The sequence below is a fragment of the Mangifera indica genome, chromosome 18 (assembly GCF_011075055.1).
Source record: "Mangifera indica cultivar Alphonso chromosome 18, CATAS_Mindica_2.1, whole genome shotgun sequence".
In the NCBI taxonomy this organism is placed as follows: domain Eukaryota; kingdom Viridiplantae; phylum Streptophyta; class Magnoliopsida; order Sapindales; family Anacardiaceae; genus Mangifera; species Mangifera indica.
In genome coordinates, this window is record NC_058154.1 from 2,589,023 (window position 1) to 2,660,088 (window position 71,066).

General features: G+C 32.3%; 6 protein-coding genes, 2 long non-coding RNA genes and 1 other non-coding gene across 19 annotated transcripts; 4 read left to right on the forward strand and 5 right to left on the reverse strand.

The window, feature by feature from the left end:
• The first annotated feature begins 10,693 nt into the window (after nt 1–10,693).
• LOC123201378 (mannan endo-1,4-beta-mannosidase 6) lies at nt 10,694–13,254 on the forward strand. Of its 3 annotated transcripts, XM_044616856.1 has the most exons (7): nt 10,713–10,992; nt 11,145–11,300; nt 11,397–11,676; nt 11,759–11,953; nt 12,097–12,219; nt 12,323–12,534; nt 12,609–13,254. In XM_044616856.1, exons 2-7 carry the CDS (start codon nt 11,188–11,190, stop codon nt 13,039–13,041), a joined length of 1,356 nt encoding a protein of 451 aa, XP_044472791.1. In that variant the 5' UTR covers nt 10,713–10,992; nt 11,145–11,187; the 3' UTR covers nt 13,042–13,254. The 3 variants fall into 3 exon arrangements, with proteins under 3 accessions (XP_044472792.1, XP_044472790.1, XP_044472791.1); XM_044616857.1 differs by lacking the exon at nt 11,145–11,300 and having other exon boundaries at nt 10,694–10,992; XM_044616855.1 differs by having other exon boundaries at nt 10,704–11,300.
• Nucleotides 13,255–17,660: 4,406 nt separating this feature from the next.
• LOC123201969 (serine/threonine-protein kinase STN8, chloroplastic) lies at nt 17,661–21,859 on the reverse strand. The gene is made up of 5 exons (XM_044617653.1): nt 21,217–21,859; nt 20,955–21,128; nt 19,992–20,396; nt 19,283–19,647; nt 17,661–17,899 (listed from the first exon to the last, which is right to left on the reverse strand). Exons 1-4 carry the CDS (start codon nt 21,775–21,777, stop codon nt 19,300–19,302), a joined length of 1,488 nt encoding a protein of 495 aa, XP_044473588.1. The 5' UTR covers nt 21,778–21,859; the 3' UTR covers nt 17,661–17,899; nt 19,283–19,299.
• Nucleotides 21,860–22,249: 390 nt separating this feature from the next.
• On the reverse strand, nt 22,250–26,071 carry LOC123201970 (serine/threonine-protein kinase AtPK2/AtPK19-like). 3 transcript variants are annotated; one of them, XM_044617655.1, is made up of 7 exons: nt 25,960–26,071; nt 24,564–25,526; nt 24,302–24,384; nt 24,100–24,220; nt 23,765–23,938; nt 23,564–23,671; nt 22,250–22,756 (listed from the first exon to the last, which is right to left on the reverse strand). In XM_044617655.1, exons 2-7 carry the CDS (start codon nt 25,239–25,241, stop codon nt 22,445–22,447), a joined length of 1,476 nt encoding a protein of 491 aa, XP_044473590.1. In that variant the 5' UTR covers nt 25,242–25,526; nt 25,960–26,071; the 3' UTR covers nt 22,250–22,444. The 3 variants fall into 3 exon arrangements, with proteins under 3 accessions (XP_044473590.1, XP_044473592.1, XP_044473589.1); XM_044617657.1 differs by lacking the exon at nt 25,960–26,071 and adding an exon at nt 25,907–25,929; XM_044617654.1 differs by lacking the exon at nt 25,960–26,071 and adding an exon at nt 25,701–25,725.
• Nucleotides 26,072–30,511: 4,440 nt separating this feature from the next.
• Nucleotides 30,512–35,178, forward strand: LOC123201796. Of its 5 annotated transcripts, none has more exons than XR_006498871.1 (11): nt 30,512–30,927; nt 31,536–31,610; nt 31,696–31,740; nt 31,823–32,026; nt 32,103–32,189; nt 32,357–32,606; nt 32,687–32,895; nt 33,212–34,016; nt 34,187–34,284; nt 34,518–34,743; nt 34,825–35,178. It is a non-coding gene; the product is annotated as an uncharacterized LOC123201796 (long non-coding RNA). The 5 variants fall into 5 exon arrangements; XR_006498872.1 differs by having other exon boundaries at nt 32,687–32,875; XR_006498870.1 differs by having other exon boundaries at nt 31,823–31,911; nt 31,980–32,026; nt 32,687–34,016.
• TRNAI-AAU lies at nt 34,813–34,886 on the reverse strand. The gene has a single exon. It is a non-coding gene; the product is annotated as a tRNA-Ile (tRNA).
• Nucleotides 35,179–43,174: 7,996 nt separating the features above from the next.
• On the reverse strand, nt 43,175–44,252 carry LOC123202425. The gene is made up of 2 exons (XR_006498962.1): nt 44,010–44,252; nt 43,175–43,326 (listed from the first exon to the last, which is right to left on the reverse strand). It is a non-coding gene; the product is annotated as an uncharacterized LOC123202425 (long non-coding RNA).
• A 2,024-nt stretch (nt 44,253–46,276) lies between these two features.
• LOC123202330 (high mobility group B protein 6-like) lies at nt 46,277–47,204 on the forward strand. The gene is made up of 3 exons (XM_044618205.1): nt 46,277–46,758; nt 46,847–46,903; nt 46,998–47,204. The coding sequence occupies exons 1-3, from the start codon at nt 46,345–46,347 to the stop codon at nt 47,076–47,078; spliced, it is 552 nt and encodes a 183-aa protein (XP_044474140.1). The 5' UTR covers nt 46,277–46,344; the 3' UTR covers nt 47,079–47,204.
• Nucleotides 47,205–47,616: 412 nt separating this feature from the next.
• LOC123202334 (transcription elongation factor TFIIS-like) lies at nt 47,617–50,572 on the reverse strand. Its single transcript, XM_044618209.1, has 3 exons — nt 50,435–50,572; nt 50,153–50,319; nt 47,617–48,881 (listed from the first exon to the last, which is right to left on the reverse strand). Exons 2-3 carry the CDS (start codon nt 50,315–50,317, stop codon nt 47,979–47,981), a joined length of 1,068 nt encoding a protein of 355 aa, XP_044474144.1. The 5' UTR covers nt 50,318–50,319; nt 50,435–50,572; the 3' UTR covers nt 47,617–47,978.
• Nucleotides 50,573–59,868: 9,296 nt separating this feature from the next.
• On the forward strand, nt 59,869–67,898 carry LOC123201926 (phospholipid-transporting ATPase 1-like). 3 transcript variants are annotated; one of them, XM_044617537.1, is made up of 8 exons: nt 59,869–60,152; nt 60,308–62,427; nt 64,119–64,461; nt 64,642–65,428; nt 65,624–65,747; nt 65,990–66,209; nt 66,757–67,215; nt 67,301–67,898. In XM_044617537.1, exons 2-8 carry the CDS (start codon nt 60,972–60,974, stop codon nt 67,503–67,505), a joined length of 3,594 nt encoding a protein of 1,197 aa, XP_044473472.1. In that variant the 5' UTR covers nt 59,869–60,152; nt 60,308–60,971; the 3' UTR covers nt 67,506–67,898. The 3 variants fall into 3 exon arrangements, with proteins under 3 accessions (XP_044473472.1, XP_044473474.1, XP_044473473.1); XM_044617539.1 differs by having other exon boundaries at nt 64,122–64,461; XM_044617538.1 differs by having other exon boundaries at nt 59,869–60,148.
• The last annotated feature ends 3,168 nt before the right edge of the window (nt 67,899–71,066 follow it).

Below are 71,066 nucleotides of genomic sequence, written 5' to 3' on the forward strand. Positions count from 1 at the left end.
ATACCCTTCTTGTACACAGTCATTTGTCATGCAATTTGAATTTTACGCGAAATCTATCTTATCTGGCTAACGTGGCATTGATACATAAGCATGGCCTCTTTATATACAGTCGTGTGTCACCCAAAACTCATACTTTAACTGTCAAATCATATTAAATCATTCATACATCAATTAAGCTCATGAGTAAAGACTATTTTACCCTTGAGATGTACATGTGGGTTTTACAAACCTTAGCCAAAGATAGATGAAAATGTGATGAATTGATGGATAGTCAAACATATCCATACAGGTCATCGACAGATAAATTGATTATTATAACACCCCTCTTCAAATACGTACCACTGATAGGAATGTGATTTAAAGAGATGTGCACAACTAAACTATTTAAAAGTATTAATGCATGATCATAATCATAAATCATGCAAAAAGATGATATAATAAAAAATAACTGTTTTATTAATCAAAACTCATAAAATAATAATTATCTAAAAATCTCTTATATAAAATAATTATATAACACATCAAGGGTCATTGTATTTGGAAATAGTAATGATAACAAAAATAAAACTATTAAATGCAAGTTTGATTAAGCTAAAGTGCCAAAAATGCCTCTCTCATTTACATAGTTGATTAGTGGATCGTCGAATCCCCCCTCCACCCCGCTACTTACCTCTACTTATAAAACATATGAAAGAAAATGTATGAGTAAAACTTAATAAGTGGTGACCTTTCGCCATCCAAAACTAATATGAATGAATTGATACTAAAATTTGTGTTCCATCCACAAGCTAAATATGGTCACACTATTATATCTTGATGCCCTGACATGGATCATCCATGAAAACTAAGAAGACTTAAATTGGAATTGGCATATCTAATGTCCTAGTAAAAACTACTATTATGTCTTGTGCACATGTCAAATGACTTATTGAGCTAAATAACTAAGACACCTGATTATACAAGAAAATTTCTAATAACAACTTTTTCTCTTAACACATAAGATCAAAACTATTAACCATCTGGAGATGACCTGTACCTCGAATATATATGTGGTGCATCTCGTTGATCACATAGGGAATATCTAAAGGCCACATCCTTACCATGCACACCTAAATTGAACTAGGCGATTATGCATCTTGGAATCAAGTGCATGATACATCTTATAGGTATCCAACCCTATTTCCTTCATAATTCTTGTCACTTACACACATAGCTAGTGACTATCTAAATGTGTGATGCTAGCCTTAAAGTTGTTGACTTTCAACCTGGATTTGATTCGATCTAAGCTTTTGCCATTGTCCACTTAGTCAAGCACCTACATTAATTCTTTCTTGAATTTCTCATTCTTTGGTTACTCATTATTCTTCTTGTTTAACTCTCTCCTTTCTATGCACCTAGCTTATGGGTATACTCATATTTTGTCTTTGTCTAGGGGTACACTCATGTGCCTCCTAACCCATATACATGGGCATGTGTCACTCAGTACACGATCATGCACAAAATAGATGCACACGAGGAGATGACTTGGACATACTCCTATGCACAATGATACACGTGACTTCAACTACACATGACATCCATTTTTAGAAAGTCATACAGTGGCATGTATTTGATACTACACAATCATGCATGTTTTCCCTCATAATCAGTTTAGGAATCTCAAACTTTCAAAATTTTTAAAATGACACTCAAACTTGAATAAGACCATACACGATCATATGTTGCGATTTGGAATTTGTACCCTATGGGTTTCTACATTGGTTGATCATGATACAAGCACTAAAACCACATCCATAGGTTGCAACGTTGTCTCTAAAAGGCTAAACATGTTTATGCGATAAGAATCAAGCATTACAACCTATATATGATCACTTATAGGGCATTATCACATTATCAAGCCAAAACACATAACATACATACCACAATCATGTTGTTACGATTTTTTGATGTATAAACATAAATCAAACAGTGTAATTCACAGCTAATCTCTTAACATTCATCACACATATGCAAAGACATACGCCCATATCACAACTTATATGGATTTGAACCCTTATTTCACCAATTTCATACAATCAAGAGACTAGACATCCATATGACTCATCATAATCGCATACAAAGTTAAATACATCATATAGATCATCACCGTTATGTATAAACAACCTTAGGTCATGCATGTAATAGTAAAACTCTAAAATTTCATAATCAAACAAGGGAAGTTGTGCCACTTACTTGGATTCTAATGAAAATAACTCCCTTGCGCGATCACGATAGCGACTTCTTAGGTGACCACAGACTCTTCTCTCACCTTCTCTCTTACTTTTAAGATATTGCGGGAACAAAAGAATGTGAGAGAATTCAGGTCATTGTGTTTTTATTTTAATTCCAAGATGCGATACACAGACATATATAGATCATACATAACCATGTATGAAGATGCACAATTAAGGCAACTTCCTATTTTGTTGTGATCCTCATTTAATTCAATAATTTGACTTTCTATTGACCCATATATGCCTCCATTCACAAATGTGTACCTTTGAAAAATCATTAATCACTGAATTTAAAACTAGAGAAAAAGATTGAAATTTCTTTGGGTTTACTTGAGGGTGTTACAATTATGATTCGGTCAAATTCAAGGATGAAAATGTGATGAGAAGATGAATAGTTCTTCCATCTCCGAATCCAATCAAATCATGAGATGAAGAAGAGTCAATTCGCCTTCTCCTTCATCTCATGGTTCCATCAAATTCAATCAGATAGCGCCAACTTTGTGGTCAGAAGGAGAAAGAGCCTCAATAGAGAAGATGGTTATAAGTCGACTCTGGTTGCTAGAGAAGTAAGGGAAAAAAATTGCAAACTCTAGTAAGGGGAAATATAACGTTTTAAACTTTTGGGTGAGAAAAATTGTTAATTTTCTAAAATAAGAGGGAAAACGAAATAAAAATTTATTTTTTTAATATTATTAGTTAAACGATATTTTTACCCTTAGATTTAATATATTTTGTTAACTTTAACAATTGATAAGTGGATATTTAAGTTTTCAAAATTTAGTAAATGAAAGTTTGGAAATTGACTAAACTTTATATAAGAATAAGTCTTTTGGCATTTTGTATATTATTTAAAATTATAATTAAATTTAAAAAAAGCCCAGTTAGGGGTGTATTGCTTGTAGCTTGGCTTTACTCATTTATTGACAAGTCTGAGTTTAAGGTTGAACTGCTCAAATTTGAGTCTCAAACAAAATTCAAGTTTATTATTAGTTGGATTTATGAGTTTATAATTTGATTCGAATAAACTATTCATAAATTTTGAATAGTTTTAAATATTACACTTAGTCTATTGATTTTTGAATAAAAATGTTAATTAATGAATATATAAATTGTGAAATTTATATATATATATATATATATATATATATATATATATATATATATATATAAGATATTGAAATGTAATTTTTTGAATTGAACTTAAGTTAATCTTTCTTTTCTTGAGCTCATGATGAAAACTTATCAATTTGATGAGTTTGAACTCGAGCTCTACTTGGAGTTAAATCGAGTTGATTTGATTTCGAAAGTCTATTCAACTTGTTTTGACTTGATTAAAATTTTTTTAGGCGTAAATCGAGCTAGAGAGAGTTGGACTCAATTCTACTCACGTGTTAGATAAATGACTCGATCTAATTCAAGCTTGGCTCGTAACTCAATTTAAATCATATCAAATACTCATCAAAACAATATTATTTTACGTATTACTAGATAAAATAATGTTGTTTTATCAAAGAGTCATAATTTAAGTAACTATTAATTTTGGCTTTATAGACTCATATTGATCAATTTTTCATTAGAGTCAAACTAGAGCCAAAAGTATTTAAACTCAGTTTAATTCATATCACACTTAAATGATATCAAACTTTAAGTTAATGTCAAACACTATTAAAATCAACTTGTGTACACCCTTGGTGGCCTAATCAATCTCTGCAATATAAGCCCAGTATACAACCATGGCCCCATGGCCTAGCCCCGAAGAGAGAGACCATGAATTGAGTGTACTGCACTTGCTTTGCTGGAGCAACGACACGGTTTTCTATCATCTTTGCTGCAATTCCCAGTTGGGACTCATCATATTTGTTACATTTATGAAGCTGATGATTTTGTCCTTTCTAAACAAATGCTAAATTTCCATCTTTTGGCCTTTGCATTTGAGTTTTTATAGATAATTGCTTTATTATTTGCAGTTAATGATGCAGGCACATTTTGGGCTGATAAATATATTGATAGTAAGTTGGGTTATTGGATAAGAACATTAGAAATATTATCATAGTCACTTTGTATATTCTTTTAAGTGATAATAAGAGAATCCTCAATGAAGATATTGAATCTATTGGGTATGTATATGTATCTCCTATGGCTTGAGGATGCTAGATAAACACTAGTTAGATGGTCAACAAGTTTCAAAAATGTCAAGACATCTTTGGGTTATAAAACTCAAAAGCAAAAACGTTATAAGATATGTGCAAAACAGATTATATTACATCAATGGACCAAACTATTAAACCAAAATGTAAGAATGTAAAAATTTTTTTTTTTGTCGGATCACCACTTTCGAGATAAAATTAATCACACCAAATTGGATAAATTTATGTCTAGTGATTGATCTCGTAATTACTAAATCAGATAAATATATATATATATATATATATATATATATATGTATACATATATATTCAACCGTTATTTCTACTATAAGCAGAAGCCCTTGGCTTTTGCATGTCGTAGAAGCCAAAATGACTTCTGTCACATAGGCAAAAACTATTGTTTTAATTTTTTTTATGCTTTTTCTTCTATATAAACAATCCAAATCCTTTTCATTTTCTAATTTTATTTACAAATCTCTCAATCTCAATTCTTTCAATATATTCTTAATCTCATTTTCTCTCATTAATTCTCTTTTGAAAACTGTCTGAATTCACAAACAATAATTCTCTATGTGTATAGTTTTATTTCCATTCCAATTTTATCATTATAAAATATTACAAATGAATCAAATATCAAATGAATTCAATTTATTTGAATATTATCTATATTTATAATTTTGTTTTAATTTATTGACAGCTACAAGTCAAGATATAAGGTACTTATGTGCAACTGCCCATTATATTAATTCTGATTGATAATTATGCAAAAAAATTATTACATTTAGAAATTTAGAATATCCGCATGATGGACTCACAATTTATCATGCATTAGTAAATATTTTTTAGGAATATAAAATTAATAATTATATTTTTTTCAATTACTTTTGATAATATAAAAAATAATGATAAAGTTATTAAATATATTTATAATTATTTATCCTATGTATTTAATGAAAAATTATTTCATATTAGATGTGCATGTCATGTTATTAATTTAATAGCTCAATAAGGATTGAGCATGGCTAAAAAACATATATAAATAATTAGACATGTTATTATATACATTTTATCGTCTCCATCATGATTACAAATATATCATCAATTATTTAAATCAATGAGGTTAAAAGAAAATTAAAAATAGATATTAAAACTAAATAGAATTCAACATACCTTACGTTGAAAGCATGTGAAGGGTATGAAGTTCATATAATACAACACTTCAACACCCAACCAAAAGATTCGGCAAATCTTGCTTTTTTTTTACAAATCAAGATTGGGAGATAGTTATGGGTCTAATGAACATGTTAGAGTCATTGAAGACAACCATAAACTATTGTTAAACGTGTATTATCTAACTATTTGTTCAATAATATATAGTATGGAAGAATAATTGATCTTTTTAAAGAACATGAATCTCATAACTCTCATTATACTTTTTAGAATATATCTACGCAAATAGAGCAAAAATTTAAAAAATATTGGAATGAAATTTTTTTTTCTTTATTTTGTAGTTATTGTTTTAAATCATAAGATATAAACTAATGAACTACAAAATTTATTTGATGTTATTAACAAAAATTTATCAATTAATAGCAATATTAATTCTATTGAATATGTTTAAGATTTTTTTAATTGAAATGTACAATATTTATAAAAAAAAAAATATGGAAGGGTTAGACAAAGTTCTGTACCAGAGATAAGTTCCAGTAGTTTAGACAAAAAAAAGTAGCGTATATGATTGCTCTTGTACAAAAGTAAGCCACTCACTACTCAAAGTACATTATGGTCAATTTTATAATTATATCAATATTGAACATTATTTAGAAATTGTTTAAAGATATAATGTTAAAAAATTATATGTTTTGATATGAGGGAAAGATAAGACAAAAACATCTACTAACACCTCTAGTGTCAACTATAGTATCGAAATCTACTTTTAATGCACGTGAATGCATGTTGGATGACAGACAATTCAATTTACACTCAAACATGGTTAAAACGATCATGTGTATAAAAGATTAGGTCAAAGCTGATTTTAAATTACAAAATCGGATCACAAAAGATATCTTTGAAGAATTCACAAATTTGGACATTGATGATGAATAGATAAATGATATGGTATATATATTTTATTTATATTTATAAATATACAGTATATAAATTAATTTATTCGTACTATATAATAATATTTTTCATTATGTAATCACGGTATTCTTCTATCACAAGTGAGAGATTAGAAATAAAATATTCAAAATACTATCTTCAGTTTTAATAATTAAAAAATAATTTATGTCTATATTTTTTTATTAAATTTTTTTTAATTTGTTTGAATGAGTCAACCTGATTAAAATTCGATTAGGTTTGACCCAAGATACATAGGATTGACCTTCAGTCTTAAAATTTCCATACACTGGCCCTGTTTAACTAGACCCATAGACACCTCTATCCATGATACACTAAGCATTCTACTCATTGAACTCTCTATTCTAGAATCGAATTCCACGATTTGTGTGATGAAACATATCTGCAAAACGAACAAAAGAAACAAATAGGGATTGACAAAATTGAGCTACAGAAACAATCAAGATAATTAAAATCAATTCTAAAATGTAAATATTTATGTAAATATTGATCTAATGAATTTAAATTAAATTATTTTTTATTCGAATTAAATTCAAAGATATTCAAGATCCGTTCAATTTGTCCCTATCCCTAGAGGAGGGCGGCTGGCTAAATTAGGCTTGTGGGTGGAGTTATAATTGATGACCCAATTCCTTTGGAAACCTCCACTTTGCCTCTCTTTTATTGGATTTTGTTATTGAGAGTCAAAGTCCACTCCTATAATCTCCATTAATCCGAATTCACCTTCCTCCCTCCTTTTCATATTTCTTCGTGCTCTACTGTCTTTGTCTCCATAAGATGCAAAACAAAACACCTTTCATTTATTACTAGAATTATGATTAGGGCTAGATTCGAGTTGAGCTGAGCTCGACTTGCAGTCAGCTCGAGTTTGGCTCGGTTTTTTTATGATCGGCTCGAGTCGAGCTCGAGCCGAACTCGGCTCGATTTAAATTCTGTTCGGTTCATTTTTTATATCAAAATGACATCATTTTGTACATATATAGATCAAAACGACGTCGTTTTATATAAAAAATTTAAAAAAAAAATCTATCGAGCCAACCTGAGCCAGCTCAGGCTCGGCTCGAGCTCGATTGAGCCAAGCAGAGCCCGGCTCATTTCGGCTCGAGTCTAGCCCTAATTATGGTATCAATTTCCATAATGAATTTTAAGTCTAATCAATAATTTCCCAACCAATATCTAAGGTTGTCTCAAAAGTATGGTTTTATATGTTATTATTGTATTATTCATGTTAAATTGGTATAAGTGCAAGAGTCATCCTCAATTTTTTAAAAAAATAAAAGATATGAACACAAATTACAATTTTTATGGTCACATTTACGATTAGATTTGAATTGAATTGGTTTAATGTTAAAAGTCGATTTAATTTGAATTTAAATTAAATTCAAATTAAAAAAGTTTGCTCAATTTTTAAATCAAACCAAATTTGAGCTATAAGGTGTTTAATTAGATTTGATTTGAATGTAGCTCAAATTCGTAGATTAAATGCATAGTTTGAATGTGTGGCTTAAATTTAACTCAAATTCATATTCGAATTCATAGCTTAGATTCACAAAAACAACATCATTTCATCTGTTATTAGGTAAAATGATATTATTTTTTAAATAACTCACAAGCTCAAACCACACATCTATATCATAAATTCAAGTTACGGATTCGAACCATGACTTTAAGCTGAACTAAAATTAATCCATTTTTTATTCGAATTGAACTCAAATCACCCTTAATTTTGGTTTAATAAACCATTACCCAAATTTGAGTTATATTTTTTTTTATTTGAATTAAATGTTTCTCAAACTCGATTCAATGGTATCCACCCTTACATTGTTACATTGTGGTATACACTTATAAATTCAAAAAGGCCAAAGGACTTATTACCACCCAAAAATTGTTGTTTTCCTAAGTTTTTATTTTTTAACTTTGAAAAAACTTTTTACCTATGTATGAACTATTAAAATTAACTTGTTAGTTTTAAAATTTTATATTATTTCCCCTTTAAACCTTAAAAAATAATAATTTCTCCCAAGACCAAGTTTTAAAAAACCACATTCCCCTCCCCCCCCCCCCCCCCCCCCCCCCCCCAAGGTTTCAATATCCAGTCACTCCCTTCGACGTTATCTCTAGCGATTTCTCCTTCCTAATGTTTTCTCTTCCTCCAAGGGTCTCCCTCAGTGCCTCTTCTCCCTCTGACAACGTGCAATGTTTGTCGAAGAAGATGATCGTCTTCCCAGAAGAAGACAAGTCATCTTGGAAAAAGAAGATTCTTCTTCTAGGAAGATGAATTGTCTTCCCAGACGAGCATCAGACACCGTCGAAGAGAGAAGAAACGCTGAAGGAGACCATCAGAGGAAGAAAAATTGTTAAGAGGGAGAGATCGCTAAAGATTGTATCAGAGAACGTAGTCGAATATTGAAGTTAAAGCTTAGAGAGGAAATTGCTATTTTTTAGGATTTAAATGAGGAAATTATATAAAATTTTAGTTTATTTTCAATATTATAGGTAAAATAACAATTTTACCTTTTAAACTAACAAATTTAACGACCCATAGATAAATAAATTTTTTTTTCAAAATTAAAGGTAAAAACTTGGGAAGCAGTAACCTTTAGGTGGGAATAAGTCCTTTAGCCATCCAAATATGGCCCTGTGAACGACGCCAAATACACTTACAATTTATGTCTTGTCAAGAATTTTGAAAATTAAAATTTAATTGCAATTGTTATAGATAATTCATTATATACAGGGCTAAATTCAAAATGAATTAAACTTTAACTTAACCGAGGTCAAACTCGACTCAGTTACTATTAAAACGAGCATAGGCTCGATGAGCCAAAAAATTCAATACTCGAACTCAGCTTGCTCATGAGCCGAGTTGCTTGCAAGCTACTAGTGAGCTCAGCTCGAGTAGGCTCAACGAGCCTGATCACGAGCTGAGTTTGACAAGCTCAAATGAGCCTGTTCAAAGCCCATGTGTTTCTATCTTCTTTTAATAATTTGAAACTAAATTGAATTATAATAACTCATATAATAAAATATAATTACATAAATATTATTATTTCAATCAAAATTCATTAAACAACTAAAAAAAAACAACAACAAAAAGGATGGAATTCCTCATCATTTAAAATATGAAATATATATTATTAAGCGCAAAGGTACTTAATTCTACTAAGAAAAAAAAATTTAAATAAAAAACGTTCAAAATTTTACTCTAATCAATAAAATCTAAACATAAAAATTATTCAAACAAGATAAAAGACGATTTACTCATCCTTTTCATCATTTTCGTCGTCAGAAAATATCAAAAACTTTGTCCAAAAGTCAAAAATTTGTCGCTCTATGGAAATCTAATTTTGGGAACAATGGATCGGGGCAAGTGTGGCAACAGTGGAACAGTGGTGGGCACAAAACGAGCTATTCTTTCACATTTTACTAAATAATATCGTGTGTTCGACGCTGATAGCAGCATAGGCTTTTTTTTTAAGAGCATCTCATCAAAAATGGACCGTTTTAGTACTAAGAAGCTTATCAATTAGGAACACTTCTGATAATTAGTAATTGAACAGATGCACATCTCTTCAATTGATGCGCTTTGATTCTTACTGAAGCTTTAATTTATGATGAAAATTCTTGTTTCTGAATCTCCAAATGAGCAGAATGAGTTGGTAGTCATAGTAAGTAATCAGAAACTAAACAATGAGAACTTTAAATGGAGCTGTATAAATACATATGCACTACAAAATTTCAGGTGTTTCAAATTAACATTTGCCAAATGCAGCGGCAAAATCTCAATTGTTTTCGAAGTAATATGTCAATATCACCCGATGGGATTCAACTTTCGAGATTTCCAAATCTATAAAGCTTGAGCTCGGGCTCAAGTTGTTTTATGTGTGACTCGTTTCAGATTTATTTGGGTAGAGCTCCATTTAAATCCAACCGTAATTATATAAAAATTATCCAACAACCGACATGTCGTACCTGCATAGAATTGAACAGACAAAGAAGCAGCTTTTACGTTTCTAAACTCCTGTAACTCTTCTGCGTCTTCCTTGAACCCCTTTCAGCAAAGAACTCAACTTTACAAATGGGGCTTTATCAGAGACAGTGAAACTGTATATAAAGAAGAACTGTGTAGCCAGAAGCCTCTCAATAGGCTGTGATTTTGACATATGAACTAAAATTTTATTTTATTTGGGTCCCATATCTCCTCTGAAGTGGAAAACAAGACCCACTTTAACTTACCGTGGGAGTGACATTCAACATCTTTACATCACGGTGGGAGTAACATTCAACTTCTTTACATTCATGTCCAAGCACAAAAAACCTCACCTACCCTCCTTGGAATTCTATTTACTTATCTGTATCTGCAAGTAAAAGTCAGCAAAGACCAGATAATGGCTGACGGCAGACAGAATAAAAGTTTCTTCGCTTCAAAGGTAGAGACGTGATCTTCCCTTTAACACTCATCTTGTATTTGATAATTGCTTTACTTTAACTTCAGAAGCCTTTGATTAATCGATATATAAATATGTGGTCCAACGAAGATGGGAATTGTGGCTTAGTGATTTTATACCATGGATTATAACAGGATAAAATTTGGGTCCAAGTTCGTGTTTTCACTAGTCATTTTTATGATTTTAAGTGAAAACTCAAGTGGGAATGTATTTGGTTTTGAGAATGAGCAATTTGAATCGATGGTGGAGGGAGCTGAGGATGATTTATCATGTGCTAGGACAAGTTCCGGGTAACTAGCCCATTTGGGGATTTTCCCTTTTGTTTATGATTTCACTAGTTGCTTTGATGCAGGTGTATAATTGATGTAATTTTTATATATGGTCAGGATTTATGACTTGCAAGTTAAAGATGGTGATGATTGGCCAATGGTGGAGAAGAAAGGGAACCAGTTTGTTGTTAATGGCCAACCTTTCTATGTTAATGGGTTCAATACTTACTGGCTGATGGTGTTTGCTGCTGATCAATCTACAAGGGGAAAGGTCAGTGAAGTGTTCCAACAAGCTTCTTCTGTGGGTCTAACAGTTTGTAGGACTTGGGCTTTTAACGATGGCCAGTGGCGAGCTCTTCAGAAATCTCCATCAGTTTATGATGAGGAAGTTTTCAAGGTACTTTCTCAATTCTCATGCTTGTGACTTTTACCAAATTGATATGTTAAAGTTAATTGAAACCATACTCCATTGCTTGTAGGCCCTTGATTTTGTTGTAAGTGAAGCAAAGAAGTATAAGATCAGGCTCATATTATCATTAACCAATAACTGGGAAGCATATGGTGGCAAATCACAATACGTTAAATGGGGAAAAGCTGCTGGCCTTAATTTGACTTCGGATGATGAATTCTTCTCCCATCCTACTCTCAGAAGCTATTATAAGGCCCATGTTAAGGTAATTATCTTTAGTGTCTTCTCAATTAGATGTTTCTGTGGAATTTTCAGAGAATTATATGCAAGTAAAGTTACATATACAAGCTCTATATCGCCCAGTGATCCCTAACTATGCTGATCTCTGTTGACATGTTGACAATTTAGGCTGTGCTCAATAGAGTAAATACTTTCACAAACATAACTTACAAGAATGACCCCACTATTTTTGCTTGGGAATTGATGAATGAGCCTCGATGCACCTCAGACCCTTCTGGTGACACATTGCAGGTTTGTTTCTCTTCAACTTTCTGCATGGTTTGTTAGGTTTGATATGGAAGCATATATGTCAAATGTCGTTATATCCTGAAGCAAGTGAATTTCTCTCCTCTAGTCATGGATACAAGAAATGGTGGTCTATGTGAAGAGCCTCGACGCAAAGCACCTGGTGGAGATTGGATTGGAAGGATTCTATGGTCCCTCAGCCCCTGATAGGACTCAGTTTAATCCAAATTCATATGCTACACAAGTTGGAACTGACTTCATAAGGAACCATCAAGCTCTTGGTGTTGACTTTGCTTCTGTTCACATTTATGCAGACTCTTGGTAAGTACTTATTGCAACAAGCCTTTTTTTTTAATCACAACTTCTGTTAAAACAACCTGAATTTGTTGATGAAGGATTTCTCAAACGATCTCTGATGCTCATATCCAATTCACCGAATCATGGATGGAATCCCACATAGAGGATGCTGAGAAATATCTGGGAATGCCAGTTGTGTTTGCTGAGTTTGGTGTATCTACAAAAGATCCTGGCTACAACTCATCATACCGCGATACACTTTTTACCACAGTTTACAAGACTCTCTTGAACTCAACCAAGAAAGGAGGCAGTGGCGCTGGGAGTCTTTTGTGGCAGCTGTTCCCTGATGGTACCGACTACATGGATGACGGGTATGCAATTGTTCTTTCGAAATCTCCTTCAACATCAAACATTATATCTCTTCATTCAACTAGAATTGCCATGTTCAACAGCATGTGTTCTTGGAAATACCATTGGGGTTGTAAGAAGAGAAATTCTCTAGAGGCTTTCCTTTACCATGATGATCTGTAAAATAGTATACAGGAAAACTCTAATATGAAGGGAAAGAAAATATATAGTCATAATAAAAATATGTACAGGTTTGCTTATGCAGAATTATGAATATATAAATACATAGCTTTTGAGTAATGAGGGAGAAAAAACAAGAGCCCCAGTGGTGTTATCTATAGCATACTTACTGACTGAATTCTGTATGCCATGAATAAGGCGTTCTGGTTTTTCTCATCAGGTTTTTGTCAGGTAGATTTAGTGTCAATAGATAGAAATATGCCTCTTTTTTTCCTCAGCATTAGTGAAAGGTAATCAGTCATTAGTTCCTCCGAACAGCCAATGTCTAAGAAGAAGCTATATGGAAATATTCTTATCACTGTGACACAGTGTGCGTGGTTAGGGGTGCAAATGAGACAAGCTGAGTTGAGTGGTGTTTGGCATGATTTCGGCTTGATCATGTATATATAAAACTCTAGCTTGCTGCATTGAGAAGATCATGGCTTGAGCGTGAGATAGAAACGGCCGACTCAAGCTTGACTCAAAAAAATTTTTTTATTCCCATAATTTTAAAAGATTATATTTAAATCCTCATCATTTATATATTTATCAATTATTCTCCTATATAAAGTTAAAAAGAGTGCAAGATTTAAAATTTTTAAAGACTTATGAAGCTTACCGAACCAATCAATATCAAGTTCGAGCTCAACTCAAGGGCCAAACTCAGTGGTTCAAAATCAAGCTTGGTTTAAGTTTGGTTGAGCAGCTTGCGGCTCAGCTCACTTGCAAACCTATGTGTGATGGCAACATTCTTATCATATGACTGTATATCTTGGCATGCAAGAAATTGGGTCATTGTCTTCAAATAATGGTTTGGATTTGAAAATGATGATGAGTTTCCATCCCCAAGCTTTGAAAATGATATTGGTTTGACTCGAGTTCAGTTTGAGCTTGTCAAGCCAACAAAATCTCTGCTTAAGCATGAGAGAGAAATGATTGACTTGAGTTTGACTCAAAAAAATATTTGTAATCCCTTAATATCAAAACATTACATTTAAACCTGCACAATTTATATATTTATCAATTATTTTCTCATATTTAAATATTAAAAAAGTGCAAGATTTGAAATTTTTAAAGACTTATCGATATTTTATTCAAACCAAATTGTAAACTCTCGAGCTCACTGAACCAATCAATATCAAGTTTGAGTTCAACTCAAAAGCTAAACTTGAGCAGCTCGAACTTTGCTTGGATCGAGTTTAGTTGAGCAGCTTGTGGCTTGCCTCGTTTGCAATCCTATGTGTGATGGCAACATTCTTATCATCTGACCATAGATCTGGGCGTGTGATAAGCCCGGTCATTATCTTCAAATACTGGCTTGGATTTAAAGATGATGACGAGTTTCAAGCCCTAAGCTTTGCAAGTTTTGTATCACTGCCTCCACCTGCTTATTTGCAAAGACGGTGGTCACCATCTTGGCACTGTTATTCTGTTACGATTGCTACAAAGTTGTTGAACAGTGTACTCAGAATGCCTTCACGGTAAGCCAGATGTTCTTGAAGAGATTGGTATTAACCATTGTCAAAGGTTACAAAAGTAACTTATGATGTAATATAATAATTGTATATGGTGACTTATATTTGAGTTTAGAGTATAATTCAAACACAGCAGGTTTATGTAACTTATGCTAATAACATTTATTTATTCTTTTTCCTGCAAAAACATGAATGAATTCGTTGGTATGATATGTATGAAAACTGGTACTCTCTTTGGTTTTACCCATTAATTTGACAGTTATTAAATTCTCAAGGTGGATTTGATCTGAATCAAATTGAGCTAAGCCTGAGGATGGCTTGAATCCATAATGTACTACTTGAATTCATTGGAATTGGTACACTATGTCGCTTGAGGGCTATTAGTGGGGTGAACATTGTAGTTGAAGAGATGAACAATGTCACCAATGAATGAACAATGTCACCGGATAAACAAACGAGTTGAACTTGAGTCAAGTTGGAGCTTCAATTCAAATTTGGCTTATTTCAACTGAGTGATGAATTTGAGTTGAACCAGCTTGGATCGGATCCACCTGTAACATCTGCATCCAATTACCTGTTCTATTAACAAGATGTTCGCTTGAGCTGAGCTAGTTTGAATTTAATTCACCTATAATATCCTAGTCTAATAGCCTGACCAATTGTTATAATATAGTCCGCTTTTGTTTTTGGTTTTTACAACCTAAAACATATTTTGACAGTTTATAAGTTCATAAACTATTTAATTAATCTTATCTTATCATTCCCAACCAATATAAAATGTCTATATATACCCATAAATCATCCTCAAAAGAAATGAGATGTATCCAAATATCAAATATCTTTCTCATATTTTTTCAATGTGAGATTTTTTTAGAAATGTTACATTCATAGGATGCGGTGTTGCATTACCCCCTAACGGGGACTAGTGTCCTCATTAGTTTGCCCTGCAGTTGCTCAAGAAGACATGGAAAGTGACTTTAATGTTATTTGTAAAATTGTGATATAATAGTTTGACTCATTGTTAAGATATTGTCAACTTTGGACCTAATTCATCAAGTTTGTATTTTTTACAACTCAAAACACAATCTTGACAATTTAGAAGTTCATAATTAATTTAATTAGTCTTGTCTTATCAGCCTCAGTAATATTAGTTGTTCATACATACTCAACATCCTTTTAGTGCTTTGTGAATATGTGATTTGCCTAGTGTTGCAACGCCCTTCTCAATAACTGACAATATTTTTTGGCCTTCAGTAATCTTTCATATAGCCAACCGTTGGTAACAAGACATACTTGGATAGTGTTGCTATAACTATCCACCAAAACTCTGACCTTATATTGAACTCTCTCGCCCAAGCTCAATAGTGAAACACTCATTCATAATGTGATGAATTTCAATACAGCCATCAATGAACTGTTGGTCTTCCTTGGGTGACAAACAGAATTGCTTAGAATTAGAAAGAAGAAAAATCGTTTATGGGTTCATTCTTGTCTATGGGTGTGCAGTAGCATTAGAGCTATCATATAATCACATCTGTGATAGTATGATGCCATTGTTACTTTTCTAAAAATCTGGACTTGGAAGAGAGTATGGAGGTGGGTTCCCAGCGTTTGCAGTACTTGTCAGAAGACAACCAACAGAGGTGCTCTGTAGACTTACATTTGCAGGCATTATATAAAATGCCTCCATAAGAGACCTCTTCAGTCTCTTTTCTTTTTTTGATATTAAGCAGACTGTAGAAATGGGAGCCTTACCCAGTTCGGTTGTGATCAAGTTTTATCTAGAAGTCATACTTTGCTTTATGGAATCTAAATCTCATACTTTAAACTTTGGATCATAACTTGTTACCATGCTCTACTGCTCTTATGCTTATGTGGATAAAAAATTTATACTTTATGTGGGATCCCAATCTCATACTTTAAATACTTATTAAAGTAGTTAGTAAGCATATCACTGTTCTCAGCTGGTGAGCAATTGCAACACTTATTTTACAGGTATGTATGGGAACTGTGTGATGTACAGTTCATGTTCTTCAGATTTTGTTTTGAATATTTGATTGTAAGTATCCATTCTTATCTGAAGCAATATCAAGACAAAAGCAAAAGAAGGGATGGATTTGAGTCTCGAACAAGTTAAACTCAAATTGAAGTTTCAACTTAGAAACTCGGTTCAAGTTTGGAATGTTTATCGGTCAAGTGATACTATTCACTCAACCGGCAACAATATTCACTCCACCAAAATCATTATTCACCTCACTAACAATCCTTCAGTGATATTGTACACCATTTTGAATGAACTCAAACTGATATTTTGGATTTAAACCGAACTCAAACTAATCTTTATTCAAGTTTGCCTCAACTTGAATGCAAGAAGTGTCAATAATTTTCAACTTAGTGAACATTAAGTATGTGCATTACAAGTGTCAATTACCTCGTATATTCAAAGTTTAGGTTAGGTTGTATGTGCGAATTTTTCATTCAAATACAGAAATTTAGTGGGGTTAAAATGAATTTTTGCTTGTGTAAATGTTACATTTTAAACTGTTTGGGGTTTCTTAAAACTCTAGCCAAGTTGACTCACTTTATTGATAGTATACTTAAGTTGAACCACAAACTCACAAGTGCACCTAATCGAGACAATAACCAAGTCGAGATAGTGAGTAGTCCACAAGCCATATGACTCCTTTGCAACACTAAAGGATATAATGATTTTAATGAAACAAATAGTGGAAGCTAACAAGGTTTAAATAAGAAGATTGTTTGAAACTAATGTTTTCTGACCCAGTGAAAAAGCCATTTCGAGTCAACCAACAGTCAAACTAGTAGTTGAATCAATGTATTGTTTAAATAAATATTAAAAATAATAGTTTGAATAATGTCTCAGGGAGTTTGAATCCCCAAATGGTAAAATCTTAAAAAAAAATATTGGTCTGGTGGTTATTGGTTTGCCCAGACAATGGTTGGGACCTGGCTTTGAGTTCCAACACTCCCAATTCTTCAATTTTTTACACATGATAACATCATTTATGGGGTTTTGGTTGGACTGCTTTAACCGGTCAGTTCAGTTTTAAAAACAGTAACTGCAACTGCAATAAAGAAGATTCTGTCTAAGGGAAAAAAGGAGTGAACTTTTCATATATTCATTTCTCAAAAGCAATGTAAAATTACATTGTGACCTCTTGTATTGGCTGAAAGGCCAAAGGAGAATGTGAGTAACAGTTTCTAAAACAGAAATATGCTATCACATACCTTTAATTGATTATCCATTGTAAAAAAAACAATATTGATCAATTGGCAAAAACATCATTGTGCCACTTGCCTTGGCAACTCTTTTCATCCTTGCATCCCTGAAGAAAAAAACAGCTGTTTTATCTCAAATTATGAAGTAGTTAAGAAGAATAATCACTCAGCTAGAGATGGCAATGGAGAGGGAAAGGGTGGGGATGGATAGGTTAGGCACATCCTTGCCCCTATCTTTTCTATGAGGATTACAGGGAATTTATGTCCCCGACCTACAAAGAATAATTTTCTCCCCTTCTCCATTCCCTCCATTTAAGTACTATTATGATAATGACATTGGCATAAATAATTAAAACCATAACAGATATTTTCGTAAATTATACTTTAGAAATATGTAGGAGTAGGGATAGAGTGGATAGTGATATATCTATCTTCATCTAAATCTCATCCCTAATTGTAAATATTGTTTTTGTCTCCATCCTTGCCTCTACTTATGTCAGGGAACCCCCTCTAATATGAGACAAGTCAGAGATCCTATTTTTAGGGTCAAGTTGTCTTCCTCACACTCCACTGAGAATAATATGCTAAAGAACGCATAAAGGTATTGTAAAACTTTTGTGACCAGTCAAAACATTCTTTATCCATTGTCTCCTTAATATTATGAGGTAAATAGTGCCTCATTCCACAGACAATGAACTTTGTATATTTGTCATTTGAAACTTATCTGCAACACTAAAAATATAAAATAACAAGACTCAAAGTTATAGAACAAGAGTAAGGAGGCTAGAATGTCGCTCCTCTTGTTTTTCTTACAACCCAGTTTGGGTGAAGTTGTGAAAAGAAATACAAAGAAGAGGGCTGATTTACAGTGACACAAATGTTTTGGCAGCCCATATCAAGAAGTAGAATTCTGCTAGCATAAGTCTGTTCCATAACATCCTAGATCAATACCTTGGTACATTGTCAAGATCTTATTCGCTTTAAACACAAAATCCGTCATAGTTTGGATTTTTGGCATTGCAACTTCAAAGCGTTTTGATAATTTAAGAGCTTATAGACTTTTTAATTAATTTTCTGTTATCATTTCTAAGCGATGTGGGATGATCATACCTACCAATATCTCTCATGTGTTTTGTCGATATAAGATTTATCTAAATATGTTACAAACAACCACCTATACAAGAGGTATATGGTCATCGTTTAAACATGAAAAGTTAAAAAACAAGTAGAAGCATGAAACAGACTTATGCCGGCACAATTATACTTGGCAAAACTTTTGGGTCACAACAAATAGGCCCTCTTCTTTGTATTTCTTCACACAACTTCACCAAAACTGGGTTGAAAGACAAACAAGAGAAATATTTCTAGCTCCCTTACTCCTGTTCTATTACTTTTGGGTCTTGTTGATTTATATTACCTGTAATTATTTTACAACACATACTGGAAAATGAAATGAGGATGTGCAAAAACTTCATCAGGAATGTACTCACATCAGCAAGTAGTGAAACTACTTGGATAAACTGAATTTTGAAAGAATAGCAGCTGCCTGGTCACCACCCAATAAGAAATAAGGATGCCTCAATGCAGCAGCTGCTGATAGTCGTCCTCTTCTGAGGAAACCTCTCTCTGAAATAAGCTTTGTGGCTAGATTCCAACCTCTTCCAGAGTCAAGATCAAGAATGGTTAAGTCAGGCCTCAACTTGGTGTACTCTCTCCATTTATTCAAGTCATAATTAGCTGTCTTTATTTCTAAATTGAAATTCTTTAGGCCTGCTGTAGATCTCAAGGTTGGTATTGCCATTTGCAAGAGTACAATCCCGGCCGAGTACATATCAAACAGATCAGGACTATTCAGCTGCAACAATAATTTTAAACTCAAATTTAGTACTGCCTTAGACACATTGAGTTGTAACTATAGTTTCTGTAACATTGACATCCAATAGTTCGGCCCACTATTAAGAATAAAGATATTGTCTATTTGGACATATAGTCCATCACAAAACGCATCTTAATAATTTAAAAGTTCATAGGCTAGCAATGTGGGATATCCATACATACCCAATATTTCTCTTATATTTTATTGATGTGAGGTTCGCATAGGAGTATTGCAGTTTCCAAAAGGAAATCAATGCATCCCCACAAGTACATAATTTCAACCATCTCAAATGCATGCATATATGAAGATGGAAACTATAATACCTGCCAGAGAATTGGAGAAAGAAAAGCAGCAACAGGTTCAGGAGGAGGACTTGGTGTTTCCTCAGGTAGTACATATAGTTCAGGAGGGCAATAATCTGGATCAAGCAGAGTACGGTTGGGTACATAATTTTTGCCAATCCGAAGATCAGTGGCAGCTCCAAAGTCTATGAGCTTGATCTTTCCCTTCTTTGTCACTACCAAGTTGGCTGGCTTTACATCCCGGTGAACAATGCCTGTGTCATGGATTTTTTTCAGGGAAGATATAATTTGGCGCATTATTTGCTTGATAATCAATGCACTCTTTTTTGTTGAATCTACACCTTCCAAGACTCGTCCAAACATATAAGACTCTAAGTTAAAAGGAAAGTTGCGATCTTTCATGTAATCAGCAAGACTTCGATTTCCCTGTGACATGGACATCCCTACAATTAGTGCAGCAAACATGAATTTAGGCTGTGTACAATTATACTGATATATAACAGGAAGTTCATTTCATCAACTAACAATAGCCAAAAATAGAAATCCAATATTGTGTTTTTAGTATGAGTGGATCTGATCTGAGTTGACTCTAATCAAATCTATAATTAGACTCAAATAAATTGATTTCAAGTTGGAGCTCTATCTCAATAAATCAATTCGAAATTGACTCATTTGTTCATCTGTAACACTATTTATCTCATTGACAATCCTCCAGTAATATTGTGTACTAGCTTAAATGAGCTTGAAACCAAACTGGTTTTTAGTAGATGATAAAATGGCATATCATTAATATTTAAACAAATAATCCTATGTTGAAATATCAGAATAAGTTTACAAGCATTGATTCAATGGTAAGCTTATCGTCCAAGCTTGTGCAGAATGCTGAAATAGTCCTTGTGACCATGCAATGCACTTTTCCAATCAAAGGAAGTTGGAACATGGAAAAGACTTTCAAATTAGTATTTGAAGTGCTTAGTGAAGTACCTCAAATTTCCAAACAAGCCATTTGCCACCTTTGGTAAACTGTGAGTTTGTTTTGTCTGCAACAAAACTTCCAAGAAACTCCGCACATGTTTCAGGAGCAGCTCTTGACAGCCTATAATTAAACCATTCCTCATAATCACCACATTCTTCAGCCCCCTGAACTTCGATTTTCACCTGCATGCACCCATCAATGAAAATCAATGGATGCAAATACAGATATAAATACTAATGTGTTATTATGTGATTGAGTGTTAGTCGTTACCTTTTTTAGAATAACCTTTTCCTTAAACCGGCTATCTAACTCTAGTGATCTGCCTCTTCCCTTTCTCTGGCCTCTCTCTTCAACAGTAACATTCTTTGGAACAATCACTCCAGAATACACCACACCAAAAGACCCTTCTCCTAGTTTATCTCCTATCACAAAATCAGTCATTTTCAAGTTCTTCCTCCCAATCAAGCTGTCAAAACCCAATTGCAAAGGAGCTAGAACATATGCATCAATGGCACCTACAAGAACACCAGGCCTTGCAGTCAGATATATCCATGCCAGCCCAGCAAAAACAAGAAACCCCCATTTTTGAACCTCTGATAGTTCCTGAAATTGCACAAAACCAGATTGAAAAAGTGGAAATTGAGAAAATGACTGGTCCAAAAGATCATCAGGGATGTCACCAAAAAATGCATGGCACTTTCCAGGAATATTTCTGTAACGATTTGACAAAGAAGAGAGATTAGTTTGGGAAGGTGGTTTTAAAGGAGAGAAGCAAATAATCTTGGGGTTCCATTGAAGCGAAATTGTTGTTGGAGACAAGAAGGAGGCCATACTATTTACTACTAGTCTGGCACTACAAAGAAAGAACTAATGTTTTGAGTTTGTTTTGCTTTGTTCGAGAATCTGAAGAGGTTGGTCTTGTGCCACGTGCCAATGCTTTGATTTATCCAATTTACCAAGAAATATGTGGACAAAAACAGCTTATTTCGTTTTCAAGTCTCTAACAAGCTGATGAGTTGCCTTCTCTTCGTTTAAAAAGACCATGATGGACTTACATGGGTAAATAAGCTGATAATCATGTCTCTCTAATTACTGTAAATTTGATGAACCACAAATGTAATGTGGGGAATTCCAGGAAATAGCGTATTAGTATAATGGCTGATTTAATCCAAGTTGACTTGACTCAACCGTCTTTATCTCGAATTGGAATTCTAATCCAACAACTCAATTCAAAATTTGTTTATTTATCTATTTGTCATTACTGTTCAGTTTTACCGTGTCAACAATCCTTCAATAACACCCCTTCAATAACACCGTCAACTAAGGACATAACTTATTATAATAGGAAACGAGGATGGATGAGTCTACAGAACATATGTTTATAGCAGAGAATGTAATACACCATAGAGTAGTTTGTCTACTGAGTAAAATACTTTCAAATTATGCCACCATTATAGATCCACTATCGACTGGCGAAAGTAGTAATCCCTCAAAAACATCATATAAAGCTAGAATAGGGGCTACTACTCAGAAGGAATGAATCAGCAGGCCTCACATAAGTAAAGTTGATGAATGGGTTTATATTGATCTTTGGAGATGTAGCTGGAGAATCCAAAAGTGGCATCTCAGTCCATTGCTTGTCAAAGTTAGCAATGCAGTGCTTCCCTGCAACATCCGGACGAAAGCTGGGTTGGATTTCTCTTGCCTCCAGTTTCTTCCAATTGATTGATTTGAACCACTTCTGTTGCTTAATTTCCTCGCTTCCTCTAGGTCCACTACCTAGGCGCTTGCTAGGTTCCTTTTGTAGTAGCTGAAACAAAAAACAAAGTTTCTCAGCTTTTATTCATAAAAGATAAATAAAATACCGATTAGCTATGCATGAGTTTGGGCCACAAATCCCTTTATTGAGACTTAAGTACAAGGTATGAAACTTGAAATTTTCATCAAATAGCATAGATTCTAGTGTAGGGTTTACACAGTTTTGAATTTTTCAATATCAAAAAATAGCTTTTGGAATATGATTACCCCAAAATTCATATAATTTAGTATCAAAATCACCATCACATCTCTAAATTGCAATCGCACGGCTCTCAATTGCAATCATATAACACAAGTGATGACATCGACAATGTAGTGTTCACTTAAGGCTAGCATATAATCAACACACTTGGGCATCGAGGCTACAGATTGTGGTGGTATATTAGAATCCTAAATGCAAGGTGTAAGACTTGGATCCCCACATCAAAAAACATAAGCTTCTAGTATAGGGTTTATACGACTTTGATCTCTCTAATCTTAACAACTAACTTTTAGGGTATAATTCTCCCAAGATTCTTATCACCCTTCAAATAAAGAAGGAATTGAGGAACCCCAACCTTCTGTTAGTCACCAATAAATTGTCACTTCAAAACTACAAGTATCTCATGTGGATCCTCAAATATAGAATAGAATTGAATGTTTACATACAAAAAACCCTTTGCATGACACAGTTGTATGTGGAAGAAGATCACTAAAAGCCATCATACCAGATCATATTGGCAAAAAGAAAGATACAATGTTCAAATTTTGCGTTAGTAATAGAATAAAGGAAACACTTGCTGAAGCATCAAGTTTTTACCCCTTTCAACAGAGCATGTGCTTCACTGGACAAATATGCTGGCAGCTTGATCTTATCCTTAACTATCTTTTGCTGGACTTTTTGTCTGTTCCCACCGATAAAAGGAGGCTGTGCAAGTTGAACACAAAGCTAATAGTGAGTAAAAATTCCAAAAGAGACACAATACGGATCATACAGGAATAGTTATTGAAGAATGCCAACCTTTCCAGTGAGCATCTCATACAACAGAATTCCCACACTCCACCAGTCTGCAGCCTTATCATGGCCCTTTCCAAGAATAATTTCAGGTGACATATATTCAATTGTACCACACATAGAGTTGGATCTTGTATTTTCATCAAATTGCTTTGCCAGGCCAAAATCAGTAAGCATTACCTATATTTAGAATTGAGTATAATGTCATTTTTCACTAAAAATTTTGCGCTTGTGTACATGTTATGGAATTAGAGAAAGTCCACAACAGTTATTGCCCATAGCCATTGATAAGTCACTGCATCAATAAGACAAATAAATAGAGAGAGAAGAAAAGAGAGTACATGGCCATCTGCATCCAAAAGAACATTTTCAGGTTTAAGATCCCTATGCATTATGCCCTTTGAATGAAGGTGAGAAACAGCAGAAACAAGCTCAGCAGCATATATACGTGCCAGATCCTCTCTAGAACAAAATCACAGGTGTTAATCAGCCTAATGCCTACAAGGTTCCAGAAACCATCTAAAAAAGAAAGAACAAACAAACCTGAAAAGGCCATGGTGGTAGAGCTGGAAAAAAAGGTGTCCTCCATTTATGAAATCCAGCACAAGGTATAATCTATATTTGGTCTGCGTGTCAAGAAAGAGTTAAGCTTAATTGTCTAGAGTTAAAAATAAAAAGTAAAAAATAATAATAATAAGGAATTAAGATATTAAAGCGGCAATCTATTCTACTAGTAAATCATGGTGATGGTTATAATAAATAAAAGAAACAGCTTAAAGCATTTCATAATCACTGTGAAGATTACTTGGAAAGAATATTTGAGTTGCACAATAAAGGGGTGATCTATTTTCATCAAAATATCCCTCTCAGCTTTCATGTATTCGACATGATTCTTCTCCATAATCTTGTCCTTTCGCATAACCTTCATCGCATATATTTCTGGGGTATTCTTCTTCCTCACCTGATACACCCTTCCAAATGCACCCTGCCCAACAACCTTCAAAACTTCAAAATCCTCAATGCCTACACTACAGACCTCAGTAGAACATCCATTGACATTTTCAAGATGCTCATTATTAGAAATAACCTTGTCAATGGAGGATTTCTCAAATTCTTTTATCATCTCTCCCTCAACACAGTCCAGTAGCTCCTCTGAATCCTGTGTCTCATGTAGAGTGAGCTTGCTCAATTTCAGTGATTCACTTACACAAGAAGAGGGGCCAACCAGAGAATGTGATCGGTTGTAAATGACAACCGAATCTTCATAAATTATCTCACTAACTTCAGATGTATCAACTACAGAATTCCCCAAATCACTGCAACTTAATTGAGCTGAGGTCTGAACAGGTACAGGACCAAAAACATCAGAAAAATCCAGCTCAACATTTTCAGATACAACAACATCTGCAGGGTTCGTAGGAAGAAATAGCTCTGTAAGGAGTGGTTTGCACATGCGGGAACCTGGTAAATGAGAGGAAACCATGCTACCAAGTTTTATCTAAGGAAACCAAATGAAGATAGTGAAAGCAATCACCAAACTGGCTAAATTCCCCTAAAATTCTCCAAAACCAATCCGGTTGAAGGACTCAAATCAATGGCCTTAATTAACAAGAAGAACGGGGGCACGTATGCAATGGGAGTTCCTAGAAACTTTGGCAGCAAGCAAAAGAGAATCCAGGAGAAGAAGTAGCTCTTGTTTCCCAACTTGCAGGAAACAACGGACGATGCACCAGAAGTTCTCAAATTCATGAAGATCAGGTTGTCAAATCTGAAACTCAATGCAAAAACAAAGCACCAAATCAGCCTCTAAAAGAACCCACAACGGGATCAAAAACTCACTCATTCATCTCTATAAAAGAGATAACTCTGATCAATCCTGCCTAGAGCATTAAAAAGGCAAATCAAACAAAAAAAAAATGAACTTGAAGAGGCAAATACATACACGTAACTTCATACAGAAAAACCCAACACCAACAGAGTCATAATTTCGAAACCTATCTACAAATATATAGATAAACTCGAGTCCCAACAAACCCTTTTGAAATATGATAAACAGCAGGACAAAAACATCATCTTTTAAAACAAATCTTTAAGAACAAACAAACATGTTGAATTCTATACACAAATATAAGAAATCTACATTCTTACGTATTCCAAACATGCAAACAAAACGAACAGAGAAAGAGAGAGAATGCGGGCACCTGGAGAGAACGCGGAGAAGGAGCATCGACACCAAGATTGAAACTTTATGAAGAAATAAATAAACAATGGAATATTCGGACAAGCCGCAAGTATAGAAGGAATTTGAATCGTACTTTTAAGGCAATGCTTGGTTTCGGAGACGATACACGTGGCGGCAAAGCAGTGGTCGATTGGATTGGAATGGACTGTACATGTCCCACCCAAAGTTTTCCCCACACCCTTTTTTACCATTTGATCACATAAATAACATTTTTCACCCACAATCAAATTTCAATAATAAAAATTTTTAAATGATAAGTGAAATATCTATTTTTTCCCTCCTATTTCATTTTTTTTCATAATTATTATATAACTCAAATTAACAAAATTTTAAAAACTCTTTAAATATCTAAACTAGATAATACCTTTATTATTTCCTTTGCTTTCACCCTCATATTTTTTTTTCTTCTTTTCTCCGTCGTCACTCACTACCTCCTTTTCTTTGAAAACCTATCCCACACTTTGGTATATCAATTAGTTTTTTGGTCAACCATTTATTGACGTTAAAAAACTATAAGTCAACAAAGAAATTAAACGATATGAAGTGTTGATAAAACTTGATTATGTCATCAAATCAATAAGTAAATTTCACAATCTATAAAAAAGTTGATTGATGTCAAGAGGCTCTGGATGCAATTGTGGCAATGGTGAGGTTATGGTTGCAATGATCTTATGGCGGTGGTAGTGATTAAAGTAAAGGGTTTCAAAAAATTAAAGAATTGATCTATAAATTTCCAAAAATTTTTAAATGTTAAATTATTATTATTAAAACATTTATATCTGACATATGAAAGAGTTGTTTTTAATTTTTTTTTTTTGATATATGGTTGTTAAAATTATTATTAATTATCTTTATATATTGAGTTTTTCAAAGAAAATCTAATTCTGATATATATATAAAAAATTTATGTCATGTAGGGGTGAAAAACGATTTATACTAAGCTTGGGTGGGAAATTGTAATTTAGCTAATAAGAAATCGAGTAATTGGTTGAGGGAAGTCGGAATATGCTATTTGGATTGCGTGGCTGCTGGACAAGTGTTACTGGATCACAGCTTAAGCTTCTACGCTAAGCTAAGCCTTGCATCTCAATATATAATCCGTTGGTTGTGCAACATACTAATAGAAAATAATAAATATTATAAAATATATTAAATTAATACGATATAATAGATATATTATATGATAAAGTATATACTATATGATACGATATATATTATCAATACAGATTAATATATATTTTTAATAAAAATAGATGTATTAAGGGTGTATATAAGAATTTTTAAATTTTTATGAGTATTTATGATACTTTTCTAAAATAATGACATATCAATTATAATTTTTTATTGGTTTATTAATTAATTTATTAAAAGCTATATTATGCGATATGATATGATACGACATTCAATATATGATACAAAAAATTAGATTTTCAATACACTTCAACTATTATGATCTCAATCTTTTTGGTTTGATGATCACAAATTTTAAGTATTTAATTGAATATTTAGATTATGTGTTACTATATGATTACGTAATTTTAAATTTAAATAAAATGATATTTAATTATATGATGACATATTATCTTAATATTTTATTTTATACTTAAAACTAAATATAAATAGCATTAATTATTTTATTTCGATGCTCACTTTTTCATTTTTGGGAATTTTTACTCGTAAGGACATATTTAGTTTGAGTAATTTTTATTATAAACAATAATGTGTTGCTATATATTGGGTACTATTTATCTTTAATTTTCAATTATCCAATTATATGATTACACATTATTATTTATGTATAAAATTATTCACATAACACTATTATTTGTTTTAATCATATCGACATTAACATAACAATTTAACCGAATGGATCAGATACCATTCAACCAACCTAACAATAAGTCACTCTGGTCCAAACACTTTAAAAAATTTTATCCTTAATTTAAATCAAACTAATTGTCAAGTCTCATTCATACTAATCAATCATGTCTAGATTTTTAAACAATGGGTATCATATAATACATGTTAAAGAAGCTTTTAACCTTTTTCACTTCTCATACCAACATTAATTTTCCTAAATTTTGCAACAAATTTAGTGGTGATAATTAATCAACTCATGCAAAATCTTCCCTAAATAATGAATTGAGTTTACATTGAAATCACTAACATTTATCAAACATATTCGGCTCATAGGTATTAATATTATAAAATACGTGATACATATTATATGATATAATACAAATTAAAAATGATATATATCTTAAAATATATAAAAAATTTTGACATAATACATTGTATAATACAATACCTATTGGTTTGTACTTATGGTTGTACCAATATGAATAAAATATATATTTTTAAAAAAGTAACAATGTTATACGAATGTATCTAAGAAACTCTGGAATTTTACTTTTGTTTATGATATAATCTAAAAAAATGATATAATAATTAAAATTTTTATTATTTTATTAAAATATATTATAAAATAAAATGTATAATATATAATATAAAAAATTAAATTTTCTAGATACGATACAATAAAATGTTAAGAACTCTCTCTCTCTCTCTCGCTATATATATATATATATATATATATATATATATATATATATATATATATTTGCCCCTAGACGGTGTCTCCCGAATGGTTGAAATGGAAAGATGGGTGGAAAGGGATGATCAGAGAAGAAAAAAAATTTTAAAAGAAAATGATAACTTTCAAATTTTTAAAGAGAAAAATTATTAGTTTCTTAAATTAAGAAAAGGAAATGAGATAAAACTTAAGTGTTTTTTTTAATTTTTTATTGAATAACGATTTTACTTTTAATTTTAATAGAGAATTTTTGCAAGAGTATGAGTATTTGAGTTTTTAAAATTTTATAGCTAAAAGTTTGGAACACCCCAAACCTTGGGTGGGAATAAGTCTGTTGGTCTTTAAAATAAGGGAAATTATAAAAAATGGCCAAAATACCGTCCCACTAAGCAAAAATGCCCAAAGTCACTATTTTCAAGCAAAAATGCCCATGACTTTTTCTAAAATACCAAAATTACCCTTCCCTTCATTTATATAAACCCCCTCACTCTCACTCTCATTACATATATTTCTTATATCACTTAAATACTTACTTTCACTCTCATTTTTATTTAATATCAATTACTACGGGTTTGTTCGGAAAGAAGAAATTCGTATTTCTGAATTCGAATCAAAAAAATCAATTTGTGAAAACTATATTGAAAATAACATGTTATGAATAAATAGATATATTAAAATACCCTAAAATGTCAATAATAAAAAAATTACACGAAAATCTAAAAAACATATATAAATTTCGAAAACTACACGTTCAAATAGCTTATGAACGAAAAAACCGAAAAATCGATCAAAAATTTCGTAATTACATCGTAAAACATGTCTAAAAAGCACATTGTAATTTCAAATATCAAATTTGGAAATTACATATGAAAAAAGTCTAGTCTGGTCACAAACAAACTCAAAATCATAAAAACCGAAAATCTTAAATTTGATAAAATAAAAAAACTGCATAATACATATTAAAACAGTTTTATTTTGGCCTCCAAATTCAGAGCAACCAGAAAAACTAGTTGTTGTTATAGAGCTCGAAACGAGCTTCGCATTGATATATTATAGGCCCCGTAACTCCTCCCGGATCAAAAGTTATGGCCGTTCAAAGTTTGTCTCATATAAACCCTATGGTTTTAAAAAAGTTAATTTTCACCCAACCCACGGTTTAGTGTCAAATTTCCATGGACCCCCATGGATCTCCCCTTATTCCTCCTCCCCCTAAAAGTTTGCAAAACGTTAAATTCCCCCCCCCCCCCCATCTCATGGCAGCATCGGCAGATCTAATCCATTTTTCGGTCAAAAATCGTCATTTTAGTCTCTAATTTTAACACAAATCAAATCTACACATCTAATAACACAAAACCCCTCAACAAATTCAACGAAAACAACCAAGAATCAAAATATTTCAAGTATTGTTCAAAATCGAAACCCTAAACCGCAAAATCTCACTCAAATCTCAATAATATGAACAATAACTTGATTCAAACAAGATGACGGAAGATATTCTAACGTGTTGTGCCATTTTCGACTGCCGGAAACCACGAAAATTGCCGAAAATCCGACTGACAGTGGGACAGGGGAAAATTTCGAATTTTCCCCTGTTTTTGAACAGTGATTTCACAGTGGGAACCAAGGAAATTTGCTGGGTTTATATATGGGTAGTTTCGACATTTCACAAAAATTGGGCATTTTTTCTTTAATCTGAATTTTTTGGGCAATTTCACTTAAACCCCCTTACTTTTGCCTATGTTTTAAATTTCCCTTAAAATAATGTTACTTTCATGCTTTTAATTTTTCGGTTAAAGACACTGATTATGATTTTTCAGCAAAGGAAATTCCTTTGTTTGGAATTAAAGGGCGTAATAATATTAATCATATAATGCAAGCTGATGATGCTGATAAAATTCATCTTGGCTTCCATAAAAATTTCATTTTCATCATAATGGAAGAGGATTTCCCGCCATTGATAAAATTTCTGGGGTCTTCTGCAAGTAAAAATGGAGTTGGAATTTTGAGTTTTTAATTAAAATGAGTGAGTGGGCTCAACCCTTCTATCTTCTGCTCTGTGTCACCAAGTTTGAACTTTATCGAGTAACTCGAGACCACACAATGCAAATGTTAGATTGGAAATGGCTAGATACTGTTTTCTATGTGCAGCTTTAAACCCACTACAAGCAAAAATGGCAGCCAGAATCAGGACATGTTTGGTGAATTTGAGTTCAAGGAACAGGTTGGTACAGACTCTTCTAATGTTGAAAATGGAAGAGAAATTATTGAATTCAAGGATGAAAAGAAGAGTCAAAACAGTGAAGATGAGAATACTGTTGGTTTAGAAAGACCAAGGTTGATGCTTTAAACTCATTTGACAGAAAGTCTTGGTTTAGTTTGAGACTTGTTTCGTTTTTGTTTTATATTGACTGGGGTGTATTCCGGCTGTGCCAAACCTGAATTAGAGCCAGTTTGAGCTTGGATAAAAAAGCCAGTTCGAGATCGAGTTTGGTTTGTTTGAATCACTCGGGAAGAAGTTATTATCACTAGATAAGAAGAAGAATCGCCGGCAAGCCAATTTTCTGGTGTGGCGATGCCGGCACAATGAGATGGTTCACGCCAAACTGAACAGCGATCCAAGCCCAATCAGCTCAAATCAAATTCACCCCTAGTTTTATTAGTTTTATTGGATAATTAGAACAGTCATTCTTGTGGAACACCGGTATATTTGCTGCTTGTTAGTTCATAATTCATTTTCCAAGGTTCCATCATCTGAGTGTAAATACTTTTGTGCTGCTAGTTGTCCTTGACAGTAAATATTCATGCAGCTGATTTTTTAGTGGAGGACTATGCTGTATGCTGAAACTACGAGCCAGTTCTTCCTTTTATTTGTCTTGTTTATAGTGTTATGCACCACCTCATTGGTGTCTTGAACAGAGTATTAAATGTATTATTATTTACAGGTTGGTGATTTTGTGCTTGTCGAGGATGAGACGGAAACGAAAAATGATTTCAAAATGGTTGGACTAGAAACATCGGTATGTATGTGGTTTGGCAGTCACATATTGCTGTAGCTGTCATTTTGGCCTTTTATTTGCTATCTTTGATCTGTGACATTTTCAGGTGGTATACTGAGTTGTAACTCCAGGACGGCAAGACATCGGAAAGGTTAATCCAAATTTCAGCCCCAAATGTTGCATATTTCATATTTAGCTTCATTTTTTCTTATCATATGGATTCTGCAATATAGGTGCAGGGATACACTTTCAACATTAATTCAGAGGCTGTGGAATCACTTGAGCTTGATTCATTTGGGATATCAATTATCCATCAAGTTTGGTAGGTTGTTAGTTCCTACTTTCTTTAATTGAGAAGAAATACCTTCATACAATATGATGCATGATTAGGGGTTGCAAAGAAGCCGAGCTGCTTGCGAGTGGTTTACAGCTTCTAGGTCAGTACTTATGCTTTGCTTGTAGAAGAAGTGCCCCAAGTTGTATCTGACACAGTTGTTGTTCATGTGGCTGCAGCCTTGTATATACAAAGGCTTTTAAAGGTAACTTGATAGTTACCTGTAGTCGTGATAGTTACACATCCTCACCCGTTTAGTATCCAAGGTTCGTAAACAGCTTACATTTTAGAGAAACGTATAGTTGCAACATGTCATACCTTCTTATTTTCTTATAAAAAGTTAAAATTCATTGAATTGAATTTGCATTTTAGCTGATGGATATATCTATTGGTGCCGTCTACTATCAATCAAAACTTGAAATGCTTGTACCAGGGTATTTGGGACCATCAGAATCCAGGAACTTTGATAGATAAACTTGGAGAATATGCAGACTTTGAAAGGCCTGGTAAATTTGATGATGATTGTGGCACGCTGAGAGGAAGAAATCCAATCCAAAAATGGGAGAAACAGAGGAGAATTGGGAGCTTCCAATGGATTACTTATGACCCTCCTACCACTCCACATCAGAGCGTTTCACACTTCATCCTTTCCCTGCAGATATGTGCTTCCCTCTTGCTGTCGTGTAAGTAATAAATTTACATTTCACAGAAAAGACAGGAAAAATTAAAAATTTAATATTTTTATCGAATTTGGCCCATGCAGGTCTTCAACCTGCGACCTTCGCCTTATTAGCACGACACTCTAACCAATTGAGCTAATAGGCAATGCCTTTATTGTATCTAAAGTTTAATATGAATAATATTCAGTCGCAGTCCCACACCATTGTATGCCAGTAGTGGGTTGTATTGGCAGTTGAAGTGCGCCAAACTTGATTTCTAATAAATCAGAAAGGTTTGTTCTTGAGGATGCAGGTACTTCTTGCATGATATGGCTAGAAAAGGTTGAAGCTTTATACTCATTTGACTGAAACTCTTGGTTTAGTTTGAGAATGAACTTTTTTTCTATTAAAGGACCAATTTTTTTTTTCAATTGAAGAAATTGAACTTTCAGATTTTCTTATAGAAGGGACCAAATTTTTAGTATTTTCGATTGAATATTGCCAATAAACACAATTAAAATCATTTGTTTTATTTTGGAAGAAAGGTGATTAGTCTGGTATTTTTAATAAGTAATAATGAAAGTTTAGTCTCTTCAATAAAAAAAACTGAAAGTTGGTACCTTCAACAGGAAAATTTCAAAGTTCAATCCCTTCAGTAGAGCAAATAAAGTTTGTGATGGATACCTGGGCCGATAGCTGACTGCAGAACCTTCTCTGGGCTACCTCTTCTGCACTCCCCACAATCTCCAGCAAACCATTCACAACAGCAGCAAGGGCATGCAAAGCAATGTAATAGAAAAAGAAATGTAACACAATCAAAGTAGATGATGAAAATATGTATTGTATTGAATAATTCTTAGTGAAGTTTACAAAATCAATTCTTCAATACAATGACTATTTTCAATGGCTATGTTTGATTACAAGTGCTAGCCAAATTACAATTCCAGTAACAGATTAGTCACAGAAAGAAATCCACAAAACTCAGTTGAGCCTCCACTGTACATGCTCAGCTGCCGAGAGAACCACTCTCTCCCAACATTCCTTTAGTTGTTGCACCTTCCTCTCTTCTGTAGCACCTGCTCCCTTTTTCAACTTTTTCCACAGCTACTTCTTTTTCTTTTTCCTTTGTTTTGCCATGTCTCCCTATTTTTTGCGGTTGATTTTGCATTAGAGCAATGGTCTCTTGGTCCCTTTTCCAAGAGCTAAAAGTCTTCTCTTTTTTACTTCCTCTTTTCCTGCAGGAAATGTATATACGAATTCTAACAGTTTGATTTCTCCAAGTGTTGTTAACACTATTTCATGTTTAGCTTCAATTTTTATTATCATATGGATTGTGCAATCTAGGTGTGGGGATGCACTGTCAACATTATTTCAGGGGCTGTGGAATTGCTTGAACTGGATTCGTTTTGGATATCAATCATTCCATGAAGTTAGGTAGGTTGTTGGTTCCGACTTCTTTTATTATAGAAGAAATCCTTCCATACACTATGCTGCATGATCAGTAATCAATCCTAACTTCAACGTGTCGGATGTATTGAGATTATCCTCTTGTTATATGAGTTCCTATGTGCAACTCAAATGCAATCTGCTTGTCATGTTTCCAGGTCAGTACTTATGCTTTGCTTGTAGAAGATGTGCTCATAGTTGTATCTGACAAAGTTTTTGTTCATGGGGTTGCTGCATTGCATATATTAAAACAAAGGTAACTTGATAGTGACCTACAGTCATGATAGCTACTACACGTCCTCACTTGTTTAGTTTCCGAGGTTCGTAAACAGCTTACTTTTTAGAGAAACGTATAGTTGCAGCATGCCAAACCTCCTTATTTTCTTATAAAAGGTTGAAGTCATTGCATTGACTTTGCATTTTAGGTGATAGATATTTCTATTGGTGCTGTCTACCATGAATAAAAACTTCAAATGCTTCTTGGACCAGGGTTTTTGGGACCATCAGAATCCAGGAACTTTGATAGATGAACCTGGAGAATATGTGGACTTTGAATGGCCTACTAAATTTGATGATGATCGTGGCACAGTGAGAGGTTTTCGCAAGAAGAAATCAAATCCAAACATGAGAGAAACAGAGAAGGTTTAGGAGCTTCCAATGGATTACTTATGACCCTTCTACCACTCCAAATCAGAGTTACACCCTCTTGCTGAGTGTAAGTATGAACTGTTTTATACATAGCTTAGCTTATGTTTGACAGGGAAAAATGAAAAAAGAATCAATCTGGCCCATGCAGGTCTCGAACCTGCGACCTTCGCGTTATTAGCACGACGCTCTAACCAACTGAGCTAATAGGCCATATGCTTGGCAATAATTTCCAGTCTCAAATTATCACTATCTGCATTTTTAGTTTTGTTTGTAGTGGGTTGTACTGGTAATTGAAGAGAGGCCAAACTTGCTTTCTAGTCAATCAGAAAGGTTTCCTCTTGAGGATGTTAGCCAGGTACTTCTTTTACCTGTGAATGATATTGCTAGCAAAGGTTGAAGCTTTATACACATTTGACAGAAACTCCTCGTCTAGTTTGAGACTAGTTTTAGTTTATGTTTTATTAATTTTATTGGATAATTACAGCAACTACTTTTGTGGAAATCTGGTATGTTTGCTGCTTGTTAGTTCAGTTAATGGTTCACGGTCCAAGGTTCCATTATCTGAGCATTACAACTTTTGTGTTGTTAGTCGCCCTTGGCCTTAAATATATCATTGTTTTGAAAACCGGATCGAACTAACCGGTTTAACCGTTTGAACCGAGCACTGGCCTTAAGTCTGATAACATTAAAAAGTGGTTTTTTTGTTGACTCAATCAAAATCGGTGAACCAGATGAATTGGTTAAAACATAAGTTTAAAAATACAATGAAAAAAAATAAAAAAAAGGTATCTCATATATATTAAAATGTATTTTATAAACAATGAATTGTAGAATTATGTTTTTTTTTTTTTTGTATTATAAGATAAGGATATTTTTATAATATAATATTTTATTGAAATCAGGTGAATAATTGTCACTCCTTAGAAATGATATGTTTTAATCACCATAAGTCTGGATATCTTAATTGATTTTATTTTTTATAAATTTTTAAACAAAATCTATTAATTAGTCTGATATTATTTAAAAAATTTATCATAATTTGATAATAAGTTGAACCGGTCAATTTTCAATCGAACTATAAACCAATGAGATAATCAGTTCAATCACTGGTCTAGTTTTAAAAAGATTGCAGCTGCTTTTTAAGTGAGGGATTGTGCTTTATCCTGAAACTACAAGCAGTTTCTTTCTTTCATTTGTCTTGTTTATAGTGTTATGCATTTCATTGGTATATATTTGAAAACAATATATTTGAAATCCATTCAAATATATTCTAACAGAAATAATATATTTGAAATATATTCTAACACCCTTCTAAAACTCAAGTAAGCAAAAAACTTGTTTAATTGAGTTTACAAACTTATCTTTTTATTTTCTATAGAGGTGAAAGCGTGAGTGAGTCTAGTAACTCATCTTTCCACTTTTCACATAAATATTGGAAAGTTAATTCAAATTTTTGCCCCAAATTTTGTATATTACATAGGGTTAATAACACTTGGAGTTATCAAATTATTATTTTTTTACCTATTAAGAAGATCAAAATTTTTTTATTTAGTTAGAGGGATTAAATACTTTGATATTCTAATTAAAGGAATTGAACTAATAATTTTTTCTTTAGAAGTGATCAAACTTTAGGGTTTCTTATTGAAGGTTTTAAACAAACACAATTATAATTATTTGTTTTGTATTGTTTTGGAAGCAAGGTAATTAATTTGATAGATTAAGTAGGAAATAGTGAAAGTTTAATATATTCGATAAAAAATATGAAATCACTTGAACATTAGTTCATGGGGTATGGAATTCGTTTGGGATATCAATTATTCCATCAAGTTTGGTAGGTTGTTGGTTCCTACTTTCTTTGATGGAGAAGAAAAACCTCTATACATTATGTTGCATGATTAGAGCTACGAATGAGTCTAGTTGCTTGCAAACAGTTCATGGCTCAGATTGCTTTGAGTTGATGTTGAGTTTGAGCCACTTAAGTTCAACTTAACTTGAGATTGATGTTGGTTGACTTAGTAAGCTCAAAAGTTCATCACTCGATTTGAATAAAATATCGATAAGTCTTTAAAAAGTTTCAAAGAGTTAACTTACACCTTAAAATCTCATGACTTAGTGAGCTCACAAACTCAAATGCAATCTTCTTATGATGATTCTAGGCCAAGTCTTTATGCTTTGCTTGTAGAAGATGTGCTCAAAGTTGTATCCAACATAATTGTTGTTCATGAAGCTGTAGCCTTGCATACACAAAGGCTAACAAAGGTAACTTGATAGTTACCTACAGTCCTGATAAAGCTATTAGTCATTCTTTATGTTGACTTCATTTGTAATAGGCATGGTTTTTTAAATTGGACTGATCAATTCAATCATTTCGAATGAGACTTGAAGCCCTTTCAGTCCAATGAGTTTAGTTGTTGGATCATTTTGAATTATGGCTTAATCAGAGGAGGTGTATCGGGTCACAATTTAACCATCAGATCAAGGAACAATGGCAAGGATCAACTGTTACGAGTGACAAGATTAGCGTCGAGAAGAGCTTCCAAGGAGGGCATGAGATGGAGCTAGAAAAGACAAAATCAATATCAAAAGGAGTTGGAAATGACAAGATCAACCAGAGAGGAGGTGAGCAACAAGGGTTTTAAGATCTACGGGTCTCCCTTCTTTGTGACTTTTTGACCTTTTTTACCATATTTGAAAATTATCACTTTAGTCTCTCTATAAAAAGAAAATAACAAAATCACCTTTAAATACTAATGAGTTTTACTTTTGAGTAATTTGAGACAAGGATTGAAAAACTAGACTAGATTGATCAGTCTAACTGGTCGGACCATAAACTAGTATTGTAGACAGTTGATATAAAGTGTAAAACCGTTTTAGAGTGAAAATCGGATTGAACCGTCGATTTACGATCAAACCCAGTTTAGTGGTTCACTGTTCAGTGTTATATTTAAAATGAATAGTTTTCTTTCTTTTTTTTCTTCTTCCATGTTGTGAAGTTTTGGCTACCGATGACTCATTCTAACTTCATCACAATAGTTGATCTTTGGTCGACGACGACAACAATTGATGACGACAAGGACACTGCTAAATATTAGTTTCTATCACAGGTTTAGACAACAACAAATATTAACACATGTATTTGTTATTGTTGTCGACAATATCGCAGGTTGAGACGACAACTAATGATGACAATTTCCTATGCTACAGTGACCAATGATTGTACTTCAACAGTACCAACGACAAACTGGTCATTGTAAGATTGTGTAATCTTTATTTAAATATTTTCAATTTGAATGTATAAAATTTTTTCCGTTTGAACGTATAAATTGATAGCTTGAAATATGAGTTCTAGAAAAATAAAAAGTAGACTTTTTATATTTATCTTCTTTGGTCAATTGTTGCAACAGTAGACTTTTTATATTTGTTTTCTTTTGTCAATCGGTGTAACAATAGGCTTTTGTTTTATTTTGGTTAATTGGTGCACAACAAGCCAGCAATATCATCATCATGTTTATTTGTTTTTGTAATTTAATATGTTTTGGTTTTTAGTGCTTAATAATAAATGAATTTGTTATTGTTAGTTTATAATTGACTTATTGTTATTGTGTATTTAATATGTTATTATTAATTTTTAATTTTATTCTATAAATTTGTAATTATAATATGAATCTATATTAGATGTTTGGATATACTTCATTTGTAATGTAATTAATTTCCAAGAATTTAAAAGTTACATATCAGTATTCTATGACACCCTATATATATATAATAAACCAATATATGACAATTTTCTTATCGCAAGCCAGAGTTGTGATTAATCAAATTACAAATATTGTTGTTTATTACGAATGTATAAAGTTATGTATGTTGAATAATAAACCTGATTATGAGTTTTTGAGTCTCTAACTTTCACATTACGAATATTGTTGTTATTAAATTTAAAAATTAAAAGTTATACTTTAAAAACCTAATTATGTTATTATGATAAAGATATATACATTTATTTGCATAAGTAGTATTTATTATTTACTTTACTGCTCATATATATAAAAATTATGTTTCGTATTTCAAACATGACAGATGCGAATTATGAAAGTTTTTTATTCATAATGCTATCTCTATGTGTATGTGTATATGTGTATATATATATATATATATATATATATATATATATATATATATATATATATATATATATTTGATATATATTTTTATGGTGATTTATTATTGTGTCCAACAAATAGATAAAGTAGAAGTAAGTCATCATCTGGGGTTGGAGCTTCTTCGACACCATATGGAGTGAAAGGTGATGTTGCTTGAACACATATTTTTGAAAATATTGATGAGAATAAAAGGAAGATCTTGAATTGTTTATATTGTGGTAAGACAATTAGAGGAGATGGTATATATAAAATGAAGCAACATTTGGCCGAAAAGAAAGGTGATGTTGGTTTATGCACTAAAGTTCCTTATGATGTTAGATATCAAATGATAAATGCATTAGATGAGATTGTTGGAAAAAATAAAGACAAGATTTTTGTAGGCATGCAACTCCTTTTGGTGCTAGTGTATCTCAATTTGAGGGTGATATTGCACATGAAGAATTCAAAGGGTTGTCTTCTCAAATGAACATAAATGAAGGTAATACTGGATCTTCTAGAAAAAAAAAATAAAGCAACAAATGATTCAAAAAGAAAAAGCCAATTGGTGTTGATGATTTTTTTGCTCCAAGGACTACTAGTGGGGTCTCAACCTTCAATAAAGAGTGTTTTGACTGGAAAAAAAGTCAAATGGAGAGTTGACATGGTTGTTGTGAGATTTCTATATGATATTTGCATCCCTCTTAATGCACTAAATTCTATCTATTTCCAACCTATGTTAGATGTCATAACTATAATTGGGCTTGGATATAAGCAACCCACATATTATGAAGTACGGGTGAATTTGTTAAATGATTCAAAGAAGAAAGTTCAATTACTTGTTGATAATTATAAAAAAAATTAGGAAGATGTTGGTTGTACACTTATGATTGATGGTTGAACAGATATTTCCAATAGGTCATTGATAAATTTCTTAGTGTATTATCCAAAAGATATTTGTTTTATCAAAGAGCAATACTATGTATACCCATTTTGGGTACACAAATATATACACACTCATATGTGTCATCAAATGATTGGTTATTGTTTTATTCTTAATTCAAAATCATCCAATCACATGATGACACATATAAATGTATATATATTTGTGTACCCAAAGTGGATACACATAGTTTTATTGTTTATCAAATCAGTGGATGCATCTGATATTGTAAAGGGAACAGACACATTATTTGGGTTGTTTAAGGAAATAGTATTATGGGTTGGGTCTAAGAGCATTGTCCATTTTGTGACTGATAATGAAGCTAACTATAAAACAATTGGAAGATTATTATCTGAAAAATATCAAAATATTACTTGGTCGCCTAATGCAACACACTATATCAATTTGATTTTGAAGGATATTGATGAAATAGATCACATTGTCAAAATTTCCAAATGTGCATTTCTTGTCACAAAGTTTATTTATAATCATATATTATTAATCGCTTAGTTGAGGAAAAGAAAATGATAGAGAGAAATTATACGATCTGGTGCAACTCGGTTTGCTACAACTTTCTTTTGAACATAAGCATAACTTGCAAACAATGGTCACTAACAAGTTTTTTATTAATTCCAGATATGCGACGAGTAATCAAGGCAAAAAGGTTGTGCCATAATTTTGAATAATAATTTATGGAACAAAATAGGTATGATTGTAAAAGTTGCGGGACCATTGATACGTTTGTTTTGTATTGTATACTCAAATGAGAGACCTTCATTAGGATATGTCTACGATGGAATGTATAGAGTTAGGTTAGAGATAAAAAAGTTGTTTAAGAATAAAAAGAAATTCTTCAAGTCTTATACTCAAATAATCAAGTTGAGGTGGGATAGGATATTGTGTCGAGGTATTCATGCAGCTATGTATTACTTGAATCCTGTCTTTCAATATAATCGTGAATCTTTCTACACAAAACTAGAGATATTACAAGGTTTTCTAGATGTTGTTGAGAGTAAAACATGTATGTTTAATATTAATAAAGTAAAGTTAGTGGAAGAGAGTAGAATGTTTTGCGATTATGAAGAGAGTTTCTCACGTCAACTTACTATTCAAACATCCAAAACCACACAACCTGGTATGAATTTAATTCATATATTTTTTTTTTGTCTTTATTTTTTTTTTAATTTATGAAATTCTATTACATAATTATTTATATGTTATTTTGTGTTAGATGAATGATGGAAAACATATGGATATAGTACTCCCAATTTACAGAAATTTACAGTTAAAATTCTTAGTCAAACTTTAACATCTTCATGTTGTAAGCGTAATTGAAATGTTTTTAAATGCATACATACTAAGAGGAGAAATAAATTGGAGCATCAATATGTAAATGATCTTATTTTTATTTATTATAACTTAAAGTTACAAAATAGGTAACACAATTGTCAAATATGCATCATTACATTTATAAATATTTTTATTGAGATTATTTTATCATATTTAATGATTATTTACAACTTTACATATGATTGTATCCTACAAATGGGTATTGGTATATTGCTCTTTAATTTTTTTAATTATTTACTTATTATCATTTTAGCTATTCAAGTTATGCTACAAAAAATCAAATTTTGATCAAATCGATTATGAAAGTATCGATAAAATAGACTTACAGATAGTAGACAAGAAATAGGAGTTTGGTGAACTTAATGCAGATGAATTGGATCAAATGTTTTATGGAGAGAGATTTATTCCCATCAATAATGATCCAACGAATTATGAGTTGTCACATAATTTTCCTGGTAAAAACATTTTTTTGGCACTTACACAAATATTTACACACTTATGTAAATGACTAATTTTTAGGCTGAAAGAAAATAAAATGTTGGCTAAAGGATTATTTCCCACCCAAGGATTGCTATTTTCCCAAGTATCCCCTCTTTAACTTTGAAAATCTCAAATATCCACCCATGAGCAGTTAAATTTAACAATAGTAAAAGTAAAATCGTTATTTTATTTATAATATTAAAAATAAACTAAAATATAATCTCATTTTCCTCCTCTAAACTTTGAAAACTAAAAGTTTTCCCTCAACTGAAGTTTTAAAAAATGATAATTTCCCCTTAGGCTTTAGTTTTCAAATCTCCTACGCTAAATCTGGTAACATTGCCGGTCGTCTATCCCTCCCGAAGCTTCTTCTCCCTTCGGCGGTCTCTCTCCACCCATTTGGATATCCATTTGGCATCAATCTTCTTCTAAAAGACGAAGAGCTTCGTTAGGGAAGACGAAGCTCTTCGTCTTCCTAGATGAAAACGAAGAGCTTCGTCTTTCCCAACAAAGCTCTTCGTCTTCCTAGATGAAAACGAAGAGCTTCGTCTTTCCCAACAAAGCTCTTCATCTCCAATCATCTTTCAAACCTCATTCGATGTTAATCGGGTGTCCAAATAGGTGGAGAGAGACTGTCAAAGGGAGAGAAAGCTTTGGGAGGGATAAATGGTCGGTAACGACACCGAATTTGATGTCAGAGATCTGAAAACCAAACCCTTAGGGAAAAACTGTCATTTTTTAAAACTTATGTTACAGGAAAACTTTTAGTTTTTAAAGTTTAGGGGGGGAAAAGAGATAAAATTTTAAGGGGTTAGTGTTTCGTTAAATTTAACTGCTCATAGGTGAGTATTTGGGATTTTCAAAGTTAAATAGAGGATACTTGGAAAAACAGCAATCCTTGGGTGGGAAATAGTCCTTTGGCCTAAAATGTTCAATCATAAATTTTATAGATAATGGTATTGAAGAGAATGATATAGAAGATGAACAACTGATGGAGGGTGTAATAGGAGCGATGACAAAATCTTTAATTATTAGTGATAATGAAGAATGACCAATTACTTATTCATTAAACTTCATGTTAAATGAATTATGTTTTTGATAGATTTTGTTGAATGTTGAATTGAATATTATTTATTCAATAATGGGTGTGTTGGTTGGTTGATTTTATATTTTATTTAATGCATATATTAAATTTGTATTTTATTTGGGTGTTCAATAATTAATAACGCATATGTTTGTTGAATTGGATCTGTTTAATGCATATGTTTTGTTTTGATGCAAAATTAGTAATTATTATTTATTAGATTTATGTTTAACAATATTTATATATTGTTAATTGTGAAAACTGAAAAGTATGCATAACATAAAATTTTGTATGTAAAACATATGTAATTACTAATTAAACATAATTTTTTAAGATTTTCACATAAAATTGTAATTTCAGTCCAATTAACCGGTCCAAACGGTCTAACCGAAACTAGTATTTAAAACGGTTTTTATCCCCATCTGGTTCTGAAAACCTTGAAAAAAAATAAAAGGTTTCATAGTTTTTATACGAAACTTTGAATCAGGAACCGCCTAAACCAAGCTTAGATACAACTAACTCAAAAAAATTACATTAATACTTAACTTCAAAGTACATGTCCCTTACAATATTAATGTTATGGATGCCACGAAATTTTGCATGTTGAATTAAGCATTGTCCTGCAATGCTTTTAGCACCATTCCACAATAGAATCTCCTACTTATACCCAGAATAATCAACAAAAACTATAAAAGACACACAAAAGCATCAACTTTAGGCAGTACTAGAATTCAAAGTCGTGAAGCCTTCAACCACATTCTCCACACGCAATTGAAAGAAAATCACTTTTTAGATTAACAGGCAGTAGCTAGCATTTTATCTGTATTAGATGATAATATGTTGTCCTCAAATTATGCATAAAAAATTTTCAATATTACTTAATAGTAATTTTGTCAAACACTTTGTGAGTTACTTATCTCATAAATATCATTGGACATTGGAGAGTATAAACGAATTTGTATTTTGTGACTTTTCTTACAATTTTAGAGATGAATTTTTGCATTATAGTAGAAAAAAAGTAAAAATGTTCATGAAAGTACTATAATCAAAATAAGAAAGCAAGACATAGTATGTAAATTAAATATCCCATGTTTAAAGAAGATCTAAAAGAGTACCAAGTCGAAAAGATGTCTATAAAATTCAAGAGTAAATCTAAATCCTTATGCATTGTTGAAAACATGTTTAAGTGTTGGACTCATTTCACAGCTATCATCTATTCATTAAACTCAAAACAACAATGTTACATTTCATTACACCAATCAAAACTTGCAGTATCTTGGTATCTCCTCGATAATTGATACTCTCTTCAGTATAATGAAAAAATCGAGAAGAAGAATAACTTACCAGATATTTGAGTGACCATTGGGAGGAGTTCAACGATGGCACAACAACGAAATTGGTGGATGACAAGTTGATTGATGGCTAAGATGATTACTGATACCAAATCAACGATGAAAGAGCAATGATTTTTTTTCATAAGAAACAACGATGGTGACACCAGAAGTCAAGATGATAGTTGACCACATCTGGGTTGCAGCTGCGCTTCAAAGGGAGAGATACATATTTGTTTTATATTTTGAAATTAGGGCCACATGTGGCAGTATTATATACAATATAATATATTTATATATAAATATTAAAGTATATATTTTAAAATATATATAAATAAATACGGTTTATAGTTTGATTCGGTTTGAAAGCTACTCAAACCGCAAACCTTTTTTTTTTTTAATTTTTTAACATAAATCAAACTGTTTTATAAACAAAACAAATCGAACTGTAATTTTTTAACGACAATCTAATTTTACGATTTGAACCAAATTATATACACCTTTAATTGTATATAATTATTTTAAAATATTTTTCATATTATTGATTATATTAATAAAAAAAATAAAAATATTTCTATTCTAAAAATTAATACATAAAAATAGAATTGTAATAAATTCAAAATTATATAAATAATCTTTTAATATAAAAATATATGTGGTAATCATATTATCTTTTATATTATTTGTTAAAATGTCACATCACTATTAATAATAAAATGTCGTTAAAATCTTTTATTATCTAATAAACTAAATAATATACTATCAGCTAAGTAATATTTGATAACCTTGAACCAAACACTGTTTTGGTATACATTTTATCTCTTTACAACCAACAAATTATGACACCCTTTCGAAAATAAAAGCTTCAATGTACAAGGACAACCCCGTTTGCAACTCCTATAGCCTCGTGCAAGCAATGGAGACAAAGCGAGAATCAAACAGAGCAAAGACAAAAGAGAATGGAAGTCTATTGAGAAACAATGTCATATGTGGTCATGATATCAGACATGCAGAAAGAGGCGTTGTTAGAGGAGGAGACAAAGTAGTGGAGGTAAAATACAATGGTAGTGAAAGTGAAGAAAAAAATATAGGGGAAGGAGAGGAGAGAAGTGGACTCAAATATTCAGAGAGTAACTGAAAGGATGGGAGAAAGGAAATAACGGTGGACTGAGAAGAGACGAAATGATGGATAGAGTGTGACCCATAAGAATAGGGTCGGAGTAAGAGGAGACAAAGAATGAGGAGGAAGAAGTTGTTTGTGGTGGGGCAAAAGGAAAGGATGGTAAGGCTTGGTAGAGTAGGATTTTTTAGGAATTTGAGATGGGTGCTAGTGGTGCAGATTGTGTGGAAGAGTCCAGGTGAGAGAAGAGCTTAGGAGGAGAAGTTCTCGTATGTTAGACCAGCCATTGACTATAAAATATTTGAGACAACAAAACAAGTGATAATGATTAGTTGACGAGTTGAGATTGACTGAGAGGTTCGATTCAAAGACTGAATCAAGATGACGACCAAAAAATTATGATAATCTTTTATTATCAATATTGATGTTGTCATTTTCACTTTAGATATTAAAATATCATCAAGTTATTGATTTTATTATAATTATATTATTATTTATTAATTTTTTGAGATAAAAATAAATTTATTTTTAATTAATATAATAAATAATATAAAAATATTTAGAAACAATTTACTTTAAGAACATTTAAGTAAAATAATTTATTAATATTTTTTTGTTACCTTTAACTAAACACAATAATTATTTATATTTATCAAATTTTATCAAACATAGTAATTATTTATACGTAATAATTTTTTAAGTAATCTATCCTCAAGATAATCTCTTTATTTTGAGAATAAAATATTACTCAAACCAAACGTCTTCTAGAAATTTTTATTAAATTATTTATTAATTTTTTAAGATAAAAATAAATTTATTTTTAATTAATATAACAAATAATATAAAAATATTTAAAAATAATTTAATTTAAGAATATTTAAGTAAAATAATTTATTAGTACTTTTTTATTACATTTAATTAAACACAATAATTATTTATATCTATTAAATTTTATCAAATATAGTAATTATTTATATGTAATAATTTTTTAAATAATTTATTTTCAAGATAATCTCTTTATTTTGATAATAAAATATTACTCAAACCAAACGTCCTCTACAAATTTTTATTAACGGAAGTAGAGTACGTTTGTCAAATAAACTTTTCAGATTTAAAAGGGTGAACATGTCATTTCATCAAAGTATAAGCGGGAAATAAATTATAGTATCCGCCTCGGTCACCCCATTATTGCACAACCCAATCCAAATCACCGAAAACCGCAAAATGACTGTGACTGCGACCACCGCCCAAGAGCAGCAACTGAAGCCGGTGAACTCTATGCTTACAACACCCACCAGTAATTTAAAGAACAACCCACCAAAGCAAAAGCAAGAATGTACGGATCAAAAAGAGATTCAGATCGCTGTGGTTGGAGACCTGAACAAGCAGAAGGAAAATCATGTCGTGACAAAGTTGGAATCACTAGATGCGTCGCTGGCGGAGGAGCTCGCCGCCGTAAGAAAAAAGCTTGAAAGATTGAGACTGGACAAAGAGAAAACAGAGAAGCTGTTGAATCAAAGAGACACGATGCTGGATATGCAAATGAAAGATATTCAATACAGAGGGATAAATCAGAAGATGCTGGAGCTTGAAGTTGATAGATTATACAGATTAAAGGAACTCAAGTCTTATAGTTTTGTAAGATTTCGTTTTTTCATTTTCCCATTACCTCATTCTTTTCTGGGTTCAATCAAGTTTTAAACTGTAAAAATCCCCTGTTCATCAGAGAATGTCATCGATACGATCTATGAGAGAGAAGGAACAAGAACAGAGGATTACCCAAGTTAGTAAACTTCTTTTTTTTTTTCCATTCTGGGTACATACTGTGTTTGCAGTTTGTTTAAATTGACTGTAACAAGGAATGTTTTCGTGTTCAGCATCTGGATGGGGAAGTTGATGAAGAATCTGTAGGTGAGAACAATTTGCAGAGTGCTAGAGTCCATGCTCGAGCCCCATAGAAGAAATTTACAGAGAAAATGTGATAAATAAATAAATAATGTTTTTCTTTTACAATCTTTGTTTGAATTCCAATTGGAGAAGACAGTATTATAATATCTCATTGCGGCAGTGGTTGAAATGTGAAATTGTTTGCGCTCTTCTTCACGGTGTTTATCATAAACAGGGGCTGGGTGATTGAAGATTAGCCGGGTCGGGTTGAAATCCAATTCAATTGATTTAAGCAAGTGAAACTCAAACTAAACCAAAGTAAAACTCTGGTTTAAGAATTGGGCTTAAGCTTAACTTAGTTGTCACTGCGATAAACTGTTCATTTCAACAATAACACAGTTCATCTATAAGATGGTATTGTTCATCCATCGACAAAATAGTTGAATCTACAGTTCACCCAAATTGGAGCTTAACTCTCGACTCCACCGCTAATCATATATGATGAATTTAGAAACAGAGCTCTGGACTATGGTAATGCCCAGAAGCTGTGAATTTCACATTTTCATTAAAAGCACAAATGGGTATTGAAAAACCATCGAAGGGAAAAAGTCCAAAGCCCAAAATTGCTATTATATTAAAAAAAAAAATCCAGTACATAAGAGAAAGCTATAAGTCTACATTGGCCCTCCTGGCCACAACATTGAGGAAATACAAAAGCACACAACTAGGTCATACAGCTTGTGTAGAAACAATAGATGAAGTGTATCTGACTTAATTAAGATTTTCATAGACTTACAAATCAGGACACCTCGAAAATGCCCAATTACCCCTATAAGAAGATTGTCCCAAAGAAAAAAAAAATCAATAAAAGCATTGTATTCTAAGAGGTTAAAAGACCAAACTCATCAAATTTCCTAGATAATCTACTCAATTGCTTCTCCGCAAGAATGGCAGACATAAAGGAAATCAAATTAGCAAAACTTCCAATGATTGTTGCAGTTTACACATGTTACATAGGTTGTCATAGGTTCATCTGCACTCCTAGTCTGCATTTGATAATAAGTGCATTTCCGTTGACGACACCGACCACACTTAAATTGATCAGTTGTAGCCTTTGGTGCACCACCACGCTCGCAGTCAAACAAAGCTTTCTCTTTAATTTGGTTAATCTCCTGTTGCCTAGCATCACTTGCCATTTCTTCTGGGGTCATTGTGACAAGCCTCTCTGGCTTGATCTCTCCAAGGAGAACCTTCCTTCTCAAATCAGGGTTCTTTGGATCCTTGATGTTGAACATTATAGATCTGTACTTGAGTTTCTGGGCACCATTAGACCGGCCTAATTTGTCAAACATGGCAGATTCAACAGATACAGCGACCCGGATTGGATCACATGCATTTACTACATGAACATCTTCCTCATCAACCTCACCAGCAACTTTTGACAAGGCCTCCACAAGAAGTTCCCGAATTTTGTCACGCAAAGAATCATTACATCTAACCAATGCTGTCAGCTTTGGGGTCCCAATGGGTGCCTGTGTTGGTTTTTCAAGAGGAGAAGCTTGCTTCGCCTCCTTAATTATCTTTTCAACCTTGACAGGCTCAGCATCCCCATTTACTTCCCTTTTTTCCACCCGAACATTTTCTGACCTTGAAAAACTGCCAGATCTCTCAACCTTGACAGATTCTTTTGTTGAAAACTTTTCAACCTTTACAGCCTTGTGAACCTTTTCAGCTTTCACGTCAGTGCTACTATTTTTCTTATTTCTGGTTGTCTCTTCTATGACTATTTTCTTCCAAATCTCAAGCAAGTCAGAAGCCACATTCTGTATCGTCTCCCTAGGATGTTTCATGAGAGGTCGAAGACGTTTCCCTACCTGAAATATGATACAAAAATTTGAACCGACCATAAAAACATACACATAAGCATATATATAATCCACAGCTTAGAATTTTTTATTGGGATAGATTACATCTTCAAAATCAACATAACTAAGGTATACGTAAGTTAAACTTTTATGAAAAAAGTTGGCTTCTTTTTGAACATTTCTTTACAAAACACTTTGCTTCTTCTTTAAAGACAGTGGTCCAATTCAAGTCAATATACTTTTATTATTTCTTTAATCTGATAATCGAATAAGTTATAGATCCAGTAAGAAACAGTCTACTTCTTTATTGACACTGACTGGTTCAAGTCAGTATAATTTTGTTATTTCTATTAGAAGATGTTCAAAAACAATGGATACCGACAACTTATTGGATTATCAGATTAAAGAAACAAGAAACATGTACAGATCTCAACCATTAGATTAAGGAAAAAACATAAGTGTATCAACTTGAGCCAGCCAGTGTCTCTAAAATAAGAAGCAATATTTAGTAAGGAGATGTTCAAAAATAAGTAAGCTTTTTTGATGAAAGTTGCGGCTTCTAGGGCTCCTGATGATCACTTTTTATGGATTTCCACTGGAATTGACGAACAACCAATATCAATATTAGTGTTTATCAGTATTGAAAAGAAAAGTTGAAATGGGGTATGGCCAAGTGGTAAGGCAACGGGTTTTGGTCCCATAACTCGAAGCTTTGAATCTTTCCATCCCAAGGGTTGACTTTAATATATATCAGAATCAAAATTCTCTTTTTGTTTTTGAGCAGCATTTTGTTTTGGAAAGTCAGAGAAAGAAGTTTAACAAACATATACCTTGGTCATGTTGATTTTGAAGATATAATATATAACAACTGAAAAAACAGAAAGTTCAACAAACATATACCTTGGCCATGTTGACTTTGAAGATATAACTATATAACAACATAAAATTCTATGCTCTGGATGATATGGATCATAATGATCGGATTAAAAAACAGAAAAATAATTGATTGGATCATCCATTTAAAACTTTTAGCTAGCAAAGGGAAAAAAGGTATTAACATCACTTTCAAAGATAAACACCAAAAGATTCTCTAATATAAATCCAGATGAAAGTAATCAAATAGCTGAAAGGAAAATTCTTTATTCCTTACTTCTATTAGTATTTAGTAACGGCTCTTTTTCCATTTTATTTAACAGAAAACCCATAAAAAATCAACAACCCTAATCACATATTAAGCAAATAATCAATCACTCGTAACAGAATATCCCTTTTCTAAATACCTGGGTGGAGACAAGAATGTCATACGTGACAGGAAAGCTCTTAAGCTGCTTCAATGCATCGACACATCGCGTAACCTCCGGCCCACTCGACGATGTTCCGTCCACTGCCGCCACGTCCGCCGCCTTCTTGGCGGCTTCAAACAGCTCCACTAGCTCTTTCTCCATAGCTTCAAATAAAAAAAAAGTTATCCCTAAATAAACATAAACCCTAGAAAACAAAATAAAATTACAAAAAAAGAAAAATAGATTGATCTAGAAGTGGGAAATTGAGAAAAGGCGTACCGGAAGGAGATTGATTACTTTGACTTGACGAGGCAAAGAGATGGTAGCAAAAAGCTACTTATTTTGCGAGGCCTCTCCGGACGACCTTCTTGTGAATCTGAATTTGATAACACGTACGACCTTCCAAGTAGATAACAGATTTTAAATGCAATTCTTTTGGGCTTTTGTTAGGGCCTCGGCCTTTTCTTGCCATCAGTCTTACTGCATGTTACAAAATGAGGGCTCCTCAGTTTCAACTCAATTTTTACCAAACCAAAAGTTGATAGGATTAAGTTCGGCTCATGACTCGATTTAAATATGATATTAATAAATTTTTAAAAATGTGTTTGATTTTGAAGAATGAGAGATTATTCTCATCATTGATGATTTATTATTAATATTATTTTATTTAATTAAAAAAATTTTATTATCAAATTAAATGTTTTAATTTGAGTAATATTATCAAAATGAAAAATTATTATAAAGATAAATAGCTATAAAGATTATTGGGTATAAAATATTATTGTATTTTATAAAAATTGATAAATATAAATAATTATTGTGCTTAATTGGATATAATAAAAGATTATTAAGATGTTATTTTACTTAATTATGTTTGAGTATAATAATTCAAAATTTTTTTCTTATTACTTATTATATTAATTGAAAATAAATGTATTTTTGTTTTAAAAATTTAATAAATCAAATAAATATATAGTATAAAAAAAATTACCTTGATAATATTTTAGTATTTAAGGTAGATTTGGTAATAAGATTATCTTTTATATTACCTGTTACATCATCATTAATAATTGAAAATTACTGAAATATTTTATTACTTGCAAACAAAACAAAATAATATAAATAATAATAGATAGATTATCAGAGTAATTTTTTTGTCTATTGACCAAACCCCCAAGAGTAATTTGTTTACTACATCTTACTTAGGTATTAAGAAATTACTAATATAATATTAACTTTATTATAAATTTATTCCTACTTAATAAATTTAGTTTAATATATTAAATAAATTTAAGTAAAATAATATTTCAATATTTTTTTATTTCTATCAGTCAAACATACTAATTATTTATATATATCAATTTACCCAACATATATTATTAATTTATACTCATTAATCTACAATGTAATATATCTTTGTATAATTTTTCAACTTTGGAAATAAAAAGATTTTCCAAACCAAAGGTACCATAAAAATTTAAAAATGTTATACTTCCATTTGACTTTGAATATGAAATTAATTAATAAATATGTAAGTTATTATGTTTGATTATAATTTCTCAAACTAAGCTTCAATAAGTTGTTCCTCTACTGAGCTCGAGTTCAAGTTTGCAACTCTATAACTTGTCAAGTTTGAGCTTTGTGTAACTATCATCAAGTTGAACTTGACCCAAACAATATTCGATTTGGCACAATTATAGCCCTACATGGATGTGTGGATAGGTTGTGTTAGGCCATTTCGGGCAAAAATTTACATGACCAATCATGCCATGGGTCGTGCTAGGGCAAGACCTAAAAATTGTAGCCTTTGACGAGTTATGCCAACCCACAAAATTTGAAGGCTTGAGACATAACCCACAACAAAGTGGGTTGTGCCTCAATGGGCTTTTTGTCGAATTGGCCTATTAAAAATTAATTTTTTATATTTATCATTTCTTAATATTTATTATCCTATGATTTTTATGGGCAACATCAGTTGACCTTCAAGCCTTTCAATAAGATCTAGGTATGAGCCAATATGTTTATAAGTCTTGGCACAACCTACAACATTGTGTATCTTGTCTTAGTTAGTTGCTACGCCTAAACTTATGTACATCATTGTGAAAGTTTTTTAATTTGTATTTTTTAATATGATTTGCATTAATATTTTATAGTATGATGTGACTAAAACTTTAAAATCAAATCAACCACATTAATTGTACTAATATGTGTAAAATAATTATATGTCACTATTTAACTTAATAATTAAAAAAAAAACACACACTTAATTACACAATGAAATGTTGTTGTTTATACATGTACTTAAAATTATTATTAATACATATAGTATAACTCTATCCGTAGTAGATAGACTTGACAGTTCATTCATCAGATTGTGTTCATTAGGGTTGGATTCGAACCGAACTCGTTCAAGTTCGAGCTTAAGCTCAACTTGAACGAGCCCGAAAGGAGTCAGCCTTATATAGGCTCCGTTGAGCTCAAGCTACTCGTCAATTTTTTCAATTAAAAATTTTAATACAAAATGACGTCGTTTTGACTAATATGTATTAAAACGACGTCGTTTTGATAATGAAATAGTTAAAAACTCTAGCTCGAAATGAGCCGAGCCGAATTTGAGAGAAGTTCGAGCTGGACTTCCACGAGCTCGAACTTGAGTTCTGCTATATACAAACTGAGCCGTTTGAACTCGAGCTCGATTCAATTTGAATCCAGCCCTAGTGTTCATGTTGTTAGTGGCAACTCTCTACACTAGCAAGTGTCAATTGGTCAAATCAATATTAATTTCATCAACAAATAAACTAATGAAAACACTTTATCCTTGTTTATTTCATTCATCACTTTTGCAAAATCTTCAATCCCATTAAATTTGACCTTAGAGTGTATATCCAAAACTTAATCAAGTTGAGAATGTTGTGGAGAAAGGGCTAATAATGTTTTGAAACCTAAATGAATAACCGAACAAAATATAAAATGAAGGTGGAAGAGAGTTAACAATGTCGTGGAGAAAAAAAGTGAGTAGGTAGTTTGCTTTTGCTACTTGTTTATAAAGTTGGATTTGAGTCAAACTGAATTAGAGCTCATTTAAGCTTGGGCTCAACTCAATTTGAGGGAAATCGATGTAACACCCTTAAATATAACCCGAAAAAATGTGTACAACTTAACTTCTTAATTTAAAATAATAGAATTAAATGCATGATAATAAATGTATAACTTCAAAAATGTGCAAAAAGGTGAAACTTAGAATGCCAACAGAAATACCTTATTGATTGAATCCCATAAGTTATAAAAAGTCTGAAAACTTAATATAAATATTCATATTGCATAATTACTCCTAAAATGTAACTATATGACAAAATATGTAAATATAAAGAAATCTGCGAAAAGATGAATTTGCCTTTTGCCCTTATACAGCTGTTCAATGAACTACTAACTTCCTCACATGCCCTGCTACTTATATCTACCTGCAAACAACAAAAAAGAATGTGTGAGTGAAAGCACTTACTAAGTTGGTGACCTTTCGACACTCTGAATAATATATAAAATTGATAAACTTGGCATTCCATTTGTGAATCTTGATGTGGTCACAACTCATCACCCTTGTACCCTGACATAAGCCATCCATAAAAGTTGTTAAGACCTAAGCTGAACTTGAACATATGACACCTTGTGTGTTTACTAACTGTCGTGCCTTGTGCACATGCCAAATGGTCTATTAGGCTAGCTAACTGTGATACCCTGTATAATACCTTTAGGTATGTTTTAGGGGTAATTATGTCTTTTGACCCTGTTTTGAGATATTTCTCATTTTAAGTATATATATTTTTACATGTATATGTGTGTTTTTATATATATATAAAGACAAAAAGAAAAAGAAAAAGAGATAAAGATGTAAATGAAAAGGACAAAAGACAAAAAACACAACACAATAAAAGGAAGCTTCAAGTGTTTTCCATCATTTGCTCCTGTAAAGCTCCAGCAGCCAACCCCTTCATGCTTGTTTTCTTCATGTTTTAGAAGGAAAGTGGATGATTTGAAGAGTTTGAAAGAAGAGTAAGGAAAAAAAAGAAGAAGAAACACTTTTGGAGCTTGGTAACCAAAAGATCTCTTTCTTTTTCCCTCTTCCCATGTTTATATATATTGAATGCATGTTATATAAATATGTTAGTATGTTTTGGTGTTTATTTAAGGTGATTTTGGTGATAAAGGAAACAAGACAAGGAAAAGGAAGCCAACTTGCAAAAAAATTGGCTTGAAATAAGGTAAGAGGTATCATCTTGATATGTTGTATGTTTTTGGCTTTTGGTTCCTTAGATCTATGTCATAAATGATGATTTTGAAGTGGAGAAATTTTTGTTTTGCCATTTAGGTTGACTATGTGTGTGATTTTGTTGATGACATAGAGTTGGACAATATTTACAGTTTTGCTACTGAGTTCGTCCCATGTTTTGGTTGTCTTATCTTATGAATCATGGGTGCTATTATAGCTTGTTGAAAAACTCTTTGAATCCTCTTTTCAATTATATATATCTTGTATGAATTGGGGATCATTTGGACTATTAAATATTGTATGAACCATAATGACTGTTTTACCAAATAAACAGAGAAGACAATTTTTGTCATTGATTTTATCTCATGTTTTGATTGTCTTATCTAATGATTTATGAGTGTTATTATAGCTTTTTGGAAAGCTTTTTGAATCCTCTTTTCAATTATATATAACTTGTATGAACTAGGGATCATTTGGACAGTTAAATATTGTATAAACTACAAGGACTGTTTTACCAAATAAACAGAGGAGACAGTTTTTGCCATTGATTTCATCTTATATTTTGACTACCTTATCGAATGAATTATGAGTGCTATTATAGTTTGTTGGAAAGCTCTTTGAATCCTCTTTTCAACGATATATAACATGTATAACTTAGAAATCGTTTGGACTATAAAATTGTATGAAAAAAAAATATTCTGTTAAATGAATAGGGTTGTGAACCTATGGAGGGATGTTACACCCTGGTCACACAGAAAAATCCGATTGTAGTCATTTTCTTATCACATACACTAGCTATGAAACTACTATCTAACCATCCTAAGATGACCCCTATAATAGGTACATATGTGATGTATTTCATTGACCATATGAGGAACTATTTGAAAAACCATAATCCTTTACCATGCACACTTGAACTAGGTGGCTAATATGCCTTGGCATCAAGTGTATGATGAATCTCATGGTTATCAAGCCCTACCACTTTCACATATCTTGTTACTTATACACATAGTTGGTGGTTATCTAAATGTACACTATTTTTTTAACTTTTTTAAATTTTGATCTGAATTCGATGAGGATGGGTTATGTGTCATCTTCCACACATCGGACACTTCTTTATCTCTAACTACCTTACATTTCTTGCTAAGGTCTTTTTTTCTTTTTCCTTTCTTGTGCTTAGTTTAAAGGTAAAATGGTCTTTTAATTGACTAAACGGGTGTGTACCTAATGTGCACCCCATGTTCATTTATTTAAGCATGACATCTATTATTGGAAAGTCATACACTGACATGTATCTCATACCACATGACTATGTATGTCTTTCCTTAGAACAAAGGCATGAAAAATAGACTTTCTTATTTTGTGCAAAGGATACAAGGCATGTATGATGTCATACACAATCATGTATCACAATTTGGAGATCGCAAAACCTACGGGTTTTGTGCTTTTCCAACTAACCTCTGACTGTTCTAACCTATCTTAAAATACAAGAAGAGTATCTAGACATTCTAAACATATTTTGTCAATTAAACATGCACACAAAACCATCCAACCTCACAAATCATCATTAAACTTTTATCTCTAATCTTTATTCATCATCCAACAACATACTTATGACAAAAACAAGTAATTCATCATTATATAATCCTATACAAGCATCTCAAAATCATCATACTATCATGAAAATCATTTAGAGTATTACATACTCTAATTACATGCCCTAAATTCGTTTAAACATTCTCGCCAAGCTGAGAAGGAGAGACCAAGTTACTTGACTTCTAGTGATCAAGCGAACTCTTAGCATATCTAGTGGTTTTTTTACGATTTATGCTCTTCTCCGACGACTTCCTCACTCATTATTCTTTATTTTGGCGTATGGCTATGAGTGAAAAAGAATGAGAAATTAGGTTAAATACTTCTTTTTATTTTACTTCCTAGACACGACACACGAATGTGTACCTATAGTACATAGGCATGTGTTATATCGCCTAACTAAGAAATAATCGATTTTACAACAATTCTTATCTTATCTCAAAATTCAAACTTTGTTGACAATGCACGATTGTGTATACCTTTACACATATGTATGCATCATTCTAAAAAACATTTATAAACCCAATTAAAAGAAAGGAAAAGACTAAAATACGCTTAGACTTATATGTTGGTGTTATAGTCGAGCTCAAGTTCATCAAGCTCCCTTCAAAGTTGTTTAAGTTTGACTTACATGAAAAGAGCAAAGCTCGAGTTCAACTTGAGTTCAAACCAACTAAGCTTTAAGTTCAACTTAATGTTGTAACCGAGTAAACAATGACTAAATGATATCATTTTAATTTGTATTGATTAAAATAACATCATTTTAGTTGATTCATATTAAATTTTTTCATACCTGTGAGTTTGGTAAGTCAAACACTTCTCAAGCTCGAGCTCAAACTTAAACTAAAAAATTTTTTAACTCTCAAGTTTGAGCTCAAACTCGAATTTGTTTAAATTGAGCTCATTCGAATTAAGCTCTCACACACACACACACATATTTATCCTAGTTAGTAAATACGAGAACAAAAAAAATGGTAGATGAATTATATGGGTATAATACGGTGAAAATTGAAAAATATGTTTGTAAAAAAACACCGCTAAAATTTACATACGAAAAAAATACAGAATGTGTATATATGAGTAATATAACATATTGTCAATAATACGTTTCTAAAAATATGACAATATTATAATAATTTTAGTACTTTTCACGAATCTCTTATTAAAAATCAATATAACAATTCAAATGTAAAATATTTAATTAACTATTAAACCTAATATAATATAATATATAATCAAAATTCTTTATACAATAAATAATGTATTAGTCAGTTAGGAAAAATAAACAAATTAATTAGTTTAAATTTTAGATTTCAGATCAAAATGAATTTTTGTATAGGCCATCAAGAATGAAAACGTAAAATTAGGGTTGAGAATTAAAAAAAAATGTTATTGAGTTTTTTTTTTTTTAAATAGCAGCAACATTTTCATAAATAATTAAAAATAGAATGGATAATTTGATACTTTAAGTTTAGCTAAAAATTCAAAAATAAGATATATGTAAAATACGACATATAATTCACATTTAATATAGGAAAGACGTAATATATGCATTTAATATATTTTAGGTTAAAAAATTCTTTTGAACATATTTAATACACGAATAATACGAGAATGTGAATAATACTCGTATTTATTAACTTGGATATATATGCATCAAGTTATTCTTTGCCCTTGTATGTTGCGTTAATTTGAGTTTCAAATCAAAGGCTTTAAACTTAATCTCGATTTGAATTAAAATTGTGTTATAGTCTCATAACCCCAACTGGATGCCAATTATGCTCATGTTGACTTAACATATCCCAAATTGACTTGAAATCGTCTACTATCTTGTTCTTAGTGTTTCAATTTGTTTCCCAAATTACCCCAATTTTCTCTAAATATAACATGTGGCATAACACTTTGTTTTGTCTGTAAAATGACCCAAAAAATTACATATACTATCTAGTAATAAGAATAGTTTTTTTTTTTTTAAATAAAAAAAAATCAAAGTACAACTATATACAATATGTAAGGATTTTAACTGTAACTCATACTTGTCTTTTAACGTATTTTTAATTTGCCCTCTAAAATTTCTACTACAATAACATTTCTCTAAATATTTAGGCTAATTTGCATTAGTCTTATATTAACCTGAACTAAATTTAATTTAATTTTAAATCATGTTAGGTTGATCTGAACTAAATTTTATATCATAAAAACTCAACTCTAATCTAATTTTTTTGTGTGTCAGGTTATAAGAATGTATTAAAAATTATCAATTTTAACATTTGACAAGATAAGTGTTTCTTGTGCCTCTCGTTATTTTAATTTATTTATTTTTACTCCACAACCACAACTTTTTGCACATAACCATAGATATAAGAAAATCTTCTAAATATATGAATCTCATAAATGTGAAATTGTAATTATACATTTAATTTAAATAATATTTTATTATAAAAAATTATTATAAAGATAAAATATCTTTAAGATTATTATATATAAAATATAAATAAAAATTAATATTTATAAGTAATTATTATATTTGATTATTAATAATAAAATAATAAAAAATGTTATTTTGTTTAAATATTTTTAAAAATTATAAAAAAAATAAATATATGTTGTTTGATTGAACTATCATATATATTATGATAACTATTTGCTTTTTGTATTTCTAAAATTTTTTATTTTAATATATTAGAAAATTTTAATATTATTTATTTTTAATTTGTTATCTTATTATTAATATTTTTTAAAAATGTTTTCGTATTATTTATTATTATTTTAATTGAAAATAGTTATTTAAGTTTAAGAAATTGATAAAAATAAAAATATAATAAAATTAATATTATTTTAAAATAGTTAATGCTATAGAAACATGTGTCACTGACCCATGGAGGGAAGGACTGCACTTTGAGTAACAACTCTGCAAACTCTGCTCAACTACTATACTAGGCCTGCCAATCAACTCTCAACCGCACGATTTCATGCCCGCTAACGGCCACGATTCAAGGAGTTGGTCATTACTCCTAGAATCGGACCCACCTAATCCTCCCATTTGGTACAGGGGTAATTTCGGGATACAAAAAATTCACGCCACTGAGGCGAAAGGGACTTGCCAAATTTGGAAAGGCCCCGTCGAATCCAAACGGGGAAGTGGACAGTTCAGTCTAAACGATGCGCCGTTTATATGGCCGAACCGTACAGTCCGTACAGTACACTGACTCTGAATTGAATTTAATTCAAGATGCACTAAATTTAAACAGTATTTTCATTTTAAATTGGCCGAAGGATTATTTTTTATTGAAAATATATTATTATTCAAAGTTTTTTTTATTAAATTTAAAAATCTTATTTACCTATCTATAAATGATAAAAATTAACGAAATTTTAATCTCTTAAAATTTTATCCTTTTTTTTTCTTTTAACTCTTAAAAACTAATCATTTTTTTTTAAAATAAATTTTAAAAAATAATATTTATTTTTTAGAATTCAGTTTTTAATCTCTGATATTAAATTTGATGTCATCACCTATGATAAAGTTTTTCAAAAGAATCATCATGCTTTGATCATATCTCTTTTCTCTTTTAGAATATCGGTCGGCTAAGATTTGATTTGAAACGTTGAAAAGCTGTGTCGAGCGAGATGGACACTATCTAGGGATAAAAAAAGTTTCAGGCAAAACCCTGGGCGGGACAATGTTATTTACTCCGATATTTACTACCTTAAATAATAGTGAAAAAGCAGGATAGAAAGAGGGGAAAGTGACAGGACAAAGCCATGCATTGTGGTTTACCGCTAATCCAGTCATCCATGCCATCTCTGTCTGGGCCCGATATTTCGGTTTTTGTGCTCACTTTTGCCCCAACTATCTCTTATCTCGATTTCCCTCTCTCCGTCGTCGTTTTTTCCAATCAACCCTTTTCCTGTTTCACCACAGTTATTTTTTCGATTTCCCCTTTCGTCTGGGGTTTCATATTTTTAACTCGAGTGAAATCTGGTCTTCCCCTGATCCCTCCACTGTCTTTCTGCCCATTTCGCTATGATTTCGTTTTCAGTGCATTCAAAGCCGTCTGATTTCCCTATCTTTTTATAACCCTGAGACGATTGGCTTTTTGGATTTCAGTTTTGTCATTGTTATCAGACTGGTAGGTATGTTGATAATGAACCGTGTTTTAGTTTTGTAATTTATGGTTTTCTTTTTTGAAGTGGGATTAGGGTTGTTTTAGATTATCAATGTCAGTCTTGCTGTGATACGTGTTTTAATTGCGGTTGGTGTTTGTTTGTTTGTCTTGTGTGTTCTTCAGTTTTGGCATATGTGGAGGATTGATCCGTAGACTGTTGTTGCTGTTGTCATCTGGATCCGATCAGGGATTCTGTCATCATTTGAATCGATTGTGTTGAAAAAGACTTTATATTTTTTGGTGATAAAGTTTGGATTTTTATTTCTTCTTTATTGGAAGAAACAAGACAGTTTTGATCTGTTTCTATTTAGAAGTTGAAACTCTTTGCAAGTTAGTAGATAAGTGGGAGAGATGATGATTTGATTGAACATGAAAATTGTGCTTACATTGGAACACGTATTCCCATCTTTTAACAGAGGGGAGCTGAGATATCTCTGGCTTGTTTAGCCTCGCCTGGGAAAGAAAAGAGTAGAGCTTTTACTTTGGTGGTGAATTATTGTTAAAAGTAGTGAGAGTTATATACAGAACTCTCCAACGCAGGCATTGGAGAATAAGTTATGACTGCTGGGCGATGGCCATTGCTGTTATCATCAGATCATCCTTGTACCTTATTGGGTCTCGAAACAACAACAGCAACGAAGATACTGTGTCTAATTGACATAGTGGCTTTTGTTTGAGATCTGTTGATTAGAGCAGCTCTCTTCTGGGGCGCTTCTTTTACTTAAGCAGTTGTTGTCATTGGCATGCCCTGGAGAAAAAGAGTTGACACCTGTTTTCTTCAGGTGTAATGGAGTTGCAGAACAGCAATCAAAGTTCCTCTTCCTTTGAAATCTCTAAAGGCTCTACCTTGATGCAGGAAAAACATGGTATGTCACAGAGGATTTGCCACAAAATCATGCAGTTTGAAGATAATCTTCTTCATGGAGAGAATCCCAGGTTGATTTACATTAATGATCCTAGGAGAACCAATGATAAGTATGAGTTCACTGGGAATGAGATCACAACAAGCAAGTACACAGTGATTACCTTCTTACCCAAAAATCTTTTCATTCAGTTCCATCGGGTAGCCTATTTATATTTTCTTGCTATTGCTGCTCTCAACCAGCTTCCCCCTCTTGCTGTCTTTGGTAGGACAGTGTCTCTTTTCCCCCTCCTGTTTGTGCTTTGCGTGACAGCTGTTAAAGATGGCTATGAGGATTGGCGAAGACACAGATCAGACCAAAAGGAGAACAATCGGGAAGCTCTGGTGCTTCATGGTGATCGGTTTCAGTTGAAAAAATGGAAAAAAATCCAGGCAGGTGAGGTTGTGAAAATTCGATCAGACGAGACAATTCCATGTGACATGGTCTTGTTGAGCACTAGTGATCCTAGTGGGCTTGCATACATTCAGACAATGAATTTGGATGGTGAGTCAAACTTGAAAACAAGATATGCTAGGCAAGAAACTGTTTCTTACGTGTCCGAAGATCCTGTATCAGGGCTGATCAGAGAAGATTCTGTGTCAGGGCTGATCAGATGCGAGCAACCCAACAGGAATATTTATGAGTTCACTGCCAATATGGAGTTCAATGGGCAAAAATTTGCCTTAAGCCAATCAAACATTGTTTTGCGTGGTTGTCAGTTGAAGAACACTGAATCAATAATTGGTGTTGTGGTATATGCAGGAAAGGAAACAAAAGCAATGTTGAACAGTGCAGCATCTCCATCGAAGAGAAGCAGATTGGAAGTTTACATGAACAGGGAAACCCTGTGGTTGTCCGTTTTTCTTTTAGTCATGTGTTTGGTTGTGTCCTGTGGAATGGGTCTATGGCTTCTACGCCATACAGAGGAGCTTGATACTTTGCCTTATTACAGGAAAGTGTATTTCACACATGGGAAGGATAAATTTAAAAAGTACAAATATTATGGGATTCCCATGGAGACTTTTTTCTCCTTTTTGAGCTCTATCATAGTGTTTCAGATAATGATACCAATTTCTCTGTACATTACAATGGAATTGGTTCGTTTGGGACAGTCATATTTCATGATTGAAGACAGACATATGTATGACAGCAGCTCTGGTTCAAGGTTTCAGTGCAGATCTTTGAATATAAATGAGGATTTGGGTCAAATACGATATGTATTTTCAGACAAAACTGGGACACTTACAGAAAACAAGATGGAATTTCGGAGAGCAAGTGTGTACGGGAAGAATTATGGGAGTTCCCGTGTGAGTGATTCGATAGAAGGACAGGGAACTGCAGGTATGGCAACTTCATAATTTGATGATTTTGTTCCTTTATGGTAGAGGCATGTTGTTCTAGACTACCAGATTCAAAATCAATAAACCCGGGCATGCTGGCAGGATGATTCAGTAATGAAATTTTAATTATCTGGTATCACCCCCCATGAACTAGAAGTCATAATAGGCCAATCATTTCTTTTTAATAGGAAACAAATATGAGGTTCTTTACACTATGTTTTCTATGTCATTGAATTCTGTTGACTTGCAAATATTATGAATGCTGTGTATGATATACTTATTTAGTGATCAGTGCTCATTAAAATTTTCTTTTATTATGATCTTAAATGGTTCCTTTCATGGTTATAGCCATTCATTTCTTTTACTTGCTTATAAATCATATTCAGATATATACATGTGTTCTTTAATGATGTTGCTGTCTGTTTCCATTGTTAACATAGTAATACAATTTAACCCTGATCACAAACTTTCTTCTCAGCCAGTTCAGGTAATAAAATACCAGCTTTTAACTGGTATTAGATCATGAGATTCATATACATGGTCTCTTTCTAGTCTAATCCATGGTTCATGTTTCTGTTTGCTTGTTACCATCTGACAGTTGTTGTCATGTTTTGTTGTGTCAATTCCTTCCAATTTTACTAATCTTACTTTGGACCGGTGACACTGAGTAATTGAGCTGTCACAGGGGAGCAACTAAGAAAGTGGTTATAGTCGAATAGTCAATTCTTTAGTTTGAGCCTTCAAAATCATGCTTAGTAATGAAGGCTATTGCTAATATTTCAATGAAAGGATAATTTCACATTGTCCTTATTGTATTAGGAGTCAATCAATGAAACCTAAAATGGATAAATATGTGCTTTACTAGCTTAAAATCAACCCTTATGAATGAAAGGTTTTGCTCAAAACGTAATTATTAGTTGAACAAGACCTATGTTACTGAAAAGACATAGTTACAAGATTGTGAGGACTCTAGGAGATTGCAGGCTTGTTTAGCCAATAATTCATCTTAGAATCTATTGTATGATTAATAGACGTAATCAATTCATAGTGTGCATTAAAACTTACCACTGAAGTACGACTATGAAGAATTTTAAATCTTTTTCTTTCCATAGTTCAAATTTAGTGAAGACTTTGCTTCTGTTGTGTCAGATGCCCTCTGTTTGTGAAGGCCAGGATTGTTTTTAGAGTTTATTTGCTAGAAGGTTCTATATGAGGAAGCAAACGATTTTTTAACTTGTTTCTTTAGCTATTTCATTGTTCAGTTATCAATTTTGGGCTGCTCATCAGTTGTGAGCCATGAACAATGAAAGCACAGAACAAGAAAAAATAATCAGTTTTGGTAGAATGAACTATGCTATTGTCTAGAAGGTAGTTTATGACATATGGAAGGTAAACATATGGAGATAAACAATTACAAATGCTAATCATTTTTTATGTAAGTCATTTTTTTATTGTGATTGACGGCTGTAGTAGTCATGATCTGTAAAGTCTTGAAAATTATAAAACATAATCATATTGTTATGTTCATGTTTAATCCTGTATTGATTGCATGCAAAAAAGCTACGTCATGAAAATGTAATTATTGTTTGTCTTTTATCTTATTGTAACAATCATGCTGCAAATTCTTCAGTCGATATATAGAGGAGAAATGTACTGGTAACAAACTCTAATTTCCTTTTTAATTATCATTAGCAGCAAAAGCTGTTGGTAGAAGGAGATGGAAACGTAACTCGGAAATTGCTTTTGATAATGAACTAATGGAGTTGTTGACCAAAGACTTGGCTGGTGATGAACGAATTGCGGCACACGAGTTTTTCCTTACACTGGCTGCATGTAACACAGTGATCCCAATTCCTAGTTCTGGTAGATCTTCTAGTTGCACCGGAAGTGAATCACTTAATGTAGAAACTATTGATTATCAGGGTGAATCCCCAGATGAACAAGCGCTAGTTTCTGCAGCCTCAGCATATGGATACACTCTCTTTGAGCGCACATCTGGCCATATTGGGATTGAGATTGATGATAAGAGATTAAGGTAGATGGTTCCTTACTTCTGCTTTTATTACCCTAGTTATTTTCCTGTGGTTGCAAAACCGAGTAATGTTTCTGTTGATACTCTTTTCTGCCGTGAGCTCTAATACAACATCTTACGAACATTATATTTTTCAGTATTTGAATAAAAGCTTCATATGGTTATCTTTTATGTTCAATATAGGTTTAATGTGTTGGGATTGCATGAATTTGATAGTGTTCGCAAAAGAATGTCAGTCATTATCAGATTTCCTGACAATAGTGTCAAGGTGTTGGTGAAGGGTGCTGATACTTCAATGTTCAGTATATTAGCTAAAGATTCTAACAGCAATGACCTTGTCAGGCATGCAACTGAAAGCCATCTGACTGAATATTCATCACAGGGCTTACGCACTCTTGTTGTTGCTGCAAGGGATCTTACAGATGCAGAACTTGAGCAGTGGCAGCACATGTATGAAGATGCAAGCAACTCTTTAGCTGATAGAGCTCAAAAACTTCGCCAAACAGCATTGTTTATTGAATCCAACTTAAATTTACTTGGGGCTACTGGAATTGAGGACAAGCTACAGGATGGTGTACCAGAAGCAATTGAAGCCCTTCAGCAAGCAGGAATTAAGGTCTGGGTTCTGACTGGAGATAAACAAGAGACAGCAATTTCAATTGGTCTTTCTTGCAAACTTCTGTCCGCAGATATGCAGCAAATAATTATAAACGGTCATTCTGAGGAGGAATGCAAAAGTCTTTTAACTGCTGCAAAAGATAAATATGGTGTGAAATCATCCAATAGAAAGAAGAAGAGTTCAACATCAACAGATAATACTGAAAACAACCATCTTGATATTCCGAATGATACAAAGTCTTCCAATGTGCCAGAAGGGTGTTATGGGAAGGAAGAAGTGAATGCATCACTGGCACTCATAATTGATGGAAATAGTTTGGTGTATATTCTGGAGAAGAATTGGGAGACTGATGTATGAACCCTTCTATCCTTTTCTGTTCGTTACTGGACTTAAATATCTTACTGCATTAACTTTGTTCTATTAGATTACTTGTTGTCAATGTTAAAGTTCTGCTTTGGTACATAATGCAACTGAATTAGCTTCCGTACCATGTGAATCTATGTAAGTTTTTGATATTTACCTGATAAGTCATTTATGTTTCAACAGCTTTTTGACATTGCAACTTCCTGTCGGGTTGTGCTATGCTGTCGGGTTGCACCTTTGCAGAAAGCTGGCATTGTTGACCTAATCAAGAGCCGAACTGATGATATGACACTGGCCATAGGCGACGGTGAGTTTTCCTGCTGACAATTAACTTGGCTGCTGGGGAGGGTTAATTCAGTTTAGCTAGGGATGATCTGCTCCCTGCAAGCTTCCTACATCGGTGCCTACACATCAAACAAATTTTGATTGTCATGTTTTGATTTTACTGAAATACTTGTAAAGTTCATAAGCATATATCATTGCACAAACACGTGCTTTTTTTCAGGAAGCTGTTATTCTTGCTTTCCCTGACCAATGACATTTTTATAGGGGCCAATGATGTTTCTATGATCCAAATGGCGGATGTTGGTGTCGGAATATGTGGTCAGGAAGGCCGCCAAGCAGTGATGGCATCAGACTTTGCAATGGGGCAGTTTCGGTTTCTGAAAAGATTACTTTTGGTACATGGACACTGGAATTATCAGCGTGTTGGCTATCTAGTTCTATACAACTTCTACCGTAATGCTGTTTTTGTATTGATGCTATTCTGGTATGCTTAGTTTCTTTTAATGTGAGCATTTATATTTTCTTCTAACTTACTACATGTAACATATTTTTGGTTATTGTCCTTTGTGAGATATATTTTTTTTCAGGCAGTTAGCTCCTTTATGTTTTGGCCTTCTTTTACTGCCAATCATTAATCATTGAATCAGAAGAAATTTAAAAATATTGAGCATTTCTCTTCTCGGTAACAAATAACATAAAACTGTTGAATTCCTTATGAACAAGCACTTATCTCTGTTGTTAAATGACAAATAATGCATTATAAGTGGATAAGTCTTTGAATAAGTTATTGTGAATGGATATCTGGATGATTTAAAGCTTTGTCAACTTTTGGCTCAGATCTCTGATTGATGTGGGATCTTAGAGGTTTGGAATAGCTACTTTTTTTCTTTTGGCTGCTGTTGATGTCCTGCATTGTGAATAAAAAAAGGTGGCAGTTTCAGTAACAGGGATTTGTTTCCTCTATTATCTTATATCATGTAGCACTTCTGAAGTTGTGCATTTATCATTAACAAGCTTTCATTCATCTGTAGGTACATATTATGCACAGCTTTTTCGACTACTTCTGCATTAACAGATTGGAGTAGTGTATTTTATTCTGTTATATATACATCAGTGCCCACTATTTTTGTCGGTATACTGGACAAAGACCTGAGTCATAGGACATTGTTACAGTATCCAAAACTTTATTGTGCGGGGCATAGGCAGGAGGCGTATAATATGCATCTCTTCTGGATCACAATGTGTGACACTCTATGGCAGAGTCTTGTTCTCTTCTATATTCCTTTGTACGTTTATAAGGAGAGCACAATTGATATCTGGAGCATGGGCAGTTTATGGACAATAGCAGTAGTCATCCTTGTTAATATACACCTGGCTATGGATATACAGCGTTGGATATTTATTACTCATGCAGCAGTGTGGGGATCTATAGTTGTTACATACGCCTGCATGGTGATACTGGATTCTTTCCCTCTTTTACCCAACTACTGGTTAGTTTTGCTGAGGTCTAGTGGGATATGTTCAATTGTCTTTCTTATTCTAGTTCTATTGGCTAACTGATGCACTTTTTGGCAGGACAATCTACCATCTGGCTAAATTATCAACCTATTGGCTCACCATTTTGCTCATTATAATTGTTGCATTGCTCCCTCGTTTTCTTCTCAAAGCTGTACATCAATTTTTCTGGCCTTCAGATATCCAAATAGCCAGAGAAGCCGAGATACTAAGAAAACAAGGAAGTCATTTGAGTTCAAAACGAAATCAGGATTACCCGTCTTAAGAAGGCTTATCATGAGTTCATTCTTCGTATGGCTGGCTGTTGGATTTTCAGGGAAGTGAGATGATTGAAGCTTATGATTGTGGTTCGGTGAATTCATATTGCCGGTTGGATGAGTGAAGTCGGGCAGTAAACGAAGGTTGGAAAAATGGGAGGCGTGGAGGGGAGCTTTTGGATCTTGATTGATTCTTTTGGTGTTGAGGAAGGCAGAAGGATTTGATGATGATAATAGTAGCCTGGAATGCCTAGCATGGACATAAAATATAATGGTTGTATATGGGAGTTTGTGTAAAGATCATCAGGCTGACACATTTTATACTGAAAAATATGATAGGAAAAAACAAAAAGGAAAAAGAAAAATTGTTGAAAGAAATGCAGGTCATTCCATTCAATTCATTTGACTTCACCAAATGTTGCATGCCCATAAGTTGATTATCGCAATTAAATTTTTTTTCTTTTTTATTTTCACTGAGGTCAACAATCATGAAGTGCAAAATTGTATTTCTTAGTGCCTTTTTAGTATAATCTATTAGGGTTGCAATTTAGTAAAGTCAAATATTGTTTGACTCGCGTTTAGTTTGGTTGTATTTAGGTGAAAGTGAAACTCTATTCAATTGCATTTAAGTGAAGTTTAAGTTTGTTAATTTGAAAAGTTTTCGACTTGAACTTGATATAAGAAAGACTTACCCCGCCCGGCGTTGTAAGTGACAGTTAAGTTTTATAATTTATATATTTATCAATTATTTTATTACATTAAAAATTATTATTTAGAGAATAAAATTTTAAGGGAATAAGTGTAAAATTTTAAATTTTTAGAGGTTTATTAGTTTATACTCGAGTCAAACTGTAAGTTTACCAAGTTATTGAACTGAACAATAGTAAGTTTAAATTCAATTTAAATTCAAACTGTTCGAGTTTAAGTCTTTGTAGCCGTGAGCAGTTCAATTAGTTTGTAGGCTCACAATCCTTAGTACACCTATAAGTGCATGAAATAACTTAATGTTTGGTCATTAGTGACAACATTTTGATCAAGGTTTAATGATAGTGCTTTTTATGTACCCAACTCAATCACAACACAATATTGATTCATGCTCACATGTCATAATGTATAGGGGTGGATTCAAACCGAGTTGAGTTTAAACACTTTTTGGTTTGAATTTGTTTTGAATAAAAAATAGTTTGATTCAAGTTTAACTGAAATTCGTTAAGTCAATATTAAGAATAGTTCAAATAAAAAATAGTTCAGTTTGAGTTTAATCAAATTTATGATTTAAATTTATGACTCGAATATAGTTTAGATTCGCAATTTGAATTCGTGACTTATTGATAAAACAACATTGTTTAACAATTATTTAATATAATTCAAATTGAGTTACAAGTCGAATTGAATTAAACCATTTATTTAGCTTGTTAGTTAAACTGATTTGAGCTCTTTCTAGTTTGAGTTCAGTTCGATTTTAAAACTAATCGAATCTTTTAACTCGAATTTGGTTCATATTTAAACTAAATGAATTTAAATTGAATCAAATCGAATTGAACCAATTTTCAAATTTGAGTTAGCTTTCAAATCCAAACTAGTTCGATTAAATGGACAATTAAATCATTACAAATTAATTGATGATATCGGTTTAACACCCTTTTATTGTATGACATACAACAAACAAATTCATCTAAGCATTAACCATTAATTAGAAATGAATAGGTGAACCAACAAGAAAAAAAAACTTGAAAGAAAATTATAATTTTTTCAAATTTTTTAGTAAGAGAAAAATTGTTAATTTTTTAAATTAGAGTAATAAATAAGATAAATTTTATTTTTTATTAAAAATTTTAATAGATGATAAATATTTAAATTTTTAAAATTTTGTGGGTAAAAACTTAAAAATACATTAAACCTGGGTAAGAATGAAATTTAGGTATTTAAATTAATATATTGGTTCAATCACGTGATTATGTCTGAATTTTGTACTTATTAATAAAAAAAATGTACGAACATATATTATTATTTAATTTTATATTACAATATATGAATAATTATTTATTGGCTAAAGGTTTCTCACCCAACCTATGTTTTTTTTTCAAATTTTCCCCGTTTATTTTGAAAATCTCATTTATCCACTCATGGGCTGTTAAAAAAACGGTTTCAAAGGTAAAATTGTCATTTCATCTATAATATTAAAAATAAACTTAATTTTAATTTTAATTTTCCTCTCAAACCCTAAAAACTAATAATTTTTTCTCAATCCAAGTTTTCAAAAACAAAATTTTCTCCCTTAGGGTTTCCAAACTTTTGGATTGAATTTTTCGATAACTACTGATGATCTCTAGACGATCTCTCTTCCTCTCTGGCGTCTCCTCTTTTCCACCGTACAGTGTCTTCCCCTCCTAGGCGTCGTCGTCGACAAAGACAATTTGTCTTTGTCAGAGACGAAAATGAGTAATCTTTGTCTCGACGAAGACACGTAGTCTTCATTGACGACGATGTCACATAGTGTCAGAATATGTACGGTCAAAAAGAGGGGTCATCGGAGAGGGAGAGTAACTGTTTCGAGATTGTCGATTGTTGCTAGAAAAATTAGATCTGAAGGTTTAGAAACCTTAAGGGGAAAATGCAGTTTTTAAAAACTTGGGTTGGAGAGGAATTGTTAGTTTTTAGGGTTTAGAGGGAAAAATGATATAACTAATGGATTTAATTAATTTTAACAATTTATAGGTGGATAAATGAGATTTTTAAAATTAATAGGGGGGGATTTTAAAAAAAGCATACCTTGGGTGGGGACTAATCCTTTGGCCTTATTTATTTATTTAACGGGTAAAAAATGTATAAAAATACTATATGTATTAGTACTAAATTTTGGGCAATACAACCTACGTAACCCAACAGCCTAGATTTTGTCGTCTCCTTCTAGTCTAAATTACCCCTCGATTACACCTCTCAAGCTAGTATAATCAGGGTCATTATTGTCCTTGAAAAATCGTTGTGTCTGAACGGATAAGAAATGGAGGACTATGAACTCAACTTTGATTAATTGGACTCAACTTGATAGGAAGTTTCTAATAGGTCCCACTCTAATCACCGACAAAGCTCATGACGTCATCGTGCCTACGACATCGTTTGATAACCCATGTTGCCAAAACTCGCTTAAATGGGCGTGGCATACACGGTTCAGTGGTACTTATTTCCAACCAGCCCTAACAATTTTCTTATAGCTTTGAAGGATATGTTCAATTCCTTAACCACCCCAATGGTTTACATAAATATCAATTATGTCCTCATAAACACAAGACAAATTTTGCCGTTTTCTTTTCTTTTTGCCCAGAGATTAAACACATTGTTCCTTTTTTAAAATATCATTGAACTCCCTCGTTAAAATATGCTACTTGTATTTAATATAATCAATTTTATTAAAAATAATACGATTATTTTGTCTGTATAAAAGTTATCTAAAATGTTTCATATACTAATAGGAAAATCAAGAAAATTTTTTATTAAAAAAATGTTTCAAGTTCTTTATTTTGAAGTTATAATCGAGAAGAAAAAGTTGTAAACTATTCCATAGTATG

Bases quoted from the DNA above. Each gene is read 5' to 3' on its own strand.
- LOC123201378 (XM_044616855.1), top strand. From the start codon at position 11,131: ATGGATTATAACAGGATAAAATTTGGGTCCAAGTTCGTGTTTTCACTA. The intron at 11,677-11,758 runs GTACTTTCTCAA...CATTGCTTGTAG, and splicing joins ATGATGAGGAAGTTTTCAAG to GCCCTTGATTTTGTTGTAAG. The intron at 11,954-12,096 runs GTAATTATCTTT...TTGACAATTTAG, and splicing joins ATTATAAGGCCCATGTTAAG to GCTGTGCTCAATAGAGTAAA.
- LOC123201969 (XM_044617653.1), bottom strand. From the start codon at position 21,777: ATGGCCTCCTTCTTGTCTCCAACAACAATTTCGCTTCAATGGAACCCC. The intron at 20,397-20,954 runs GTACTTCACTAA...TCCATGTCACAG, and splicing joins GGCTTGTTTGGAAATTTGAG to GGAAATCGAAGTCTTGCTGA. The intron at 19,648-19,991 runs GTATTATAGTTT...TTATTGTTGCAG, and splicing joins TTTCTCCAATTCTCTGGCAG to CTGAATAGTCCTGATCTGTT.
- LOC123201970 (XM_044617655.1), bottom strand. From the start codon at position 25,241: ATGGTTTCCTCTCATTTACCAGGTTCCCGCATGTGCAAACCACTCCTT. The intron at 24,221-24,301 runs GTTTGTTTGTTC...ATTTTGTTCTAG, and splicing joins TACCACCATGGCCTTTTCAG to AGAGGATCTGGCACGTATAT. The intron at 23,672-23,764 runs GTTGGCATTCTT...CAACTTGCACAG, and splicing joins ATGAGATGCTCACTGGAAAG to CCTCCTTTTATCGGTGGGAA.
- LOC123202330 (XM_044618205.1), top strand. From the start codon at position 46,345: ATGACTGTGACTGCGACCACCGCCCAAGAGCAGCAACTGAAGCCGGTG. The intron at 46,759-46,846 runs GTAAGATTTCGT...CCTGTTCATCAG, and splicing joins AACTCAAGTCTTATAGTTTT to AGAATGTCATCGATACGATC. The intron at 46,904-46,997 runs GTTAGTAAACTT...TTTCGTGTTCAG, and splicing joins AAGAACAGAGGATTACCCAA to CATCTGGATGGGGAAGTTGA.
- LOC123202334 (XM_044618209.1), bottom strand. From the start codon at position 50,317: ATGGAGAAAGAGCTAGTGGAGCTGTTTGAAGCCGCCAAGAAGGCGGCG. The intron at 48,882-50,152 runs GTATTTAGAAAA...ATCATATTTCAG, and splicing joins ACATTCTTGTCTCCACCCAG to GTAGGGAAACGTCTTCGACC.
- LOC123201926 (XM_044617537.1), top strand. From the start codon at position 60,972: ATGGAGTTGCAGAACAGCAATCAAAGTTCCTCTTCCTTTGAAATCTCT. The intron at 64,462-64,641 runs GTAGATGGTTCC...TGTTCAATATAG, and splicing joins ATTGATGATAAGAGATTAAG to GTTTAATGTGTTGGGATTGC. The intron at 65,429-65,623 runs GTATGAACCCTT...ATGTTTCAACAG, and splicing joins AGAAGAATTGGGAGACTGAT to CTTTTTGACATTGCAACTTC.